The following is a 59,180-nucleotide window of genomic DNA, read 5'->3' as shown; positions in this document are numbered from 1 at the left end:
CATTTGAGTTTTGGGCTTAGTTACTCTAAAGAGAAACAACACATCTATGTGTCTGGGTTGAGACAACGCATATCTCTGTTACTTTTCAATAAAACGTGTAACACGTGTAATGGTACCCGAGCTAGCCGTAACATCTGTTACCCGTTGATAGTGCTGTGCAGTGAGTAAACCTCACTCCCTCACACATCAAGAGACTCTCCAGCAACAGATGCTAGAGCCTGTGGCTTTTAGCCTCCTTGCTAGAGCATCTGCCTCCCACGCCGGAGGTTGCAAGTTCAATTCCCAACTGTGGGGGAACTACACGGTGCGTGTTACGTTAATATTGTTGTTGGTGAAAACCTTGTTACTTCAGCTAAAGGATTATGTTCCTCTGTGGTTTGAGAAAGTTCTTTGAGCCTCAGGTTTAGGAAACCGACATTAAAAGGTTTTCAACCAACAACAGTGATGTGTTAAGACAGGAGTGTTGTTCCTAGCTACACATACTGTAAAGCCTGTGTGTTGAACATGTCATCCTTTTGAAGACAGCAGGATAGCACAGTAGACTTTATACGTTAATTATTCCAAAGATAGGGAATTTCTTTGCATGTAGTTTAAAAAATGAGTGGCAATTGTATTAACCTCATGCAGAGCTTAGAGATATAACTGTTCATCAACAAGCAAACAGACCAACCAAATACAAAAAAACTCAATGGCCCAGAAATACGAATGCATCAACGTGACAAATGACAGTCCCAAGCATGAAACCTCACATCTGATGCAGTTTGACAATTATGTCTGTCGTGAAAATGAAGTGGTTGAGTTTCACTATGGATGTAAACTATGTTTTATTTTTAATGTTTTGTCAATGTCCTAAAAAAAAGTTTAAAATCTTCAAAAGGTGCACATCTCAAGAAGTGAGGAAATAGCCTCACTTTTTCAATGATGCCCATGGATTTTTGACACTTTATGAAACTTTTGGAATGGGCTTATTGGCTCTTCACACCACACACTTTATGAAAACGTGACATAATCATGGTGGCCACCAGACAAATGCTGGCATGTGTTGGTTGTAGCGAATAAGTTTGTCTACTCTTCCTCAGAGTTCTTTTTCATTTCAAAAATCCTTGTTGGCTGGTAAAATAAGGAATGTGTTTAGTTTATTTTGGAAGCCACCAGCGGCTGTGGCTGATGGATGGAAGTTTTCATTGAATGTAATATCTCGTGAATAAATAGCATAAAAATGTGTTTCACATAAACAATCATCTGGTAGTAATCCTGTAATAACTTTAGAAGTTATTAAAAACATCAAGAAGTTAAACTTCTTGATGTTTTTGCAAACTTGTTCATAACTCTTTCGTGAAGGTACGTCCCATGTGATTCATGGTAAGTGAAGTGAAAGTAGCACAAACGTTGCGTTTCTCCAGCACGAAATAATTATGTGACAATCCTGAGGACAAGCCATTTTCTCCTGTTTGTTGTGAAAAGGTTAGTAAAGTGCTACGTTTAGGAAAGTAAAACAACTTTGGTTAAGGTTGGGGTTAGGTTAAGTCAAATAAAACTATTTGGTCAAGATTAATAAGGTTTTAGCCATAGGTTAGGGTTAGAAAACTTTTGTTCAAATGTATGAAAATTTCACTTACAAAAGAAAACGTCTTGGTAGGTAAATTATATTGCATGTTCCTGCTTCAAATGAAGCCATTTTGTGCAAAGTCAACTTGTAAGACATAAAAAAAATCTCTAAACCCCTGTGGTTGGAGGGAGGCCTCAGTGTTTGTATAGAGCAGGGGTTCCCAACCTTTTTTGGCTCGTGACCCTACTTTGACGTCACAAAAATCTAGGGACCCGAGACATTCAAATTCCGGTACACCTTCGATAATATCATCAGTGACATCTTAGGGTCGTGACCCTAAGGTTTGGAACCACTGGTTTAGAGACTGTCCCGTAACTGAAAGGTCACAAGTTCAATCTCCAAAACTGTTCACTGTGCATGACACATAAGAACAACAGCTAAGTCCTGACATCTCTTTCTCTCTCTGTATGTGTTTCACTCTGGATAAGAACAACAGCTAAGTGCCTGACATGTCAAATGTAAATAACACTGTATGTTGGTTAATTAAAGGGTACACTGCTTTGACTGCATTCAATTTAATTTGATTAAAAATCTTTCACCATTTCAGTCCAGGTCATCATGTCACTGTCAGTGCATTGATTTAGCCAATAAATTATTTGCACAGTGTTTCAAATGAACAGACTGAGGTAGTAATTTGAGATCAAAAGCATTGACCTTTATTAGATTTTTTGAATCAACAAAAAATGTATTGTTAGTGGCATCCAAAGATCACAATTCATTGCATATATATTTTTGACACAAAATGTCCTATTTCAAGAGGAACAGTATAAGTGATGTTGGCAACATGGAGAAGATTACACAAATCAAACAAGCACATTTCTATTTTATTCACCTGTCCATTTAAGAGACTTGTTTTGTTTTTAATAATAGATTTAGGGTGTTTTTCCCAAAAGTAAAAGTGGGCGCGCCGCAGGGCGGACGAGGCTGTGTATTGGGCGAGCCTAGGAATCGAGCGTGCATAGCGCGCTCGATTGTGAAAGACACAATAAACAAAAACGTAATGGAGACTGCAGCTTTGCAATATGGAGAACTGTTGAGCATCGGTGGAGGATTGGGCTCTACCAACTAGTTAACCAAAGAAAGATTTTGCCCTGATATGTTTGATTATTTCACCAGTATAACCCAGTACAAATATCAGAAGCACCGTCTGATGAGATAAAAACACAGAAATTCCATGTAGAGATCTTCACAACCTTTACTTAACAGAAAATAACTTTACAGAAAAGCTGTATATTTGATAAGACATTGTGCTATTATTAAAGAAAAGAAAATAGATGGTTTATAACTACAAATGGGTTGACTCTAAACACTTAATTTTAGTAATAGTGTTTGTGTTTTTCCATACAGCTAAAACAATAAGAAAAGATAATGATAGTAAAAATGCAGGTTATTACTAAATTACATTTTATTCATCCTTTCTTCATTGGATCAATTTTTACCATATTAATATTAGTTCTACTTTTACATTGATTCATTACATTATATTGAGAATTAACATTACCTGTCAGGTTTTACAGTGTCAATTACAGTACTTCATTAAAAACCTGCCAGGTTTTACAGTGTCAATTACAGTACTTCATTAAAAACTAGAAAAGGATGCAGCTAATGACCTATCGTCACATTAGTTACATGATCAAAACATTAGTTTTTCTTTGTGGATCCCCAGAGGAAAAGTTGTCACATGTAGTGTCAGCCAATGAAAAGCTGTCCCATGTAGTGCCAGCCAATGAAAAGCTGTCACATGTAGTGCCAGCCAATGAAAAGCTGTCACATGTACTGCCAGCCAAATTAAACATATTCAATGTTTATGATAGTGTAAGCTAATAAACTTAGGATTCTGGCCAAATGCAGTACAGTAGAGTACAGTACATACAGTTAACCATGGTACAAAGTTTACAAGATACCTGCATAGGGAGCACCAGAGAACAAGCAGAGTATGTGATCTGCACTCTTAAAAAAGACGGGTCATTTGTGCACAAAGACAGTAGAGTGGTTAAGTTTTCTCCATCTGGAATCACATTTATTTCCTTTGCTACTTTCCCAACATCTAAATAAAGAGTAAAGGGTACTGAAAGTGAAGGGATAATAAAGAGCAAAGGGTACTGAAGGTGAAGGGATAATAAAGAGTAAAGGGTACTGAGGTGAAGGGATAATAAAGAGTAAAGGGTACTGAAGGTGAAGGGATAATAAAGAGTAAAGGGTACTGAAGGTGAAGGGATAATAAAGAGTAAAGGGTACTGAAGGTGAAGGGATAATAAAGAGTAAAGGGTACTGAAGGTGAAGGGATAATAAAGAGTAAAGGGTACTGAGGTGAAGGGATAATAAAGAGTAAAGGGTACTGAAGGTGAAGGGATAATAAAGAGTAAAGGGTACTGAGGTGAAGGGATAATAAAGAGTAAAGGGTACTGAGGTGAAGGGATAATAAAGAGTAAAGGGTACTGAAGGTGAAGGGATAATAAAGAGTAAAGGGTACTGAAGGTGAAGGGATAATAAAGAGTAAAGGGTACTGAAGGTGAAGGGATAATAAAGAGTACTGAGGTGAAGGGATAATAAAGAGTAAAGGGTACTGAAGGTGAAGGGATAATAAAGAGTAAAGAGTACTGAGGTGAAGGGATAATAAAGAGTAAAGGGTACTGAGGTGAAGGGATAATAAAGAGTAAAGGGTACTGAGGTGAAGGGATAATAAAGAGTAAAGGGTACTGAGGTGAAGGGATAATAAAGAGTAAAGGGTACTGAGGTGAAGGGATAATAAAGAGTAAAGGGTACTGAGGTGAAGGGATAATAAAGAGTAAATGGTACTGAAGGTGAAGGGATAATAAAGAGTAAAGGGTACTGAAGGTGAAGGGATAATAAAGAGTAAAGGGTACTGAAGGTGAAGGGATAATAAAGAGTACTGAGGTGAAGGGATAATAAAGAGTAAAGGGTACTGAAGGTGAAGGGATAATAAAGAGTAAAGAGTACTGAGGTGAAGGGATAATAAAGAGTAAAGGGTACTGAGGTGAAGGGATAATAAAGAGTAAAGGGTACTGAAGGTGAAGGGATAATAAAGAGTAAAGGGTACTGAAGGTGAAGGGATAATAAAGAGTAAAGGGTACTGAGGTGAAGGGATAATAAAGAGTAAAGGGTACTGAAGGTGAAGGGATAATAAAGAGTAAAGGGTACTGAGGTGAAGGGATAATAAAGAGTAAAGGGTACTGAGGTGAAGGGATAATAAAGAGTAAAGGGTACTGAAGGTGAAGGGATAATAAAGAGTAAAGGGTACTGAGGTGAAGGGATAATAAAGAGTAAAGGGTACTGAAGGTGAAGGGATAATAAAGAGTAAAGGGTACTGAGGTGAAGGGATAATAAAGAGTAAAGGGTACTGAGGTGAAGGGATAATAAAGAGTAAAGGGTACTGAAGGTGAAGGGATAATAAAGAGTAAAGGGTACTGAGGTGAAGGGATAATAAAGAGTAAAGGGTACTGAAGGTGAAGGGATAATAAAGAGTAAAGGGTACTGAGGTGAAGGGATAATAAAGAGTAAAGGGTACTGAGGTGAAGGGATAATAAAGAGTAAAGGGTACTGAAGGTGAAGGGATAATAAAGAGTAAAGGGTACTGAGGTGAAGGGATAATAAAGAGTAAAGGGTACTGAGGTGAAGGGATAATAAAGAGTAAAGGGTACTGAGGTGAAGGGATAATAAAGAGTACTGAGGTGAAGGGATAATAAAGAGTAAAGGGTACTGAAGGTGAAGGGATAATAAAGAGTAAAGGGTACTGAGGTGAAGGGATAATAAAGAGTAAAGGGTACTGAAGGTGAAGGGATAATAAAGAGTAAAGGGTACTGAAGGTGAAGGGATAATAAAGAGTAAAGAGTACTGAGGTGAAGGGATAATAAAGAGTAAAGGGTACTGAGGTGAAGGGATACTAAAGAGTAAAGGGTACTGAGGTGAAGGGATAATAAAGAGTAAGGGGACATTCACACCAAAAGTGTTTTTTTCAGTCAGAACGCAATGAAAATCATGTTGAGAGCGCTTCCATTGTGCACAAAACACAGCGCACTGAGTGGTTTTTTTGTGCTCTTGTTTGTTTTCACCTGTAGTCGCATGCAGTACAGATCAGAACACAACAAGCACAAGGACGGTAGCCAGCTAGTTTTGTCTGTTTGATATTGTTCACTGTCAACACGGAATTATTAGATTATTGCAAATTCTGGCAGCAGCGGAGGTTGAAAATCCCTTGGGAGGAGAAAAGGTAGGAGGAGTGAAAAAGACGATCAGGGCGCTTTTCCTCTAATGTTCAACTTTTTTCAGCTTTAAAACACCCACAGCGCTCCTCCAAAAACAACAGACGCCACCAGCGCTGAAACGCCAGGTGCGTTCATTAAAAGAGGAGCACGTCAAGCGCATCCTTACATAGAGAATGAATTGCCGAAAGACGCTGGCTCCAAAAACGCTTTTGGTCTGAATGTCCCCTAAAGGTACTTCCTTCGGATGAGATATTAAACTGAGGTCCCGACTCTCTGTGGTCACTCTCCGCACGTGTAGGGGTGTAACCCCGATGCCCTGGGGGGTGTAACCCCAGTGCCCTGGCTAAATTCTCACACAGACCTTCCTTCCATCATGGCCACCTAATCATCCCTCGATATCTAATTGGCTCTTTCAGAACAAATTCAAACTGTTACATCTAGCTGCCATTGTTCAAAGTTTCCAGGGAAACGGAAACCGCATCGGTATGCATCGATATGCATGAAGCATAACGTTAGCTGTGCCTGCAGCAGCCAATCTGCTCCCACAATTGAGCCCCTCCGTGTCTGCTGCGATAGCCCCTCCACATGATTAGTTGTGGAGTTGTTATTATTCTCAGTTGGAAGCGCTGGGAGCCGGTGACAAATACACGCGGAATGCTGTGAAAAAGCTGGGTTTTCAGTGCAGAGCAAACGCAGCAGAGAGCCACCAGAGCCACCAGAGACACACCCACGGAGGAGGGGTTTGCAGTCGAGGGGGGTGGGGCACGCAGGGCAGCATACAACACCGACCCAGACAGACCCAGACAGCAGGCTCGATGGACAGATTGGCAAGCTAGAATATCTGATGCCCACCAGCAGTAAATCAAGACCAGCAAGAAAGTGTAGGGTCTGTGCACGCAGGGGCCAGCGCTGCTGGTTGCAGCTAAAAAATATTATTTTGCCAAACAAAATTCCTTTGTTTTCGCTGTTTTATTGAAGGAAATTATTTTTGAGGTGTCACTACATCAGAAAATATTAGCTTCAGAGTCAGTGATGTGCTTGAAATGCTTCATTTCACAAAAGGCTGATTATCTCAGCTTCTAATTTGAAACGTCTGTTTTTGGTGAAAACAACCTATTTTCTCCGGCTGATAACTAAAGAACGGAAAATGATATCAATAAACTTTTTTTTGCCTGCGATACAATAGAGTATCATCGTTCTTTGGGCATGTTCGGTGTTTACATAGTAATATCACACAATATTCTGTGGGCCTCGAGAAATCACTGAAAACGCTCTGAAAGGGCTGGCACTGGGAGCATCCGTCTTCCAAAAGTGGCTGGCACTCAATGAGTTAAGAGTGTAGATTTTGGGAGTCAAGGTGGATCGGACATCTATTGGACAGTTCTGGACATTCATACAAATCCCTAAAAAAGTAAAAACAAGGAATCTTCTAGATTTTAAAGAAGAGAGAGGCTGTAGTGAATGTCAGACCAGCTGAGGCTGAGAATTAGGTTGCACTTTACTGAAACCTATCAAGAACATCCTGCAAACTATCATAAACACAATCTGTTATAAACATGTTACAATATATATGGCACTAACAGTCAAATTCGTGAATTCAACATTGTCACTGAACAGGGTGATGTTTCATTGCTACCCTCCTCAACAATATGTTTCCAAAATGAGATATCCATAATTTAAAAAAACTAGATATCTTCACTTACAGAACACTTGCTGACTGTGAAAGGAAAACACATTATAGCTTTATTTATAGATTTTAGCTAATAGTTATTGTCAAGGACATAATCATTTTGTTTTTCAAATACTGATGAATCTCAGTTTGCCAATCCTTCATACCACCTAGTCAAATTCATCCACTTTAATGGGATAGATAATTCATTAAAATGGGATTAGGTTAGGTGATGGAGACTTAGACTTACATTAACATGATATCACCTCACACTGCATCAGAATGGGCTTTGAGAAACATCAATGTAGCCTAATGGATGAATGGGCCTAAGAAAGAAAAGAAAAGAAAATAAGAATGCAGGAACTTAGGGTTCCTGTGCATTTTCCTTTTATTTCAAGACAAAGATTGCAATCCCATTACTAATATTTGTGAATTTCTACAATCCAATGCTTTTTTGTTGCTATTCTGGATTCTCTGATTTAAATGTTTCAAGTTCTGTATAGCTATACATCCATCACTTAGGACTGTTGTACTCTGGGATTTATTAAATTTTTTCTAGTGTAATTTCTTCCATGGGGGGTCTACATTGGCCAGCAGCCAGCTTGGTGTTTAATTTTACTTATTTTTTTAAGATTATTTTTTGGGCATTTTTGCCTTTATTCAGATAGGACAGTAGGCACACAGGAAAGGTGGGGAGAGAGAGGGGATGATTATGTGCCAATGGGCCTCGGATCGGATTCGAACCGGCCGCGCGAAGGACCGAGCCCCCGTTGTACCATGAGCCACCAGGACGCACTCATTTTACTTTTTCAACTGGCCAAGTGAATATGATCAAGTTGCCATGACATTTCCAAAATCTTCTAGCCGTTGTCATCAGTTTCCGTCACTTCTCCACGCTTAGAAAACACAATTCAGATTCCATGGACTGTGGAACCCAGGACTTGAGAAGATCACTCTTGCCTAGATCCATCTGAATGCAGGGAAAGGGGCTGGACAGTCTTTGAGACACAGGACAAGTGGGGGAAGTAGAGGTGGGATACTATGGGAGGGGGGGGGATGTTACACATTCCACTTAATGTCCCAGAACTGTGGAGTGGATTTCTCTGTGGCTGTGTCGACTTCCATGATATCTTCATGCTGGGAGGGAGGTGATGTCACCAACTCTTCATCCATCGAATGACCTAAAGCTAAGGGGGAAATAGCAAAATGAATGATCACATGGAACATAGTAAATATGCCATGCTATATCAAACGTGCTGATATCGCCGTGTTGGTATCGTTCCCGGACCATCATTTTTCCTAGTATGGCCTGGGATGACCACACCCCCCGAACTCATTTGATTGGTCACCGCAACTGCTTCTTCCTGTAAACGTGCGGCAAGTAAAAAAGATGTGGTTAAGATTAGGGTTAGGGTTTTCTTATTTAAAGCGGGAATAAACCCCAAAACACTTTTTTTCAGCTTTTAACCAATATATATGACTTTGGGGGTGGTGTGTGAAGAATTCTGGTCAAAATTTCCACATTTGAGACCAAACTGTTACCATTGTACCATTTGTATCATTTTCAGCAGCATAAGTTCCCTCTATGGGTTGAACACTGCTTTTTTTTGTGCCCTCAAATGAATGGGATATTTGGTACATCGTGACGTCACGGTGGGTTTAGCACGCGCCCCACTCATGTGAATTTTTTTTTTCCCCCCATTGATTATTATTGTAGTTCACGTGCATCCATGGGTAATGTCTACTGTGGCTAATGTTAGCCACTAGTTAGTTATGTTACATGGCAGTAAAATGCCACTGAATGACCAAATTGATATAACTTTTAAACATTTCGAGTAACACTGTTTCCATACGGATCACCAGCGCTAGTTTGTTGTTTATAACGTGGCTATATTCATAACGTTTTATATCTCGGATGCGTTATTTCGAATACCACATAGGTTACGCCAAACCCCGCATAGGTTACACCTCGAATCCCACATAGGTTATGCTAAAACCCACATAGGTTACGCCTCGAATCCCACATAGGTTATGTTAAAACCACCACCGCAAAGCATGTGGGTTTCAGGACAAAACAGTCTCGAGCCACTAACGTCATCTTTAGAGCACAATATTCCTGGAATGCAAGTTTAACTAAACAGTTACACTTGGGCATTCTACATAAAATTAAGATATTACGGGTTGTTTTATTTTGTATGTTACATACTTATTGGCCAAGATATGTTAGTTTATGGGGGAGGAATTCTGCCAGGTAAGGAGGGGAGTGTGGGCGGCCATCTTGCCTGCGGGGTTTTCGGATCGAGTGGAGAGCCGTTTTGCAGGAAATCTGGGGGGTTTAGTCCTGCTTTAACCACGACCAGACCCAAACCCTATCCCTAACCAAATTGTTGTCATTGCCTAAAAATAATGTCTAACCATAAGGTTTTATAAAAATGTGTGGTTTGACCGGGAATTACCTTGCGCATTACTGAAAGCCACTACTAACCCGAGCACAACCTGTACTGCACTTTTTTCAGTCCCTAACCCTAATCTTAACCACATTATTAACCCCAAGCATGTGAATTATTTTGGGTTTTTACATAATAACATTAAACAGTGACTGACTAACAGGATGATTGGGGAAATGATCATAATGCACACACTTTAGTTTTTTTATGTTGCATGACCTATTGTGAATATTCTGTAATAAAGGCATCACTTTTAAAAAGCCATGAACACACGTAAGGCTTATCATTTCAAAGCATATCAGCTGTACATTTAACATTACAGATATGTGATTTCTGCTGTATTATTGCATATGCAATTTGGGCACCCAGAGTCTATCAGTCTGATGATTAATAAGACTCTGGGACAGAGGCTGATATTTTGGGGTTTCCAGTGTAGAGCGGATGTCCATGCCAAGACTTCCGCTTCCGTGCGCTGCGCTCATTGTTTACAGTCACGCGACAATGGAGTTGGAGTTGATCGAGCTATACCTTTGTCCGCTCTACACTTGAAACTGCAAAATATCGTCCGTCTGTCCCAGAGTCGTATTCGTCATTAGACTGATAGACCTATATGGGGGCTCTATCGTCACAACGGCGGTAATTTTGCGTTACCGCCCATTTTGCGCCTGAACAGCGCCACGCTATTAGTGGCCGTGTTGCCCCGCTGCGCTCTGCATTAACTCGCCGCGAACCTCCATATAGGCGTGTTTATGCCCAAAAACGAGAGAGAAAAGAGAGATGGGGAGAGTGGGAGCGGGGGAGAGAGAGAGGGGAGAGAACGAGAGGGGAGAGAGAGAGAGTCAGACAATTGGAGGATGAACAAGTTCGAATTCAATATAGATAAACCATCAGAAACTAATAAAAAAAATGGTGATAACCAAAATTGGTGCTGATGGAACGATATTCCATTTGAAACACATCAAAGGGCTGCCGTGCAGTTACACAGTGGATATCCCGATGGTGTATATGTCCCAAAGCATGCACTTACTGTAATTAGACGTTTCTGCATCGATGCATCGATTCACTGATCAATGATCCAACTGCATCGATCCACAGTAAAAACGTCGATATTAATCGCAATGACCCGCCATAAAATAAATAAACATGATTCATCATGCTTTTATTTTGGAATCCACGCTATGTCTGCGACATCTGTGCATCACCGAGCGTTCCTTCCCAAGCGCACGCCCTCTTTCATGTCCTCATACAATGATTTTGGAAGAAAGAGGGGAAAACTGACAAGACCATGCCGTATGCAAAAAATGCGAATGCGAGTTAAAATACTCGGGAAACACTATGAACCTGGCCAACCATCTGAAGAGAAAACATAGCATTGACCACGCTACTAGCAGTGAAGATGCCGGCTCCTTAACTCCAGCCGTGACCACCTTTTTTCCTCAACAATCGAACCACAACTCCAAAAGAGTGTTAAGTATCATTATGGTGACCAGATGTCCCGCTTTGTGCGGGACTGCACTGCATTTTCATCACTTTTCACGCGTCCCGCAAATTGAGACGATGTCCCGCATTTGCGTGAGATAGAGCGCGAGACCGAGGCAGATAGAGAGGGAGAGAGCGAGAGACAGAGACAGATAGAGAGGGAGAGGGAAAGAGAGGGAGCACGAGAGACAGAGTGGGAGAGAGATAGATCTCAGCGCAAAACTGGATGGTGGAGGTAGACGATACCATAAGATGCAGGGAAGATGGCATAAGAGGTGTGCAAACTGGTGCGCAAACGATAGCTCCTGTACGACGATAGGGCCCTGGGTGCCCTGATGCATATGAGTATCTGTGTCAACCAGTGGTAGTTGTGGGTCTTTACTTGGTGTGCAGGTAATCATAGGCTCCTCCCACTGGCCGCTGGGTAGGCACCTGACAACAGGGTTGAGTCTCTGCAGGAAGCCCTCTTGGCAGTAGTAGCGCACCTGGGCGTTGGTCTCATAACGCAGCCGCCTCTTACCGAAGAGCTTTGTGTTTGGAATCTCGGGCGGCTCACCACAGGAGGCTAGGCAAAGAAGAAGAGAAGAAAAAGATCATGCTGAGATGAAAACATCACAATCGGGAACTAAAATGGTTGAGAGCAACGCTCATTTTAGCAGCCAATGAAAGGAACAGTTAACCCAAAACCAGTCACCATTGACTTCACTAGTACTGTACTGAAGTCAATGATGACTGGTTTTCTCTCGAGTTGTGCTGGCAAGCTCCCTGTGTGTTATATGGACAAACTTCACCTGTGTTTCAACTGGCATGAGGGGGAGATGATGACAGAATTGTAATTTTTGGGTGAACTATTCCTTTAATGACTCTGAACACTTTTCCAGCATTGTTTTGTTTTGAGTTAGATAGCTAATTGGTCAAAATGGTAAATCGACTGTATTTAAAGAGCGCATTTTATAGTCTATTGCGGCGATCCTCAAAGTCCGGACTCCGGTCCGCATCCGGACCGAGACGCTGTCCTATCCGGACCGAGCCCTATAACCTACAAATCATTGATAACTTACATTTTCACGGACCGTTTCTATTTTAACCGGCACATGCTTTTATAGTCTTTACGGTACTACTGGTTTATCTGCCATGAAGCTCACAGACCAATGCATGCGCTGTAAATCATCACACGTGATGCTACTCGGCCAATCAAATAAGCAAATCGTTTCTCTCTGTTGCTTCGTTCTCAGTGGTGCTGCGAGAGTGTGACACACGGACGGAGGCGAGGCGAGAGATAGTAATTTCACATGGTGTGCTCAAAAGAAACTACTCTTACATGTCCATTCATTGTTCTTAAGGGCAGATCAAAACCAGTATGTCTCGTGTGAAGTGTGGTGCGATCCTGACCTGTCTATGGAAGCGCCACACATGAGCAAACACACATACACACACCAGGGCACACTCACTGCCCAATGCAACAGCATGCGAGGTTTGCATTGCAATTGCATTGATCGACAGACAGACAGACAGACAGACAGACAGGGAGCTCACTTCTCTCAAGAGAAAAGGTTGTTTGTCGGCTGAGAGTGTTAAATGTGAAATGGAGTGAAGAAAAGGGGAAACTTATTTATCTTAAATTAAAGTACTTCATTTTAAGATGCACATTTTTCCAAAGCACTCTGTTGTATGTTATTTTTAAATGCATTATTTTACTTGAATTGAGAAAAGAACATTTATTTATTATAGTAGGCTAGTTACCGGTATGTATAATTAATCCAGTTAAATATGAAAACTGTAAATAAGCATTGTTGATGTTTATTTTGATTTAACAGTCAGTTGTTCACTACATACAGACGTACCATTAGGCTACTTCAATCATTGAGTTCAATGGCACTGAATCATAGCGCAAGCTACGTTACAATGTTCCGGACCTTTGTTTGAGGAAATTTTCTCTAACTGGACCTCTTTGAATTTTAATTGAGTGCCCCTGGTCTATTGACTACTACCCAAAGCACTTTTACATGAATACCTCACATTCACACTCACAGTGACGGCGTCTGTTCGTCGGGAGCAGTTATGGGCTCAGTGTCTTGCTCAAGGACACTTCAACACGCTACCGGGAGGAGCCAGCCTCGAACCGGGAACCTTCCGATTCCCAGGCGACAGCTCGACCTCCTGAACTAATGCCGCCCAATAAAGCGAACCACAGCACTCATCTACTAAGTACTGTAGTTAGTTCCATTGAAAGACTGGAGAAGGAACCAGAGCAGAGAACAGAGGTGTACTCACAGGTGCCCTTCTTGCAGGTGTAGGACAGGTGGTAGTTACATGGCACGTCACTCCAGCGGCCGCCGTCATGCCACACCATCACTGCACAGTCCTCACCAGACAGGAAGTAACTGTCAGGCTGGCCTCTGTACCAGTTCTCAAACAGCTGGCAGAGAGAGGCAGCGAGCAAAGGGAGAGAGAGTACAATAGATGAGAGTAGAGTAGAGTAGAGTACAGCAGGGGGGGGGGGTGGTAGAGGTTGTTGAGATTGAGTCTGGGCACTTACACAGAGACGCACTCACATGTAAACATTATTTCTCAGGACTCTTCCAGTTGTAATATATATTTTGGATTTCTGTTTTATGTCAATTGCAAATGGACATCTGTTTTAACCTGATTAGAGTGGAAGGTGGGAGAGTCAATGTGCACTAGGAAGCTTAGACAATGATAATAGTCAATGTATTATACTTACTTGAACTGAACATGCTGAATTGTAAACCACACACTTTTGGTACTGCCAGTAAGTTAAAACCAACATCCAGGATTATTTGCAAATATTATTTCACCCAGGTCTGAGTCAGACCTGGGTGAAGGGGGTAACCAGAAAGAATATAAAAGCAAAATGCAAGATGCACTGGTCGCTTAATGCAACAATTTGACTGAGTAACACTCACCAGAGGGTTCCCGTCCGACCAGCGGAAGTCTCCCTCAATGGTTCTGTCATTCAGTCCAATCCACTGGTACTCTCTGTATTTGTCTAGAGGTGAGGAGACGTTAGGAGGATAAAAGAAGGGAGAAAAATAACTGTAGTAAAGATAAGATAAGTATAAGATGAAATGGGTTCAAATCCAAGTCAAATCAAGACCAAAAGTACTAGACCAGACTGATCCAAGTCATTTTCAAGACCACATTTAATTGGAAGGATGAACTAAATACTGCAAGATTTTATTCTAATAATACAGTTCCTGATGATAGCCTAATATACTTGTTGATTTTATTCTAATAATACAGTTCCTCATGATAGCCTAATATACTTGTTGATTTTATTCTAATAATACAGTTCCTCATGATAGCCTAATATACTTGTTGATTTTATTCTAATAATACAGTTCCTCATGATAGCCTAATATACTTGTTGCCAGAAATATGGTAACCTTTTCAGAGCAATCAATTGGCTTGTTGGTCTAGGTGTATGATTCTCGCTTCGGGTGCGAGAGGTCCAGGCTTCAAATCCCGGATGAGCCCTGTACGCTTTAGGTTGGTTGAGCGAGAACCGCGCTGTATTCATGAATTCTCTAATTTAATACACATGATATTTGAATCCCTTATCTGAAATCTAAGTCAGACAGAAATCATGGAACTGCAGTCGTCTAGGAAGCTAGATTGTCAAGTAGACCAAGTACCAAAAACCAAGTAGATGAAGCCAGACATCATCTTTTCTCAAATGCTACCAAGTCCCTCGAGAACTTGCCTCCCACCCAAGATGCACTGATTCAGCATGTCAAATGGGCACTGCTGCAGGCCAGTTTCTACTGGAATCAGGCAACCTCCGTCGAGCAAAATATCCAGAGTTCAGTACGTGGGGCTGATACTGGGACTCCATGACTTGGGAACCTTACTGGACCCATCTTTCAGATGCCAGTAAAGCCTAAGCCAGGGCTATTCAACTAAATTGTTCAGGGGGCCACATTGTCAGAAACCTAAGGGGCCGGGGGCCGGACCGTTCCCCGAGCTATTAATCCCATTATATGTACACTTGACACAACGCGCCACCACAATTTGCAAAACTTGTATTTCACTACATTGCAAAAGTAGCTTAATTTTCATTTAAAAGTGCTTAATTTCTGTGCAACAAAAGCTGTGTTAAAGCCCCAAAAGTAAACATATTTGAAATGAATCTAACTATTCTACAACACATGTCAGCCATTTGAAACATAATTTGGTCAATTCTGACCTCTCTTAGCTACACCACAGCATTGTAAACATTTATAGTGCATCAGGAAAGGAAAACAACTGTAAACATTATTTCTTGTTTAGAACCTAGCACAGTATTAAATACTGAGTACCTCATGAAAAACTATTAATATTGCATCTTGGAGTGGTTCATTTTCAAAAGTCAGCAGAGTCAGGTTAGGTGGGCGTGCCTGATCGCTAAAGTCGTTAGTTGACTGGTGCCAGGATTTCGTTTTGAAGCTGGAAGTGACCCAGACCCAGACAGATCTGCAGCATGCAGTGACGTAGTTAGCGTATCCGTATCTAGTAAGGACTCTCATGTGTCTGGCGTTGAGACTACCGAACCCCAAACTGCTCCCAATGGCTGCTCCAGCACATTGCGTGGCAGCTTGCTGCCATCGGTGTGTGAATGGGTGAATGTAGACATGTTGTGAAGCATTTTGGATAAAAGCACTATCAATACAGTCCATTTACCTTTTAACATGTCCATTTTATTTCTTCTTTTCGTTTATTTTCCTGTCAACCATTCTATGTGCTTAATGAAGTTGCTTAATGCACTTTTTATACTCTTTTTTTAAAGTTTTGTTGTGATGCTTTTAAATGTCCATTTTACTCTTTTCTTTTATTTTCCTGTCAACCATTTTATGTGAAGCACTTTGAATTGCCTCTGTGTATGAAATGTGCTATACAAATAAACTTGACTTGACTTGACTTAACATACAGTATGAGTCTCCATGGCACCCACCCGCAGAGTCAGGCATGCACCACCAGAGGAATGTGAGATAATGATCTAATCACCTTGTTGCCAGACACAATGCCAACACACCAGCATCACAACCATGAACTGACTCAGTGAGAGGTGAGTTGTTGTGTCTGTTCTGGACCACACAACTCAAAACAAACCAATTCAGTTCTGAGGTTTGAGAATGGTTTGAATTAGAGGGCTGTTTGGGTGGTCTGGTGGTTAGAGATGTAATGAAGAGTCCTAAGCATAAGTGGGGCCGGGGTAACACTTTATTTTGATAGTCCGCCTACAGAGAGTCTATAGACTCAGAGTATTTGTAACTTTTGAACAGTTGACGTTCAACAATTCAACTCTTCAACAGATGTTTAACAGATTATAGAGTACAGTATGTGATGATAATTCATGAACATTCCTGCATATTACACTACTAGGACTAGGTGCATGTGTGTGGAATGGGAATCAAACAGAATCTGCTGTTGAATCTCAACTAATAAGCTGTTAAAACAACATCTCAGACAAAGCCAAACTGTTGAATTGTTGAAAATCAACTAATGTCAACTAGCCTAATAAGCTGTTGAAATGTTATAAATACTCTGTATACTCTCTGTAGGCAGACTATCCAAATAAACTGTTACCAAGCAGAACTTGAATAGACTAATTTCACAGCAACCTTTTTGAGCCGGTGCTAAAGCAGGGGTAACCAATACCCTTACTGATGGTTCCATTCCATTTAGATGTTCCAGTGCCAGGGCCCTCTGAAAAGCATTTACAAATTCAACCTAGCAGTGCAGCTATCAAGGCTGCACTGCTAAATATTAGGTCACTTGTAAGCAAGTCGCTTCTAATAAACGATCTGATTACGAGGCATAAACTGGACCTCATGTTCCTCACAGAGACCTGGCTTGATCTAAACAACAGGGAATATGTTCTTAATGAGTCAGCCCCACCTAACTTTAACTACATTGACGCCCCCAGAGTCGGTAAGAAAGGGGGAGGAGTAGCTATTATTTTCTCTGATGCTTTTCAATGCAAGCAGGTATCGTTTGGCGACTTTTCATCATTTGAATATCTGGCCGCTGTTCTGAAGTGCTCTCCCTCTATTTTACTACTGATTATATACAGACCACCTAAGTACTCTAGTAGTTTTTTTGATGAATTTTCAGAACTCCTTTCTATAATCTCCATAGAACATGACTGTTTAACTATTGCAGGAGATTTTAATATTCATATTGACAACCCCAATGATAATAATGCCAAAGAATTGAATAACCTCCTTGACACTTTTGACCTGTTACAACATGTCTCTGGGCCCACTCACAATCGAGGCCATACCCTAGATTTATTTATCACCAAGGGCTTTGAGTCATCGTTTCTTTCAGCTAGTGATGTTGCTCTGTCCGACCATCTCTGTATTTTTCTTGAACTCAAGATCACCCCTATCGCTCTTACTCGGTCAAAAACCATCAAAAAGCGTTACATCAACGAGAGTACTAGCACACGGTTCATGGAGGCTTTCTCGCTGGCCCCTTCCCTCTCCTCAGCCTCTGTCAATGATCTCCTAGATAACTTCAATTCTAAAACCCTAAAGGCTATTGATGCTGTAGCCCCCATTAGATCTAAACTAATCTCCGGTAAGAAAAAAGCACCATGGAGAAACGCTCCCTCTGTAAATAACAAAAAAAGAGATTGTAGGAAAGCCGAGCGCAAATGGCGGAAAACTAAACTTCACATCGATTATGACATCTATAAAAATAGTCTTCACTCCTACAACCAGGAACTAAAAAATTCCAGAAAATTCTTCTTCTCCGACATTATCAGCAAAAACACCAATGACGCTCGCACTCTTTTTGCCACTGTTGACAGGCTGACAAACCCCCCCCCACAAATTGCCCCTGATCTTCTATCCAATGTCAAATGCAATGAATTTGCGACCTTCTTTAGGGATAAAATTATAAATATCAGACTAACTATTTCCACATCAAGAACAAATGTGGCTCCGCCGCACCCACAGAATAGGTGCTTAATTAACATGACTCAGTTCAATGTCATTGACCACAAGAAACTAGAAGAAACGATACGAGGCCTTAAATCCTCATCGTGTTGCCTAGACACCCTGCCAACAAGCTTTCTAAAAAATGTCTACAGTTGCCTGGCGACCGACATACTGAAGATAATTAATACCTCTCTTCTTACAGGCATTTTCCCAAAATCTCTAAAAACTGCAGTTGTTAAGCCCTTGCTAAAGAAGCGTAGCCTCGACCCCTCTATAATCAGCAATTACAGACCAATATCAAATCTTCCCTTTATTAGCAAAATACTCGAAAAAACTGTCTACCAACAACTCAATACCTTTCTATCCTCCAATGACCTCCTAGATCCTTTCCAATCAGGCTTCCGACCCCATCATAGCACCGAAACTGCGCTTATCAGAGTTATAAATGACATCCGAATGAACACTGATTCAGGTAAAATCTCAATCTTAGTGTTACTAGACCTCAGCGCTGCCTTTGATACGGTTGACCACGAAATTCTATTGGACAGACTGGAAAACTGGGTCGGGCTTTCCGGCACGGTCCTAGAGTGGTTCAGATCTTATCTGCAAGACAGGAACTACTTTGTCTCCATTGGCAACTACACATCTGACCAAACCAAAATGACATGTGGGGTACCCCAAGGATCAATTTTAGGTCCTGTCCTGTTTAACCTTTATATGCTCTCTCTGGGCCTAATTATGCAAAAAAACAAAATAGCTTATCATAGCTATGCAGATGACACCCAACTCTACATAGCCCTCTCATCGGATGACTATGCCCCCATAGAGTCACTGTGTCAGTGCCTTGCGCAAATTAATGATTGGATGTGCCAGAATTTTCTCCAACTTAATAAAGACAAAACAGAGATAATTGTCTTCGGCAAAAAAGAAGATAGGCTCAAAGTTACTGCTCACCTCGAATCCCTATCTCTGAAGCCAAAGGACCAGGTAAAAAATCTTGGCATTATTATTGACTCTGATCTAAATTTCAACTCCCACATCAAGCTTATAAGAAAATCTGCCTTCTATCATCTAAAAAATATAGCAAGGATTAGAGGCTATATGTCCAAACAAGATCTTGAAAAACTAATTCATGCTTTCATTTCTAGCAGGCTAGACTACTGCAACAGTCTTTTCAATGGTCTTCCCAAAAAAGCTGTTAAACAACTTCAGCTCATTCAGAATGCGGCTGCTAGAGTTCTAACAAGAACCAAGAAAGCTGAACACATTACACCAGTTCTCAAATCCCTGCATTGGCTGCCAGTAAATCTTAGAATAGACTTTAAAATTCTGCTAATAGTTTACAAATCTCTCAACGGGTCAGGCCCACACTACATCTCTGAAATGCTTCTACACTATGAACCATCCAGATCCCTGAGATCTTCAGGCACTGGTCTACTAATTGTCCCAAGGACCAAATCTAAACATGGTGAAGCCGCGTTCTCCCACTATGCCTCTCATAACTGGAACAAACTCCCTGAACACATTAGATCTGCCCCTACTCTGCCTATTTTTAAATCCAAGCTAAAGACCTTTATGTTTACTCTTGCTTTTAACTGCTACTAAACTACTGCCTCTCTCGGCCTGTAATTTTAAAAAGATTTTTCCTGTACATTTCCAACAAATGGACTGTACATGTAATAATAATACTGAAGAGTGCCTTGTAACTTATTTAAAACAGAAATAATGTTTCATGTTTGTTAATTTGAGTATATATTTTAACTAAAACTGTCGGCTGTGTTTTTTATGTGTTTTTTATATGTGCATTGCTTTGCTGCTTGTTTTTTCGATTATTTTTTTGTAAAGCACCTTGAATTGCCTTTGTGTATGAAAGGTGCTATATAAATAAAATTTGACTTGACTTGACTTGACTCATTAATGTTATTGTTACACCTGCTTTACATCCTGCTTTACCACCTAAACATGGTTGCTGTGAAAAGGCCCCATAGGTGCTGTGGGTGGCCATGCCCATGACGATCATGAATGGCATGGTCATGAATGGATGGATGTCTATTCTATTCTTCAGCCAGTAGTACCGTTGATGTAGTCCTGCTCCTCTGGGGTCATGAGAGAGACCAGATGTGCTCCACACATGCGGCAGTGCTGCTCAGCCACCTCCCAGCCCTGCCGCTTTGTGAAGTGACGGTAACAGAAGCCTTCAAACTTGTCCCAGCCGGGCTCACACACCTCCAGGTCTGAACGGGACAGGGTATCAGAGGAGAGGCAGTCAAACAGCAGAAATACAGTACATACAAACAAACAGAAATTAGAATACATCAAGGGCATTGTGTTTTTAATCCATTCACTTCTATGGTGTGTCATGTAAATTAAAGCACAAGTAAATTAAAGTAGACCTAATAGGTTGTTATAATTAAATTATTTAAAATAGGAAATTACAATATCATAGCACAGTGTAAAGTAAATACTGTAGTGCACCTGTTTGGCACAAGTCTCCTCCATAACCAGCCAGGCAAAGGCACCGTGTCGTTCCACCGTCCACACAAGTCCCTCCATTCAAACAAGGGTTCTCCAGGCAGGAATCTAAGGCATTGTGAATATGGTGTTACAACAAATGATATATCTTCTGAAAAGACAACCTACTGTGCATTTTATATTCATTGCTCAATATTTTAAAAATCCAGCTGATATTCTTAAATGGTACTATTTTTAAGCAAAAGAAGGGGGGTAAACAACTCAAATAATATTAAAAAAAATTCAAATGGTGAATATATAATTTTGCAATGTAAGTCTTCATTTGGTGAGCTGGATAGAGTGACCACCAGAGGGAGCTGTTACATCAGACATGGGACCCATTCCTCCAGAAGCTGCAGTATTGTTTATGCTCCAGTTTCAATAGCTTAAACAACTCCATGCAATTTTAAAGTGGCGGCACACTATGAAGCCTAATTTTGGTTCTAAGTCATATTGTGGTAATTTGAAAACATTGCCTATCCAAAAACACGTTATTGCTTCATTAAAAACCTCTGCAGACTGCAGAGGGGAGCTGGACGCCATCATCATCAACGGGTCTGCAGTGGAGAGAGTCAGCTCCTTCAAGTTCCTCAGTCTCCACATTGCAGAGGACCTCACCTGGACCACCACACACACCGACCAGGGGCGTAGTTGAGGGTAAACGCAAGTAAACGCAGTTTACTCAACTCTGTATTTAGCACTACACCCCTGACGATGGCGGCGGGCCGACATGAGGAGTGCACCACACTTTCTGCAAAAGTGCGGGTCCGCCAACACGCGCTCAGCATGCTCAGGCCCCAGACAGAACATGCACAGCTCGTGCGAGTCGTCGCTAGCCATCTCGGCATTGCATCGGCTGCACTGATGGAATGGTGCGTTCGCGTCCATAGCTGGGCGAGACGGGTTCGTGGACACAGTCTGGTCAGCGAGGCGAAAGAAAAAAGCACAAAGTGATTTCGGCTAACCTAGCAACGGCTACAAGCTACGGTGCGAGCAACAGCAGAAGCTAGCGCTAGGCGGGCAGCTGAGCTAGCTATACACTACCCCGGCCGGGGAGGTAATTAGCTCAAGCTAGCGTAACTCAACAGCCACAGACTGGCTAGCTAAGACTACCAAGCTAGCTGAAACAGCACGAGAGAAAAGTCCTCGTCCGCCGCTCCCGTTTGGGTTGATGGAACATGAGGAGACAGGTGTCACTGCTGGCTAAAAGCTAACCGAAGCTAGTTGAGAGTCAAAGAAAAACAGAACGTGTCTGAACAGGTTGCAAGATGGCGCGCGCGTGACGTGTTCGTCATGGGGCGGTGTGGGTGGCTGCGCCCATGCCATGGATGGTTTCATAGGGATCAATTTTTTTAGAAAATAGACGTTGTCCAGTCGGGCGTTGCATGGAGCAACTTGGCATAGTGTTAGATTCCGACAGTGGCGTGCCGTCCATTAGGCGAACTAGGCAAATGCTAGGGGCGCTTGAGCCGTTAGGGGCGCCAGAGAGTTTTTTTTTTTTTTTTACAAATACTTTTTCATGATAATAGGCCTACTATTATTTTACAGTAGTAGACAAAAAATAAGCAGAACAACGTCTCAAGTCTTTAAATAATAGTGAAATCATTTTTCTAATTCTGGCTTTCTGGCTGCCTGGGCTGCAGCACTTTCACCATGGTCCCTAATCCATACCACCCCACCCCCTGCGCGGCCGCGCCCCCTTCTACCTGCTCGGAGCTTTTTCCCAGAGTGGGGGAAGGGAGCTGGAAGGTAGGTGCTGTTTATGCCTGTGTTGCTGTCTGTTGTAGTGTAAAACGACTAAAGGGAGAGCAGGTGCTTACATGAAAGTGAGTGAGAAAAGGAGAAGATACTGAATAATGACATCACAACAGTATAATCCTAATGTTAATTTAAAATTAAATATTCTTCTAAATATGGATGAAAGTCCAAAAAATGTCAAATTTTCTTCGACGCTGCCCTCGCGGGCAGCACCGAGAGTCCCTTCCTTACAGCACCCCCTACCTAAAAGTACTTACAGCGCCACTGGGGAAGGGCGATTCTGAGCCTGCACTGCAGTGGTGGGATTAGCTGCAATATAATTTTTATTATCTTTTCTTTGCGGGGGGAAGGGGGCACCAGCAAAAATCTTGCCTAGGGCACCAACTTGGTCAGGCACGCCACTGGATTCTGAAGTTCGAAACGAAGTAAAACAGTAGATTACTTTTGAGAAAGTTGTGCCGGCTAGTACAATGACCTCTTTCCCTGCAATTGCACGCATGCAAGACCAGCTTCTCCACAGCGCGAATGACGGACCGCAGTCAATAGCTTAACCCGAGTGGACAATTCTGATATAGGCTATTGAAATAGGCTAGAATTTAATTCTCACACATCCCTACTCTATTAACACATTGAATGCCAGCCATGTTTTCATTCCTGTAGGTAAGTTGTGCCAGGGGTGTTTTTGACGATTCTGGCTCATTTTAGAAACAGCCGAGGATTCTTTTCTGTTAAGAATTCATGAACACCAATCATCTAAAAATAACTAATAGAATGTGTGCTTTCTCTGTCTAAAAGAGTTAGTTTGCAGAGTTAGTAGTTATGTAGATATTAGCCGTTGAGTACAGCATGGTTTCAGCGTCTGGAAATTTATTCAGAGATAAATGGCTTTTTGTGAAACAGTCACTTTAACCATTCATTTTTGGCATCAGTAAGACCGTCAGACATTCTAAACAATAGTTTTGAACAGTAATTTCCTCCATAACAACAGGAAACACCCCTCTCATTCAAACTCCTCCCTCCGTGTGTCTTCTCCTCCTTCCTCCTGGCTGTACAGCGGGCGTGTCAGAAGCGCTTTTGCTGCTGCCTGCCTGTGTGCCTGCCTGCCTGCTTGCCTGCGTGCAGACGCTCCTTGTGCGAGTCAAGATGGGCCGGGGAATGCGTGGGCGATGGGCAGATGTTGATTCTGGCCTTTCTGAGGTGTTTCAAAGTGTGTTTCACCTATGATCTATTTTGCAAATCGCTCTCCGCTCTCTGTGTGCTGCTGCCGGTGCGCGGCCGCTCTCAGGCAAGACACTGGATTACTGTAAAATCGCCACGGCATTTCCTTGAACGGCTTGGTCCCGCGGCAGTTTTTTCTTTGATTTCGGTCGTCTGGGGGAGCACTGTCAACACTTAGTGGGTCGGTAAAATAGATTATACACATTATCTTGCTCCAATAGTGATCTCGAAGATGTAAAAGTTGTTGATTGATGTACCACCGTCAAAAAAAAAAAAATGTTTATGTAAGACGAGTAAACTCGGCTCTGGCACTTAAGCGTTGGATTATGTAAGACGAATTATTTCGGCTATGGCACTTAAGGTGTTAAGAAACAAATATTTGTACATGTGTATGTAGCCTATTATGAATGAAACGTCTAATTACAGTAAGCGCACGCTTTGGGACATAATAACACCATGGGGATATTCACTGCGTAACTGCGCGGCAGCCCTTTAATGTGTTTCAAATGGAATATTGTTTATCTACTGCAGGGGCGTTTCTACGGGTGGGCCTGGGTAGGCACAGGCCCACCCACTTCTTGCCCTGGCCCACCCAATTTTTTTTTTTTTTTTTAATTGGTTGTTTTCTAGAGGCAAACTTGCTGCTGCCTTGCTAGCTAATGGTTTTGTAGCTTAAAAACGCAGGGCACATCATCTCCAGAGTCTAATGCATGACGACTTCATGACATCTAGGAATTTTGCGCGCTTCCCGTCATGCAATTGCCCCACCAATTTTATCCAGGCCCACCCAATTTTATCCAGGCCCACCCATAATTGAATTTCTGCCTACGCCCCTGATCTACTGTACTGTATATTGAATCTGAACTTGTTCATCCTGGCTGTCATTTGTAGCATTGTGCTTTAGGAAACTATTGGCCTGCTTGTCATGTATCAAGTCTGCCTTTCTTATCTCTAATTCCCCTTGCCCCATGTCTCAGTAAAAGCACCCTGCACTCAGCGTGTTGGAAGCTGCATCTCATCCACCAGGCTGTCACAGACGTGACGCTGTGGCTTTTAAGGGGAAGGACATGATCACACCTGTGAATACTTTTGGGCATAAACACGCCTATATGGAAGTTTGCACCGAGATGACGCCAAGCGCAGCGGGCCGACACGCCCACAAGTAGGGCTTTGCTATTCGGGCGCTAACGCAAAATTAGCGCCTTTGCGACAATAGAGCCCATAGTGTTTTTGAATGAACCCTCTCTTGTGTAGCACAGTGAAGAGACTCCCAGTGAGAATCTGCTGTGTTAGTCTCCAATAATTAATCCAAATAAAATGGAGAAGCTAATCCCTGTGTTGGGCTGAGTCAGCATTTCAGATGCAATGCAAATCCTTCTCCTGATCAAGCAGTTTAGAGGGAGAGGTTGTCAAATTATGCAGCAATTTTTATGTAGACCCGTTACCTGAAACGCCTCCCTGTCTGGCAGCAGACACTCTGGCAGGCGCTGTAGCAGCTATGGTAGTCTGCTCTTCTTCTTCAAGATCCTCCGGGTACAAGGTGGCAGCAGTCATAGACAAATCATCATCATGGTCTGTGGAGAGAGTCAGACTGGCGGTCCCCTCTAGGGGTCGGAAGTAACAAGTTACAAATTCACACAAGTAAAAAAAAAAGTATTTTTTAAAGGAATGAGTACTTTTCATGTTCCTTTTTTTAAACTGTACTTCTACTCTTTACTCGAGTATATTTTTGAGCCAGTAATCTACTTGTTACTTCACTGCATGTGTCCACTCTGGGACAGAGGAAAATGGAGAAAGAGAAGGGTAGGTGAAGAAGAGAGGGGTTCGAGAGGAAGAGATGGAGAGAGAGTTGGAGATTGGTCATATCTCAATTGAGTATGGCTATCCTTATTGTTTGATTAGCCTACCTGTTCTACTTCATTAAAATAAAATAAAAATGTCAGTAAGCAATGTCTCCTCCCGATTATTTTGCACCCTAAAAATGTTAAAATCTAAAGTAATTTGTACTTTGAGTAATGTATTAATCTGGTATCCCCCCCCCCCCTTTTTTAACTTTTATAGGTTTCTCAAATGTTCATTTTCACTTTTACACAAGTCATTTTTTATGGGAGTAATTGCACTTTTACTTGAGTATAGATGTTCAGTACTCTACCCACCACTGTGCTCTGGTTCCTCTGTAGATGGGGATGAGGTGGGGTCTTCTTGCTCTTTAGACACATCATGATGTTCCTCAGTAACAGGCGGCTCTGCGCTGTATTCCAGATCGGAGCGGGACTCCTGGGGTATGGTGGCTGGAGGCCTTGATTCCCAGCCCGGACTGAAGGTCAGAGCAGGAAGAAGTGTGATCTCTATCTCTGCTGATGGCGCATTGGTGCCAGACTCTGTCTCACTTCCCTCAGATCCGCGGCCTGTCGAGAGAGTCGGGTTTGTCAGCAGCAGCTCCGGTTTCAACGCCGGGCTTTCCCCAGAGCATTCACCCGATCCATCTTCTGATTCTGGATGCTCCTCTCCTGCCTCCTCTCCGCTTCCCTCAGGCTCACCGTCCGCGCTCTCCCCCTGTCCGGAGGCTGCGCCTGTGATATTCTGGGTGGTGCTGAGGAATACCTCGGGGCCTTGTCCTAACCCCTCCTGCTCGACTTCATGTTGGATCTCTTCAACAAGTTCAGGCCCAGATGTAGTGTTGCTTTCAGGAATGAAGGTCATGAACTCACCTGGGGAGCTAGCCTCCACCTCGGCAGAAGGAGGAGAGAGGGTTACAGGGACAGAAGATGCTAATAAAGTCACCAGATCATTCTTTTCAACAGGACTCTCTTCACTGGAGCCTGAGTCATCAGTGACTGTCGTGACTTCTACAGTTGGGATTTGAGGGTAAAAGTGTTCATTCTGGTCGGTGGAGGTGCTTGGATCCACTGAAGCACCATCAGACTCTCCATCACCATGATCGGCAGCCGAGTAGGACTCTATCGTTATGCCAGGAGTAGGATCGTAACCTGTCAAGAAAAGGGGTCATATACAATTTTTAGTGTAAACATATTTAACCACGGGACAGTTCAAGAGCACCTTGTAGTTTGATGTGAAAGTGAAGTTTGTCTATATTAACACAAGTGAAGTTTGTCTGTATAACACACGGGAGGTTACCAGCACAACTCGAGAGAAAACCAGTCACCATTGACTTGAGTTGTACTGTACTGAAGTCAATGGTGACTGGTTTTCTGTGATCAGGGAAGAACCTCCATCATAATGAAAGTGGATTGCATGACTGGCCCATATCTGAATATCTATTCAATAAAAGCCCAATATCGGCTGGATATATCACTTTAGCCCTTATTTAATGTATAGTGTACTGTAGATACTTACTCCACTCAGAGGTAGGGACCAGTCCAGAGTTGTCATTAATGTCCATATGAACTGGGCTTTGAGTGACCGGATTTTCTGTTTCTTCAGCAGCAGAGCCATCATGCTCCACTGTTGGGGAGACAGATGGATCAAGCATGTCAGTGTCCTCATCTGGGAGAGGAGCTGCAGTTTCCTCTGCAGAATCTTCTTCTGTTGGAGGGTTCTCCGTTGTTGTGTTGTCGAAGTACGTGAACGGGATGGTGAAGTGGATGCCTGCTTCCTCATCGTGGGGCGAAGTAGCCACCACTGACATCTCCTCAGCCCCACCAGCAGTGGCCTCCTCTGGCCTTCCTGACGCATCGTGAGCCATGCTTTGGTAGACCAGCTCAGCTTCAGTTGTGTGCTCCAAGTGGACATCTTCCGTGTGGTCCTCTTTGGAATCGGGGAAATCACTTTCCTGATGCACATCTGAAGAGTTGGTGAGCCTTTCACTGGCATCGGCTCCAGACGTTGCATTGACACCTGTAGTGTCCAGGGTTTCAGGCGCATGGTTGTTCTCAAAAATGTCATGAGGCTCTGTGGGTTCACCATTCGCTGGAGATCCCCCATCGGTTGTGAGGAGAGTGGATTCTTCACCAACAGTTGCAGTACCGTCCATCTCTGGAGAAGATGTTGGACTTTTGTGAGACTCTTCATGAGGGGAAACGGGGTGGCTTGTGTCTGGGCTTTCTTCAGGGGCGGGTTGATAGGACTCTGGGTAGCTGGCCTCCTCCACTGGCTCCCAGGTATCCTCAGTAGACGTGGACTCCAGATGTTCAGATGGGGGAGTGACGGAATGGTGAAGGTCCACAGTGAACAGCGGCTCCTTCTGGTACTCCGCCGTTGGGGTCTGACTCTCCACGGGACCCTGCTTCACCCCATGTTCCTCTGGGACGGGACCGGCCGTCTGGGCACCTTGGGCCTCTCTGCCCCCCTGCACTGTCACCTTGCTGAGGCTGACCTCCTGCAGCGGATTAGTCAGTGAAACAATGTCCTGGTCAATGTCCTCTGGCTCGGTGGCCAAGAAATCCTGGGGAGATTCTGTGTGAGGGCCATTATTGCCTGGAATAATAAAAAGAATGGGTGAAGGTTATTTAGGATCTGTAGAGTAACTATCCCTTGTGCTACTAAATAGGTTGAGTGTCTACGTAGGAAGCTTGCTTGGACGTAAGAAAAAAGAAAGGGCATCTATAATAGTTACCCGGCTAGCCGGGCGCTTCTTGCTCATAGTGAGCATTAGCGCCCGGCGAACGTCAACACATTTCCCATCAAATAATTGTGCCGCTCTCACGTCTAGGTATAAAAGCCAACCCTTACCTGAGCCAAAAACATGAAGTGAAGACGCTATCCGATGCGCAACATCCTTTTCTATTAATGACATATAGTTGACTCTTCCAAATTGTTGCATAAAATCCACTTTTCTGTCTTTGAAAAACCGAAAATGTAGGTGCAATACCATTTCGGAAGTGTGGGGGGCATTAGTGAGTATACAGTGAGTAAACAGTGAGTCGTTGTTCCGGGTTGCTCCAGATGAATGATTTTCGGTTTTTCAAAGACAGAAAAGTGGATTTTATGCAACAATTTGGAAGAGTCAACTATATGTCATTAAAAGAAGAGAATGTTGCACATCGGATAGCGTCTTCACTTCACGTTTTTGGCTCAGGTAAGGGTTGGCTTTTATACCTAGACATGAGAGCGGCACGATTGTTTGATATTGTTTGATGGGAAATGCGTTGACGTTCGCCGGGCGCTAATGCTGAGTATGAGCGAGAAGCGCCCGGCTAGCGGGGTAACTATAATAGCATCTTTGTTATTAGAGTTGATCAAGTAGGCACCTTCCATCACAGGTACAATTATTATAAATACAGAAGCTCAAATTGCAGTATAGCAGCCTAGCTTTGATTATGCTGCCCATAGAAATACATCAAATGTTACACCGATTATTATTATTTATTTTATATTTATATTATATAAGTATATATATTTTATTTATTATAATAATTATTATTATTATACACAGAAATGACGGATTGCTTTCTTACTTCTGAAGCAGTAGACATCGTGATGAGTGTGAGCCTCGGGGAAGCCCGTCTGGTTGCCGAAGCGATAGAAGGTTCGGACCCCAGGTTCGCCCCCACCACAGCGCTCTCTAGGGGTAACGATGGGGTAGCGCACGCTGCCGTCTGCCAGCCACCCCGGGCTGCAGTGGTTCAGCCCATCATTCCAGGCTGCGTACAGCTGACCTGTGGTGGCTAGCTGCGCCCACTGACTCTGACAGTAGGCTTTAGCCTCCCATAGGGTGAAACGCTGGGGTGCAGTGCCATGGAATACCTCTCCTATAAATAGTGATACGATGTCATGTTGTGATGATTTTCTTTTTTGACTTGCTTGATTGTGAAGTTAAACATGCTAGACATAGAGGCTACTAAGGCTAATATTAATGGTTGTCCAACAAAAGTAGTAGCGAGCACACTCACCAAACGTTAAAAACTCAGGTGCAAGGCACAAAATAGTTACTTGAAGGAGAGAACAGCCAGCACACTTGAATGTCCTTTCAAAAGAAGTGGTGCCATGATTTAAGCTGTTTTCTGTTACCCTGTATATTCTCCACATAGCAGTAGACATCATACAGCTCATCAGGCTCCAACAGCCCATAGTTCCTCACTCCTGGCAGTCCATCCATGTCCCCAAAACAGCCCTCTCTTGGCATCTGGATGGGATATCTATGGATGGAAATGTTCCACAGCATTGAAAAACCTCTTCCAAAATAGCTGTACTCTTACCCAACCACAAAGTACTTCTTTGAGTGAATGCTAAAGTGGCACTGGCCTGATCTCAAACCAAATATTTCTGCACACTTAGCCACTTGACAACTTAATCTGTGTGTTCTCATCGCATATGTGGAGAGAGCATATCAAATCTTAGTTGCCAAGCGGCTGAGTGGTCCACTATCAGCCCTCCATGCTAACAAGCCTCCATACTGGCTCTCCGACATTTCAGCAGTCTGGTAATGCTATTCATAGCACATTTTATAGTGTTGTTGTTTGCCCAAAGCTGCCGACAGTACAATTTGGGATGTTGCCAAATGGGTGCTGGAAATCTGACTGACCCAAAACTCGATTTGACCAAAACATAAAATGCGTCCAGTGACAAGTGTCCCATTTGACATTGGCCCATTTCCTCTGAGGTCCTTCACTCACTGAGTGGTCTCAGAGTCACCCTGCATCACTGAGGTCCTTACCTCACTGAGTGGTCTGAGAGCCACCCTGCATCACACTGCTCATATCCACTGTGGTAGGCAGCCAGGAGCTGCTCTGGAGTGGCAATCTGAGCCCCAATCTCCTCACAGGCGTCTCTGGCCTGCTCAAAGGTGAAGGCGTACCGGCTGGACGCGTCACGATAATGAAACACCACACCTGTTAACCCACAACCACAGGCTTATGAATTCTAATGCAATGTCATTTAGTACATTCTTTTTTTTTCCTCAATATTTTCCCCCAGATTTTTTTATCCCATTTTTATCCCCCATTAGTGCTAATTTAAATTTATTTATCCTGGTTGCTGCTCCACCCTCTGCCGATCTGGGGAGAGCCGAAACTGGCTCCATGCTTCCTCCGAGACATGGGCAGTAGCCAGCCGCTTCTTTTCACCTGACAGGGGAAGCTTCACCTGTAGGACATACAGTAGCACGTGGGAGGATCACGCTTTTCCAACGAGTTCCCCTCCCCTCACCAACACCCCTTGGTGTGGGGTTCCTATATGAAGGAAACCCCCATTTAGTACATTATTGAGTCCCAATATATTTATGTATTTGTTTATTTAATTAGTGGAACAAATGTTTCCAATGCAAATCGACTTGTTTCAAGATGTATTATTATTATTATTATTATTATTATTATTATTATTATTATTATTATTATTATTATTAATATTATTATTATTATTATTACATTGTCATTATTATTATTGTTATTATTATTATTATTGTTGTTGTTATTGTACGTATTGTTATTATTATTATTGTTATTATTATTATTATTATTATTATTATTATTATTATTATTTTCTTGATAGTAGTGCAGTGATTATGCCTTATTGTGATCTGTTTAAAGATACACATTTCTAGAAAATTCCTGAGACAAGTGAAACTGCATTGGAAACTTTGAAACAACCTTTCATGTGATCATTGTGAAAGCATCACTGATGGAAGGACACCACAAAATCATTGGTGTTCATTTTGTTTGTGTTTATATATAAGTAAGTCCCCACCCATGTGTTAATGTAATTGTTTTGAGCACCCACTTCACAGCCAGATCAGCAATAATCAATGTTTGTCAATTAAAAAGAATAATTAATTAAACAAAAATCTCTGCTGAAAAATCAACTCTTACGGCGGGTTCACACACACGCCTAGAGCGACGCTTTAAGCCACGCCTAAGCAACGCATAAAATTTAGGCGTCCTTGTTAACAGAAGAGAGCGTTCACGCTCGCGCTGCACCTACGCTGCGCTGCATTTATAGTTTAGGCGTCTGTTCTATTTTTCAGCGTCTAGGCGCGCTGAACTGTCAAGCTGGCTGTTGTTTCTGACGGACTTGGGCCATATTTTCTACCGAGTTTGTCCAAAAGGGAGGGTGGAGCGCGAATTAACGAGTGTATAGTAGGAGAGCTGTCCTTCATGTGTTCCTCTATTAACGTCTTTTCTGTCAGATGTATATATACCCCCCCTGTCTCAATGCATGTATCACTCATGGTGTTGATGACTCATAGTCACATGATTACCCGAGGGAAAATAACAATTACAGCCGGCCAGGAAATAGACAGACATCGTCACTTGCACATTGCAATAAAAAAGAGGACTCACCCATGCTATAAATCAGATCTGAAAAGTGTAAAAAACCGCTGCTCATGTGATCAGCGTAGCGCAGAGCGGGGCTTCAGTGTTGTGTCCTGTGTGAACGCAAATAGGCGCCTAGCATGCATGAAGCGATGCCTATATGCGTAGGCGTAGCTTAAAGCATAGCTTTAAGCATCGCTCTAGGCGTATGTGTAAACCCGCCGTTACTAACATGAAAATTTGCTGTGCAGTGTTTAGAAAGATTGCCCTTCAACCTGAAGACCCAGGTTCCCATTTTTGCCCCCTGCTAGCTGAGCTTGACATTTGGGCAAAAGAAAAGAGAACTATCCCCAAGAACCAGGGTCTTTTACATCTCAGGTCCTATAGGTAATCTATAGGATGAGAGGAAACCATCCCCAAGAAGCAGAGTCTTTTACATCTCAGGTCCTATAGGTAATATATAGGATGAGGGGAAACCATCCCCAAGAAGCACAGTCTTTTACATGTCAGGTCCTATAGGTAATCTTATTGGAAGAAACATGCAGTGTGAAGGCCTCGTTTATAGGATTACAAATAACTGTGGTCAGGGGAAGCATCGCCACCTTGAAAAACCAGCCTTATTAACACAGAACAAGAGCCTTGTACGTTCTGGGTTGAGTGTTTTCTGTAGTGGCTGATATATTGGGCCACGAATAACTGTGGTCAGGTGATCCATAATCTATTATTTGCTAGGTGCATAGACTGAGAAACCTGATTCATCAAAGTGTGTGTATTGCATGAGAAAGATACAGACATATGTGTCTGCACCTGTATTCTCTCTTTTTCCCCCCAGGAGACGGTTTGTTTGACCTTGAGTCCTTTCATGACTTCTCCTAAATCACTTTTCTCTGGCTCGGGCCCTGTCTGCTGACTCTGCCTGGGCTGTCAGTGGCACAGGAGTAAAAATATGTCCATCTTAAAGCAGCTACGAGCAAGATTTTCGATTGTTATTAAACAGTCTAAATTTAATATCAATGCATCACATCTTACCTCTAATAGTAGACGAGACCAACGCAGAGTAGTCTCGCTTGAACCCCGAGTGAATTGGCCAGTGTTAGTCTGTCTGTGGCCAGGGCAGATCAGGAAGTTAAATGAAACGGTTTGCAGCAGCCACTTCGGCCATAACCACAAAATAACTTCCAAAAAACCTGTTAGAATATAATGAGAGATGTTCGCGCGAGTATGCATGGCGTTCTCCTTGTTTATGGTATGTTGCTAGGCAGCGCGAACGGGGGAAGGCAGGCAGCTGCGTTTCACTTCCGGGTTTCACTTCCGGGTTTATCCGGTCCGCCGGTACGCAGAGAGAGAGAGAGAGAGCCCCCTGGTGACGCGAGTTTAGACAGACACAGACTTAAAGGCACTATGTGTGATTTTTTTGTCCACTAGATGTCGCCATTTCAAACCAAAACAAAAGTTGTTTACCCAAACAATCTCGATCCCACCCACCAGCGCAGAGCACTTCCTGGTTCCCCCGCCTCCCTCCCTCCCTACCAAGCAACGGAGAAATAAACAACTATTTTGTGCATAGCCTACCTACTGCAGACGTAAGTACATAAAACAAGCACGAATGCATCTCGGCTATGTATTTGGCTTGAGTAATGACAAATTTCATAAACCTTTAGGATATTGACAATAGTCCGCTTGGTAAGACTTATTTGTATCATCTGCTAACCGATCAAAATCCATGTCACGGTTACATGGATTTTGAAAAGGTTAGGTTACATTGTAACCTAACCTTTTGCATAGCCTGCCCTATTGCTAAGTACGGTTAGGCAAAACGTTGTCTAAAACTAGTTTGACATAGCTAAATTAGGATGATTTCAATTCAATATTGGGGACATCGCTAGCTAACCACAGCTGTCTGTCAACAGTGAGCAGCTTAGCCTGTGTTTTTGTTCCGTCTGCTAATACCAAGACATGGCCAAAATGTATTCATAGTGCAACGCTAGTATTTTCTCATTGTTAGAGTTGTTCAAACTAATTTCAAACGCTTGAATCACTGCTGTTTTTTATAGGCAGGCAAACCAAGGTGTATGCCTGAAGCCCAGGCTAGCACCAGTGGGACACGGAGGAGAGGAGGCAGGGTCGCAGAGAGGAAGGTCGGCTGTTGGATGATAGCAGATCTTGTCAACATCCTGAAGAACCGCATAGCTGATGGAACTGGTCACGTCATTCTGGTGTAGCCCATATTTTAGTTTAGCAAATAAAGTATTTTTTCTGATAAACGAAGTTGTGAAATCAATGTACTGAGAAACATCACATACACTGTCTATTATATAAAGTAGGCTATACTGTATATACACAGAAACACAAATACTGGTAGGCTACTGTAGCTAGACACACTCAGCTTTAGGCAAATCTAATGTTACAATGGAGAATAGTGGCCAAGAGACATGGATGAAGTCATATCAACTTTATTGGTGTACAGAAGATTGCAGACAGCAAACATAAAAAATTATGGAACATGTATTATACAGGTTTGCTATAAAAGCACAATTTCTCCATCTCAAATATCATAATCGTGGGCGTCAGCTCTTCTGGATGACTGGCACCTTGAAAATCAGACAAATGGAAATGTGTTTAGTATTCATTTGAATCATCTATTTTGTAGCTGCTAGATATCAAGGCAGGGTTCGTCCACATTGTCATAGATACTTTTACCAAACCTTGATTTGTTTGGACGGTGTTACAGCTATTTTCTAATGTAACGTTGCTTAGGTAAATATATGATATATGATATATATGATATATGATACAGAATAGAAAAACAAACTGCTAACATTAGCAAAGCTAGCTTTCCTCCATGGCATTTCTAAGTGTTTACACATTACTATACCGTTCTGCGTCATAGTGACAGCAACTGGACGTAATTATAACAGAAAATGCATGTGAAATTTGTAATGGGAAGTAACGTTATGTCATGCATGTCAACTTGTCACCAGAATGTCTGTGTATAAGTTATACATGAACGACAACTAATCAAATCCTGCAACAGGCCATAGTAGCAGTGTAAAGTCATTTGAATATCCGTGAAAAGCAACAGTTAGCCAAGTGATTACAACATTCCCAGAACAAATTCACAATATCGATAACAACTTGTACATTTTGCTATCATGCCTAACGTTACTGAAATGGGACATGCAAAAGCTATAACGTTACTTACCATTATGTAAGTACAGGAGAACACGCCAGCTCCGAGTCACTTTGCAGGCCAGATATAGCTGCTCGTAGGGCTCTCCATCTAGTGAAAGCCAGACCGGCAAGGTTGACTCTGGTCTGAGATATTTCTTTTCGGCGGCGATTTGGCTAAAGTATGAAACCGCAAACATAAGGTGGATCAGAGAATGGAATGTCTGGAATGCCCGCATCAGGGATCCGCCATCTTTGTCTACAAAATTCTGTTTTGGGCTGTGGGCTGGGAGGGGCTCACTAGTACCCTGTACTACGAAGCTGTCTTAACAGACCCGCGATCTGTCACTTTGATCTGGTTTGACTGAACAGGATCAAAGCTATCTAGTTTAAGGATACTACGACGCTGGTTTTCTAGTCGATAACTGAAGCTGGGATCTGCCTGTGCACGCGCACGTTTTTCGCTCGTGCACAGGCGCGCGTCCACGCGAAAGAGGTGCGCTAGCCAATCACATTATGAACAGCTGAGTTGATCCACGCCCACACCCATTTCCACACCCATTTCCTCGTTCAATGAAAGCGCAGTGCATGATCAGAGTTTTAGCGGATATTTAATGTATCCGCGATTTAATGTCAGAATGAAAATCCGCGTTGGATAGTCTGCTGAAGGGCTGTCTAAAGCAGCAGCTTGTATTCACATCAGTCATTTGATTTACTTTGATCAGCGATTTCTGTCTGATACAGCTGCATTGATACAGCAGCAACAAATGTAAATGTGTAATCTCAGTCTATACATTTCCACAATCTGTAAGCCTATTTAGACCATAGATTTAGAAACGCATGCTCAATGAATAATGATCTCTATCACTCATGTGTGTGGTTGCACTGATCGAATAATTCATATATAAAATAGCCTAGTATAAAGCCTAATAGCCTACTATAAAAGAGAAAACTGCTGAACTGAATTGAGACGATGCGGGCATAGTTATCATTGATAAAAACTAGCCTATTTTTGCTCATATATTGGCATACAGCCTACAGGACACAGTTCCAGCTGAAAGATGCAAGAATAGCCTGCATATTTAGTATTGGGGCTATCCCATATTTATCCCATATCTACAGTATATTATATGTATAGGCTTTTCTGGCATGTAGGAGAATATCACCCTCACTCCATTTGAGGGTCCGTTCATGATATGCGCCGCGGTGATTAATAGTGATTTCTCCACGCATCGTTGAGCTGTTAAGACATAAAGTGGTAAGTAGGCTTAATTTAATTATGTAGCCTACAGAGCCACGAATGTTTTGCTTGTTCTATTCTCAGTTGACTGCAATCTATTTTTCATATGGCGATCTTATGAATGGTGAGTGACTCCAGAGAGCCGATTATATGGGTCTCTCATGGATTTTGATCTTATCCTCTGAAGCTAACCTGTAGCCTGTACTACGAAGCTAGTTTAATGCCTTATCCGAGTAAGTTTGAGTTTAAACCTGGTTTAGCCGTACTACAAAGCAAGTTAACTTTCAATCACCATGGCAACTGACGCTGCAAAGCTAACCTGGTCGCGACCAGGTTAGCTTCAGAGGATAAGATCAAAATCCATGACAGACCCATATAATCGGCTCTCTGGAGTCACTCACCGTTCATATAAGATCGCCATATGAAAAATAGATTGCAGTCAACTGAGAATATAACAAGAAAAACATTTGTGGCTCTGTAGGCTACATAATTAAATTAAGCCTACTTACCACTTTATGTCTTAACAGCTCAACTATGCGTGGAGAAATATGATCACTATTAATCACCGCAGCGCATATCATAGGCTAAACGGAGCCTCAAATGGAGTGAGGGTGATATTCTCCTACATGCCAGAAAAGCCTATACATATAATATAGATGGGATAAATATGGGATAGCCCCAATACTAAATATGCAGGCTTCTTGCATGTTTCAGCTGGAACTATGTCCTGTAGGCTGTATGCCAATATATGAGCAAAAATAGGCTAGTTTTTATCAATGAAAAGTATGCCCGCATCGTCTCAATTCAGTCCAGCAGTTTTCTCTTTTATATTAGGATATCATTATTATAGCCTATATATGAATTATTCGATCAGTGCAACCACACACACATAATGAGTGATAGAGATCATTATTCATTGAGCATGCTTTCTAAATATGGTCTAAATAGGCTTACAGATTGTGGAAATTTATAGACTGAGATTACACATTTAATGTACATTTACACTCGCACAAAGCTGTAGGAGACAGAAATCGCTGATCAAAGTAAATCAAATGACTGATGTGAATACAAGCGGCAGCTTTAGACAGTCCTTCCCCCAACTATATCCAACGCGGATTTTCATTCTGCCATAGGTTACATTAAATATCCGCTAAAATCTCTGATCCCACTGTGGCTGCGCTTTTTCATTCAATGAGGAAATGGGTGTGGAAATGGGTGTGGGCGTGGATCAACTCAGCTGTTCATAATGTGATTGGCTAACGCACCTCTTTCGCGTGGACGCGCGCCTGTGCACGAGCGAAAAACGTGCGCGTGCACAGGCAGATCCCAGGTCCACTTACACAGTAGAAAACCAGCGTCGTAGTATCAGTTAACTAGATAGCTTTGATCCTGTTCAGTCAAACCAGATCAAAGGGACTTATCGCGGATCTGTTAAACTAGTTTCGTAGTACAGGGCTCTGGTCGCGACCAGGTTAGCTTTGCAGCGTCAGTTGCCATGGTGATTGAAAGTTAACTTGCTTTGTAGTACGGCTAAACCAGGTTTAAACTCAAACTTACTCGGATAAGGCATTAAACTAGCTTCGTAGTACAGGCTATAGGTCGGCCTCTCGGGGGAGGGGTTTCTATGTAAACAGGTTCGGGTTGTAGGGGGAAGAAGAGAGAGGGCCATCACAACACAGGGAGGGGGCGTGGCTTAGTTGTAAACACAGAAATGAATCACTGTAACTCCTCAACATATACAAGGTATTGGTTTGGTGATATTTAATAGTGCAGAATCCTACACATAGTGCCTTTAATAATCATCAAGAGAGCAATCTCCGATTCACACGGCTTTGGTCTCAGCTACTATTATAGGTAAGATGTGATGCATCAATATTGTAATTATACTGTTTAATAACAATCGAAAATCTTGCTCGTAGCTGCTTTAAGTTATTTAAAGAGTAAATCCACACTAAATCACACAGGGCAGAAAATTGCTGCTGCACTCCTCTATGTGATTTAGTGTTGATTTTTGTATTTTTCATAACATGACTGATGGGTAGTAAATCAGCTTTTTGGATGAGATCATGTAATAGGTTTCCAGTGCAGCTCAGTTTGCCTCGAGAATGAAGTGACATTATCTTGAAATGAGGCAGATCGATACACTTGTTTCAAGACGAGTTTTTGATATTTCACCTGGGCTGTAAATGTCATTGGACCACAACTAGATGATCTGCTTTGGCTGTGACCTCACAGCAACCTGAATCACTGTGGAATATTTCAATGTGAATTAGAAAGAACCTAGCAAGAACTCACACACTGATTTAAAAAGAGAAGAAAAATCTGCAAAAAAAGAAGAAAATGCACGGAAATATTTACAAAAGGTGTTGCAAAAGTAACAGAAAATGCAGGAAGGCAAAAAAAATGTTTTGACATAATTCACTGTCAATGTGTTAATATGGGAATCAATTAATGTCAACACATATTTTGAATTGCTTCCTTTAATATTTGGATTTCTTATTATTATCCTGCTAACACGTTACAATAAGGGTACATTAATCAACGGTTAGTGAGCCCTTAATGAGCATTAGCTAATCTGCTTAACGGTTAGTTAATGCTTAATAAGCCTTAGCCTAACTAACCATTAATTAACAGCCTCGACCATAAGCTTGCTCTAACCTTAAAGGATGGCTTTACCGTGGTGAATATGAAGATTTATTAAATGTAACGCACCTATGGAGTTGGAATCCGTTGAAATTCCGCACCGTCCGGGGGGACGGTGCGGGGTGGGAAATCCTCTGGTTTTCTAAGTCCACGCCCACCCCTCAGGCATTTGGCTGATATCAAACTCCAGTAGGTGGCCGTAATGCACATATATATGTTTGCCAACTGCCATAAAACTCAAAGAAGAAGAAGAAGAAGGCATTTGGCTTGGTTACTCTGGATAGCTAACATTAGCATAGCTACAGAACGGCTACATTACCAAGCTCGCTTCGATCTGGGTGTTTGCAGTCGCCATTTCAAAGAGGACGACTATATCTGTATGATCCACACTGCTAAGGAGTAAAATAAAAATGGATCAAGGCTTCATATCATAATCCAACGTGAATTCAGCTGGGTTCCCTCCAGAACGAGACTGGCTCAGCCTGTTTCAAGGGGGCTGTTTGCGGTGTCTGCTAACGTTAGGCTATTGTGTTGTTGTATTGGCGTTTGTGGTGTTGTGGCTTTTAGTCAATATTGGACAGTAAATATGCCTTCTTGCGATGCAGTTGGCTGTATTAACCGTACCTCAAAGAAGGGTGGTTTCCGCTTTTTTCAGTGAGTGAATGAAATTGTCAGTGGTCACTGCTAACATTTGACCATGGACTGTAAATAGCGTCCTTTCCACACACACTGAATATACCGAAATGCTAGACTTGATCATGGACAAACGGCCGCACTCATAACGTTAAGGTGTGTTTGACCTAACGATAATATAAATATTAACGTTAATGCACTCATAGTACTGTACTGACATCAGGTGACAAGCTGAAATGTCAATTCTTCTAGCAAATCTAGGTACATTTCAGACTTTAACGTAGTGTCCAGTCTTGTCTGAGGTGAATGCAAGTGAACTATATTTTTCAAGCCTGTCTTTGAATAAAAGTTGTACATTGTGTTATACTTGAAAACCATGTCTCTGCTCCCTTTTTGTGTTGACAATTACAACAAATCTGTATGGTTTATATGTTGGCATTAAACCGTGGTATTTCCTTGGGTGATATTCCATATTTGCCATTAGAACTGTTCAAATCTACATTTTCTACAAATTGGGCTAAATTTGTAATGGTAGATCAAAGCCACGTGTGAGCACAAGTAATTTTATTAAAACACCAACCAAAATAAAATGTAAAGAGAGGTTTCCTTCTCTAACTATTGGTGCTTTCACAAAATATTTACACAATGAGATTTTTTATAAATAATCATCGATAACGTGGATAAAGACTTCGATGATGGTGATGACGTCGATGACATCTGCTGCTGCTGGACGAGAGACCGAAGACCAGTCCACCTGAAGGAGATCCACAAGACCTTCCAGCATGCCAGTGCCAACATCACCCAAGATAAACGTTGCTGTAGAAGTACAAAAACGTATGCTTCAGGGATTGACATGAAAAAGTTACATAATGGGGTGGCTATACATTGTTGTTTCACAGTAGCTAATATCTGGCCATAATTCTGCAATTGCCCACTATATGCTTATATGCTTAGTACGTTATAATAGCGATAACAGATACATCTTTGGTTCAACTTTTTTATTGTAATTTCGTGTAAAATTAGTCTCTAAAACCCAACGATCTATGGTCCAAAACTTTGATGCAACCTTACACACCTTACACAGTGACTTCTTCAAGAAGAAATTGGCCTCTCGCTGTAGCAGAGCGATCCATCGGCACGGGCACGAGGCAGAATTTGTCCCCGCACGGCGAGCCTCGGGGCCCCGGCCTCTGGTTCGTCTCCGGCGGCCTGTACAACTGCCTCTCCTTCCATACGGCGCAATTCCTCTGCACTGTAGTCTGGCTCATATGGCGTTAAGTGGCCCTGAATGTCATGGGTTTATTAGCACACTTTGGAAATCGTCTTCATCCATATCAAACTCTTCAATTTCACCAGAAATATTTCATTCAGCCATGGTTCTTTGCAAGGAGCTAGGGGAGCTAACGTTAGCTAACATAGCAGGCTATGCGGTGGAAAAAGATGGCCGCCTAGTGTTTTGGTTTTGGAGCTGTGGAGGGGCGTGGAGGACCCCTAGAGGCGGGACCATGGCGGCACACACACAAAATAGTTGTAGTTTAAATCTGCACCTCTTCCGCATGTGTGGTACACCGCTCTGACGCGTCAGAGCGGTGTACTAAATATGTGAAAGATAAGGGAGAACAGCAAAGAGGGTTGAGTGAGGGGAGGTAAAGGCTGCTTATCTAATCATACTACTGACATTGTAATGACACAAATCTGGTTGAAAATCAGTAAAGCCGGCCTTTAACCTCAGTGACTTCCTGCCTCAAGCACTCAACCCAATCACAATACCATAGTTAACATGAACACCATTAGTAAATTATTACTAGACAGTAGACACACTAATGAACTGTTAATTATTATTATTATGTTATTATTTTATTGTATATATTGACTCGATTTGATTGCACTTGCAACCTTGCGATTGCCGTTAGTTATCTTCCTACTTCTTATCCCTGTATATTGATGTAACCGCTACGCTGCATACTGCATACAGACACTAAGACAAATTCCTCGTATGTAACTTGCATACTGTGGCAATAAAAGTGATTCTGATTCTGATTCTGATTCTGATTAGGGGTTAGTTAAAGTCCCTGGAAACCAGAAATATTTCTTTATTATTTAGCATTTTGAGTTCATCACATCACAGGACCCTATGTTAATAAGCCACCAGCCAAATTTGAACGATGATGAACGTCGCAAAGTATATAAATTTAGGTTTGACAGTCGTGGCAAAACTCATGAGAAAATCATTATTTTTTAGAGTGTATTTCTCCCGCGGACTGTGTGGGCGTGTCCCATCTGCAGCAGGTTTTCCGAGAGAGAGAGCGCGAGACAGAGGGGGGTTGGGAAACGGAGAAAGAGATCGAGTTACACAGCACTCGTGCTGTGTACACAGCACGAGTGTGTGTGTGTGTGTGTGTGTGTGTGTGTGTGTGTGTGTGTGTGTGTGTGTGTGTGAGAGAGAGAGAGTAACCTGCGTCACCAGCCTGTGTGTCTCTCGCTCTCTCTCACTAGTCCCGAGAGAGAGAGAGAGAGAGAGAGAGAGAGAGAGAGAGAGAGAGAGGCAATGCGCACGACGGCACACAGAGTGGGAGGGAGACGGACAGCGAGGGAGCGCTGTCACTGGTGGCAAAGAACGGACAAAAGGAGGGTGGGTGCGGATTGCGTGCGTGTACAAAGGTTATATAGAGCTTATGACGTCATAAGCTCCTGCGTTTTAGCACCTCGCGCACTGCTGTCTTCAATGAGGAAGTACTTTGTAGAATCTTGTAGAAAAGTGGCGATTTTAAGGCTTTGGGTTGAAAGTAATGTATAATAATTTCGGAGGCACAAAATTACTAACATAAGACCCTAAATAACATACCGTAAATTCCGGACTATAAGCCGCGGCTTTTTTCGCGTTTTTTGGCCTTTTTTCGCCCCTGCGGCTTATATAACGGTGCGGCTTATCTATGGATTTTTTCAGCAAACGGCCACTCGGGAACCTCCAAAATCTATGGATGTTGGTATGAGGCAGAACGAGAGCAAGACAGACATTACGAGAGCGAGACCCTGATTGGATGATGTTGCAAAAAATGTGCCTCGCGACCTGATTGGAGCACTGTGCCACTACGCTCTCTCAGCCACTACGGTAAAACACCCTCCCTCCTCCCTCGCTCCGGGGGGAAAATGGCAGCGATTGAGCCTGAAAGACAGTCTGAATGAAATTGAATGTAACATTCCCAATTCTATGTATTACATTCTAAAAAACTAACGGCAACATTTTGGAAGGCTAAGCCACACAACTAGCTCGTTGTAATCTAACATCATGCTTCAAAAGATGGAGAACTGGCTGTGTTACGACGATGGCGGCGAGAAGAAGAAGGAAAGAAGGAAATCGAGCAGCAGCACGTAACCTTGGCATCAGGGTGTTGACACAGAGAGCAGACGGCCGAGGTGCCGTTCAGATCCGACTGAAGGCTCAAGTTTGCCAGTGGATCCTGACAGCGTGGAGGAGTGTCAAAACATCCACGATCACCAACGGGTTCCGAAAGGCTGGACTGCTGCGTGATGAAGAGGAGGACGCCGCCACAGCTGAGGGCCTTCAGAGGCTGTTCGATTCCGACAGTGACGAAGAGGAGTTCGTTGGTTTTGAGAGCGACAACGAAGGAGAGAGGAGAGTGGCTGACGAAGCCACCCTGAGCCTGTTCGTTTCCGACACTGAAGATGAGGACTTTGGTGGTTTTAGTACGCAGGAAGAAGACGAAGATGAGGATTAATGACTTGACTTTTCTGGTTACAGCCGTGTAGGCCTACTGCACCTTAGCCTAAAAGATGAAGACGAGGATTAATGACTTTTCTGGTAGGCTGATTACCGTATATTTTAAGCAGCCGTGTTACTGCAACTTTAGGCTTACGCACTTACTGTCGTGTTACAGGCACTTTATTTTGCACTTTAAAAAAAACACATTTAATTTAGCCATTGATATTGCCTCGTCAAGCGCTGTAAGCTTTGTTTTTTGTTATGGTACTACTGTAGGCTATAATGTAGATCAGTGGTTTTCAACCTTTTTCATGCCAAGGACCCCTAAATTTACACAGCACAGTACATGTTCTGTAGCTACTATTGCACTAAATGGTAACACTTGAATACGTTATGCAAATATGCAACTTGTTTTGTTGAAATGTTAATAAATGGGAGCTTCCCCAAACAGCCATCTCTTTCCCGACAATCCCCTCTGTGCACGAACCCTTACATATGGTAATTAAACATCAAAACACCCGCGGCTTATAGTCCGGTGCGGCTTATATATGTAAAAAAACAGTCAACTCTGCAGGTGCGGCTTATACACCGGTGCGCATTATAGTCCGGAATTTACGGTAGTTAGAACGTTTTTGTGGATTTTGGTTTCCAGGGACTTTAATGTACCCTTATTATAAAGTATTACCTGTATATAATGCTTTACTCTTCTTATTCTTTTTTTACTTTTATGTTTGCAGTTCGATATTAGTGTTAATTTTGTTAGTTTTTATCATATTTAGTCAACCTCATCCTGTTTTTATTTAGTCAAGTTTTAGTTGACTAAAAGTCTGAGGGCCCTATCTTCGCTAAAGCGGTAATTTAGCGTTTTCGCTCGTTTAACGCCGTGTGCAATGCAAATTGGGGGCGGGCACAAGCGCATGCCTGTTATAATTGTACTGGGCATAGGCGTGCCACATGCCAAAGCTGGCGTTTGAGTACTAAAATGTGGGGATAGATGGCATTATCCTATCGGGGTCATCCCTATGTTCCCCGGGTCCTATGTTCCCCGGGTCCTATGTTCCCCGTTTTTGTGGGACCGGGGAACATAGAACCCCGCTATGTTCCCTGGGAGAGGTTAGGTTTTGGGTTAGGGTCTGGGGGAGGTTAGGTTTAGGCGTGGGGGGTGGGCGAGGTTAGGTTTTGGGTTAGGGTCTGGGGGAGGTTAGGTTTAGGGTTAGTGAAAAACGGGGAATATAGAACCCGGGGAACATAGAACCCGGGGAACATAGACATGATCCCATCCTATCATCAGCAGCGCGCAATTACTTTGTGCTAAGAGCTTTGAAAAGCACCTCTATAGCTGCGCTCCAGGCGTTAAAACACTCGCTGCGCTTGATCGCACCATGATCTCCGCGCAGCGTAGAAACGTCATTACGCACGGACATGCCACCCCAGGACATCAAATTCTGCTGCTAAAATTGGGTAACCAGCAGATTATTCGGTGAGGCAATCAACTATAATTCACTGAGAAACTTTTATCACATCGCCTACGTGAGCTCGTTCCAATCTGTGTGCCTCTGCACGCACACGACACCAGGAGGAAACATCTTATTCATGGTAAAACCAGGAAACTGCATTGCACTAATCTTAGTGTTGCGTGTAGGGGCCCGCAGATCTGGAACGAGCTCGATGAAACCATAAAAATGTCACACTCTGTCTCCTCTTTTAAAAAAATGTTGAAGAAACAACTATTAGCCACATATCTGAATTGAAACGGACTGGGAACTGTCTTGTCTGTCTTATGTCTTGTATTATACGTTGTGGGGGTATTAGGCCACCCTGTCCTATTTTGTTTTGTTTGTTTTGTCTGTTCTGTATTGTATGATAATTGTTTATTTAATGTCATAATTTATGTTTCTTGTGGGTCCCCACCAAAAGCTCAGAAAGCTTCCTCGGGGTTCCCATTTGCACACTCTGGTTTTCCTTCATTTTTCAAGTTGTATATTTTTTCAAGTGTGTGTGAATAAAATAAATCTGAATCTGAATCTGAAAGGGGGGGTTATGGTAAATGAATTGAGAAAACTTGTACATTGTAGCCTACTTGCAATAGACCTTATTCGATAACCCTGGACGGCGCCATATTGTTGACAAACCCCAGCCGTAACGTAATCTGGCCGAGCGTATATCAACAGTTATGCCCTCGTCAAAGAGAAGTGACGAAAAAATAAGTTTGGTTGGAGGTGCGGACCCCTATAAAAAACTGACTTGGAGTAAATATAACTCATTATATTGCCAGGTATAACGTACCGTACCAGACATTTATAACTACCTTGTGAATACAGTATTGGCATATACGTCTCAGGAGCTGAAGGCTTTCAAATCCCTTGGGTCCTATAACTATTTGGCAATTGGTCTGACATTTTTACTTTTGTGCCACCAACGACATCATCATCATCATCATCATCATCAAACATTGTCGTGACAGCAAAGGTAAATAACCTTAACGTTAAATGTTTGTTTGATATGATCTGACGCTTGCTTGCATGAGCCCAATGTTTGCTACTAACATTAGCCTCTACTCTCTTTCCCTTCACGTTTGTGGACAGTAGCTAACACCCGGGCTTTTATTGCTGCTATTACTACAACCGTGTATTATTACACAGCACACTATCACTGTTGTGAAATACATGTAGATCCTGATGCAGTAAAAACGGCATTAAATAGGCTAGTAAGTAACGTTGGCTAGCGTCCTAAGCTATGACAGCTGTCAGTCACTTTTAAAGAGCGTGCTGCGGAATGTCAACAATATGGCGGCGGTGGGCGTGCCCGTACAGTACGTGAGTTACGTCAGTCGAATGTCTATAGGCTAGTCACCTTCACCTGCTATAACCCGGAGGGTCGTTGGCATCACAGCCGATCTGTCACAAGCTCTCTCCATCTGTCTCTGTCCTCGGCGGCAGCTCAGTGTTTCACCGAGTTTTAATTGAGTCCACTGTAAATCCTCCAATCTTTTCTTTTGTTTCCGCCGTTTACCCGCTGCAAACACGTTTCTATTGTCCCACACCAGTCAACAAAATAACCCGAATTGCATCAAAACTTGCATGTTTTTAACAGGTATATGAGGTGATGGTGTCGTTATGAGATAGGGATAATATATACAGTCAATAGGCCTACACCTATCCAAATTACGCATGGGAAGAATTACAACATGCCTCACGCAAACTGTATTACATGGACTGCGAGACGGGAATCTGATTGATGTAACACCCAGGCATTGCCAGGCCACACCTGTGAATAATTCTGGTGGTTAACACCGCCCAAATCCCGTTTGCGCCGTGCATAAATGATTTGGCACACCTCTAATCTGCATTTGCGCCGGTTGTTGTGACGAGTTATGCTTCCCCGCACCACCATGCATCGCCACCATATTTTGGGGCTGTTTTAACTTAAAAACAGGGGGGTCACGTCTACCCAAACAATTATATCATTTTTAAACAGTTATGTTTCTGTATAAATCATTACAATATGTTCCCGTGAGGTGAGGATGCGTTTTGCTGCTGCCTGGCAGGGGTGCAAAACTCGGCATAACACCTGGACAGCGGACTGTAATCTAAAACAGGTGCGCAAGCGCTAATAGGGGATATTGCCTGTACGAAGATAGGGCCCTGAGTATTTTAGTCTCATCTTATTCAAAGAAAATTGTAACTATTGTTTATTTAGAATTTCCAAACTCATTGGAAATATCTATTAATTTGTTATTATGGAATGGTATTGAGGTTTGAACGTAGACATAAGCCGCTTTCACACACAGATCGCGCAAAATTGCAGTTCAGAAGGCCCGCAAAGCCGGCAGCCTCGCCACAGAAATTGCTTTCACACACAGCCAAGCAGCACCGCCACATTCCCGTCCTGGGGTGTGCTTTCAGGTGACAGCCACCGCTCCCGGATTGAAAGGGCGAGCGGAGACATTTCCACCCAGCTCCTCCTAGCCCAAATTAATATTTTCATAGGTTAGTGTAGCCTAGGCTACTGTATGATGAACGGATTCATTCAACAACCAAACATTGCCGATGTATGCCAGCCAACGAGGTGCAGCTGCGGTTGTTAAGGATCAAACTGATAAAACGTGCAGCTGCGGTCGTTAAGGATCAAACTGATAAAACACGAAAGTGTTGTCCACATGCAGTATGGTAACAAGGCTTTCAATATTCATCTGATCGACTTTATGGATCACAGATGCACCATCATGTAGCCTATTAGGTACAAGGCTAATTCTTATCTTTTCCAGTTCCGGTTCCAGTTCTTTGTAAAGCAAATTATTCCCATGAAGTAGACTAATTAGCATCCGTTCTGAAAGACAACGCCCGCATATCAAACAGCTGCAGTCTGCATAACGTTCGTCGGGGGAATAGTATAGGCTATAAATGCACATGACTACTATAACGTTAGTAGTTTTTGTAAGGGAATGCACAACTGGCTAGCTAGACAGATTGCAGTTCTGGAGCTGGTTTCCAGAGGGAATATCCTCAGACCAACTCGCCACAGACAGCTATAGTCCTCTGAAGCGTATTATTATATCCGTTAATTTTACCTACTAATGTCAACATCATTTGGGCATAAAGCCTAACCTACTTACAGGCACGGAGCATTCCTCCTGGCGCCCCTGCAGTCATGATTGTATAGGCTACTTTTTTTACTTTCACTCATGCCTTGCCTTTCTTGCTGAATGAGGTGATTTCCCCTGTAATTTTTTTTTATGAATGAGCTGACCATTCGCACCGTTCCGGCTTGCCGCTCCTACGCTTTCAAGTGGAGGTGGGTTGCAGGGTAACCCGGCGCTGTGACTAGGTCCACTGGCGGAACGAATGGCGTACAACAATTACCCACCAACCCGCGTTCACAACTTTCACATCGGAGGCGCGGATCCTATTTTCCATGCATTTTGCGGTTTTCAAGGCCGGTGTGAAAGCGGCTATAGATTCAACTGTTTAACTTCTTCTTCTTCTCTTCTGAATGGATATCGTCCCTCCCTCACATTTTAGTCTCATTTGTATTGACAAAAATGTCAATAGATTTCCTCATAGCTTTTGTCATCATCACAACTTTGTTTTTATTTAGTTGTCTAGTTTTCCTCAGTGAAAATAGGTAGTCGAACATTTGTTGTCATAGTTTTCATCAATCAAATTAACACTGTCTGGTATCTTATTATGATCTGTCTCTCCCACCTTTAACCTTGACCTGCACCACGTCGTGGGCGTCCTCCAGGCCTTGCTGCACCTCACAGCGGTAGAAGCCGGTGTCGTTGTGCTTGAGGCCGTCCAGCCGCAGGGTGAGGTCTGCGGGGGACGAGGCATAATGCAGCAGGGACGCTCGCTCCTTGTAGGCCTCGCTGACCTTCACCCGGTCCCCCCGGGCCACCAGGATCTCGGCCTCGCGCCCCTGGGTCAGCACGGTCCATTTGACTCGCGGTAGGGACAGCACGGCGTGCCGGCCAGGGGTGGAGGGGGACGGGGGCGGGTGGGACAGGGACACCAGGCAGGGTAATGTCAGAGAGTGGCCCAGGATGGCCAGCACCGGGGCCACCATGGGGATCGTCACCTGGACGAGCTTTGAATCATCTGGGAACAGAAACCGTTAAAGCAGTGATTCTCCACCTTTTGCACATCAAGGAGCCCTAATTTAGACCACCTTTGGGCCCTCCTAGACCCCCCTTTTGGTAAGATTTTGTCTCTCAAACCCAAATCTGGGAGTATTTTTAATGTTAGATATGATTTTGTCCAGAATCCCATAACTATCTATATTGTAGGTAGAGAGATAACAGTGCAAGTATGACCAAAACAGTCATTATTGTACATTCTCTTATTGTGTTAACTTCTTTTCAATTCCTACTTGCTGCAGATATAGGTCAATAAAGGAATAGATTACTTATGACCCCTTTAAAGGAGAACACTTGTGTCATTTATAGCCAATTCACCTCTGTCTACCAGGGGCATAGGCAGAAATTAAATTATGGGTGGGCCTGGATAAAATTGGGTGGGCCTGGATAAAATTGGTGGGGCAATTGCATGACGAAATTTTGCGCGGGAAGCGCTCAAAATTCCTAGATGTCATGAAGTCGTCATGCATTAGACTCTGGAGATGATGTGCCCTGCATTTTTAAGCTACAAAACCATTAGCTAGCAAGGCAGCAGCAAGTTTGCCTCTAGAAAACAACCAACCAATAAAAAATTTTTTTTTTTTTTTTTTTTTTTTGGGTGGGCCAGGGCAAGAAGTGCCCTGTGTCTACCCGGGCCCACCCGTAGAAACGCCCCTGCTGTCTACATCTATTTATTTCCCCCAATCATTTGAAATGTAAATCTTCTTTCTTTTTGTATTACTCGTTTTTCATTGGTTTTCAAATACAAACGTGACCCTGTCAAACCCAGGTAGAAAATTAATTAGCATCTACCTCTAAGCCATTAGACATCTGAACTTGCACTGATTCATTGATTATGTTTGCTCTATAGCACTTTAAACTGTTTGCACTTCTGCTGAATACGACGCTGCTGGATACTGTTCCGGTTTTTTTCCATTTTGTTTAATGGTTATTGTTTATATGGTGTGCTGCTGCACTGTCTTTGTCTTTTTGTCTGAGAGTGAACCAAGACAAATTCCTATCAACTATGTTGACATGGCAATACATTTATTGAATCTTGAATCTTAATTGCTGCCATGGCTAACAGACACCATGGATGTGCCAGAAAAGTGTTTTTGAGGATTATTTCCTGGAGGAGACTGACAGGCAGCTGAGCGGAACGTAACATAACGCAGTGCTGAGATGACACTTGATTCAGCACTTAAATAGCTGTCAACTATAAATGAAGGCTTCATCTTCACTGTGATAAATGATCTTGGTCTGTGGAAGTTGCTTCTCATACTGTGTAAGCAGTGTTTCCCACAGGATTTTGAGTATTTGTGGTGGGGGACCGCAGACCCCCTAGGGGGTGAATGAATTTGGTGTACTTTGAGAAAGCTTAAGAGCAAAATTAAAAGGCTAGATCTATGAAGAACATGTCATCATTACTGTGCTGTGGGTTTACAATGACAAACTAAATTTCTCCCTATAGGTCAGGGATACTCAACTTGCTTTGCCACTTTCGTGAAATGATAGAAGGCGAGGGGCCAGTAAACAAACAATATACATTTTTCTGTATCGGATTGTAGGTTTTTGGGGTGTCAGCCAGAGTTTAGGCACACCGGATAGTTAGTTAGGTTAAGTTAGTTAGGTTAAGTACATACATAAGTACCTGGGTAGCGAGCAGATGGCGGTATTTGACAATTTAGCAGCTAAATCATAGATTATTGAAAGATATTCCATATTCCAGACTGAAATGCTATAACACTAGTATTGGCCAGAATGACATGAACATTCGGACACTTATTCAGCGGGTATCTTGCATGTTGCGTTCAGGTTAGGGGTGTGCCGAAAAATCGTTTCTTAGATGCATCGCGATGAGACACGTAACGATTCAAATCGATGCAAAATGTTCGATTATCAATTACTTTTCCTGACCACAGAAACAGAGCCGTAGCGCCCGGAACGAAAAAAGCCGGCCGGACAGTTTTAAGGGACGGACTCATAAGACCGACTGTAAACAGAGAAAATGGCGGCGGCAGCTAACGCGCTAGCGTCAGATTCACCCATCTGGGTTAAAATCCACCGTGTGGAGGCAATTCGGGTTTTATGAACATGAAGGCAGAACGACGATTGACAGAAGCTACTCTGTGTGTAAAGGTCCTTACACATCAAGAGTGATGCGAATATACGGCACGAAATTGCAATGCGAGTTTTGACCCACCTGTCAATCACAGCCACAGATGTGTACACGTCGGAATACCAAGATACCAAGTACCGACGCGAAAGTATTTCACCCAGAAAGCAGTTCCTCAACTGTACGACGAGGAACAGCTTGTATTTGTATTTGTATTAAACAAACATGCTAGTACCGAAATCTGTGAAAAAAGCAGAGGATTTTGGTTAAAAGTTTTATTTTCTATTACTGAATAGAATAAACAGAATAAGCTATTTTTGTATTAATCCTGCCAGTACAGAAATCTGTGAAAACAGCAGAATAAGCTATTTGTTTTTTATATTAATCCTAAATCTGTGAAAACAGCAGAGAATTTTGGTTAAAAGAAAAGAAGTCTTATTTCTAAAGGCACTTTATTTAAAATAATCTCACCTGTAATTTGTTGTGAATATGAGGAGCTTTTTGTTGTGGGAAATGTTTTGGATGTATTGTTTGGTCTGATTGATCTAAATAAAAGATAATGGAGGTAAATTTGTTTGTTTACTTTAATTAATGGATACTGACAAATAAATCCTGTATGGGGAAAAGATACTGACAAAGAAATCCTGTATGGGGAAAAAGATGCATCGAAAATCGTGATTAATCATAATAATCGATTAATAATCGAATCGTAGCACCCTGAATTGTAATCAAACCGAATCGTGAGGTGCCTAAGGTGGCACACCCCTAGTTCAGGTGCACTGTAAAAAAAAAAAAAAAAAAAAAACGGTCAACATCTTTTTGTGGCGGTCAAAATCCTTTTCACAAATTCCTTTATGTATGGGAAACACTGGTGTAAGAATGAATGGCAGCAAATGCTCTTCTGGAGGAAGACAACATTGTCCGCTCCGGTTCTAGCCAATGGACCCTTTTCACGGGGGCCATTTTGTGTCTAAATGGCAGGGTAAACACAGGTGCAAGCAAAACACTGAGGGTTTCCAACTTCCATGATTGGAAGTTGGAAACCCTCTGTCTGTCTGTCTGTCTGTCTGTCTGTCTGACTGTCTGACTCTGTCTGTCTGTCTGCTGTACAGCAGGGCCCCTATCGTTGCATCGGCACAGTTTCTAGGCCGAGCGGCAGGCGCAGATCAAAGCAGTGGGCGTGGACAGGCGCACTTGATATCGTCGTGCTGGCGCTAGATGCAGCCCAAAGCATTACAACCACGCCTTTTAGGCGTAAAATTATGCACCGTCATGCTCATTGGATAAGTGCAATAAACGAATCGCACGCTTGCCTTTTTAGCTCCAATTCCAGTGATCCCGCAAAACCAGACGAAAGCCAAACGCTCTGCCCCCCCCCCCCCTCCCTTCATCCAGCCTGTCTGTCTGCATTATAGGCTATTATTCCATATTATTATGCTTCTCAAACCAATCTAACTGCAGTTTCAATACTGCAAGCATGTAAATACGCTACACTATAGCAAGATCAAAGTGAAAATAATGTTCTATGCATCAGCTAGAAAAATATAGCCTATTAGATTGGTGAAAGTTTGTCCAGAAAGATATCATTTTCTCTCGCCTGCTGCAGGAAGGATGATGCACATAAATATACCCTACATTATGTCAAGTCATTGCATAAATGTGTTTTTATTGTAAAACTAAATGTGAAATAGGGCCAAGTTATTGGAGGGACATCACAGTATAGCAGATGCCATTAGAAGCGCGTTCCGAAGCGCGTTCCGCTGTTACTTCTCTAAATCACGTTAACTCGACAAGGGGTATATATAGGCCCAGGAGGACATATATGTTTCACATAGGGTGGTGTTTTCATTTCGATGTTTTATTTGGTCCAATATTGAAATGTTGACAATGGCAGGCTGTGTTACCATTACACATTAATTTAGAACTACCTTTTATATCTATTTTGGCTCATTTGGTGGCTATTTAGTAGCGAAATGAAGAAACACAATGCATGCTGGGAACTCAGAGAGAGAGAGAGAGAAGGGTGACAGAGAAGAAGCAGTGAAGGCATAGAATAGGCCTGCTTTTCAAAAGCGCAAAGCGCTAAATGTAGGCCAGGTCCCAAGATATCACTAGGCTGGTATTTAGCGCCGACACGCCCACTTTGGGACTGCGCCACGCCCATTCGGCCTAAAGCGCATTTGGCAGCCTAAAGCCTATTGCTATCTTGCCGAAACAGGCGCAAGGCACGTTTTTTTGCGGTTAAGGCCCGTAATAGCGCCGATGGCCTGTGGGAGAATAGAGCCCCAGGACTTTCATATGATCCTGTCCTTATCTGTGGTGTTATGGTGTTACAGTATATCCTGCTCAGTAATAATACACTTCACCACAAGGTGACCCAGTAGGTTCGGGAGGTACCGGTGACCCAATTTGTTCAACAAACGTGGATATCTGGAAGCCATTTTAACATCTAGCCACTTTGCCTTCACTGTGCTCTTGACACGAATACGGGATGAGACACTTGGGCTGTACCGGGCACATCAGTTATACTTGCATTTCTATAGGCTACTGTGGAACTGAAATGTCCTTGAAAACGGCTTCCAAAAGTGTCTGTGTCAGCAAGAAACAATGAGGGACAGGACGTGATTAAAGAGCACCCCGCTACCCTTAAAAGTCAGAGGTGGCGTATGATTTAATGGACTGCTGGATGACAGTGGTGGAGGGGGAGGTTTGACATGTACCTGGCTCCTGGTTGGGGGTAGAGGAGGATGGGAGGACAAGGAGACAGATGGCACACAGCAGCAGAGATAGAAGCGCATCCAATCTGTGGGTAAAGACAGAGGGTGGGAGGGGGTGGTGCAGATGAGGTGGAGGGGGGTAACAGTGAGACAAAAGGAGGAAAGAGACAACACATTTGAACATAAATGACTATAGGAACTTAGGACTGCAGTACCTGAGGTGTGTCTTGGTCTTAAAGCTTAACTAATACAATAGATATAAGCGGGACATTGAGTCTGAGTGCTCATTTTGTAAAGATTGTGATGATAATGTCTCACATCTGTTTTGGAAGTGTTCTCATACAGGGACATTTTGGTCAGAGATTTTGAAGTTCATCCAACTGTATCTCATCTCAGATTTTTTTTTCTGTTTTAAGGATGTTTTATTTGGTGTATTTGATTTCACGATGGAGAATGAGGGGAAATGTTTTATAATTAATCTTTTGTTCTTACTTGCTAAATACCACATCCACAGGTGTAAATTCAGTGGTTCTAAACCATTCTTCCCTGTGTTTAAAAATGATCTCACTGAATATATGGACTCCATCAAACACTCAAAGAATACCAAAGCAATCCGGACTGTGCTGCTACAGGTTGTGAGTGAATTTAAATATCTCGGAGTGCTGATAGACTCAAACCTTTCACTCAAGTCACATGTCAAAAAAATCTGTAAAATGGTCAAATTCAACCTAGCCAACTTCCGTTTTGTCAGAAATTTCATGTTAACTAAAGCTGCTAAAATGTTTGTTCACTCCATGATTTTCACTCACTTCAACGACTGTCTGACAAGCTGGTCACAGGCCAACCAAACAACATGCAAACCATTAGAATCATTATACAAACAGACACTCAAAACACTAGATAAAAAACCAAGACACTTCCACCACTGCTCAATCCTGGACAAATATAACACACTGAGCTGGGAGAACAACATCACATTTGCAAACACCTGCCTTGTCTATAAAGTAATCCATGACTTGGCTCCACCACCACTCAAAGCATTCATCAACCAACAAACAGGCACATTCCACAGCACGAGGGGGGCTAATAGAGGAGACTAAGGAAAAGTGCTTTCAGTCAGTCTGCCTGGTCAGTCAGAGAGGGTCACAAGAGTGGAACTCTATTCCAACTCGCATCACACATCTCAACACCTACAGATCCTTCAGCCATCAATTAAAACAGTTTCTACTCAACACACAAACCTGTCAGCACTGAAAGCAACGTCTGTATGTCTGTACATTTGGTTGTAAATATTGTCTATGTCCCTCTGTGCTGTCTGGTCTGTTTACTGTTGTAGTCTATGTGTAATTGCTTTTAACACCTGTCTGCTTGGCTTATCCTGTTTGTTATTTTGTTGTCTCCTATGCATGTACCTGTTGAGACTGCTGTTTTTACTCGTGTCCTTTTTAACCTGCGCTATAGCTTTGCTCTGTGTGTTTTTACAGTTTACTTCTATTTCTATTTTTATTCTTTTAGGAAGCCTGTTGCAACACCTTGGTCGGGGACTACGGGTGGAAACTAGCCTTTTGGCTAAACCTGGTGTATTTACATTGAATTGTTGATTAATATGCTCTGTCCCCTTTTTTCAATAAACTGAACTGAACTGAACTGAATTTACAACTTACATGTATGTGACCTCATGAAGTGCCTTAGCTGTTGTTGTTCCTTCTTATTAGTATTATTTGCTTGTACCCCTGAGCCTTGTATTGTAGATGTTGTCTTTGTGTGTTTTATCTGTTTTTTGTATGATATGGAATAAAATGTATACAAAAAAAAAGTGTGGTGACGAGCGTTCTGGCGCAAACTGCCTGCCATGCATCATCCAGGCGGTGGATTAGTCAAGTCCCCTCCCCGATGTGTGAAGCGCTTTGAGTAGGCTAGAAACACGCTATATAAATGTACAGTAATCAATTATTATTTTCAACATCTATTTTCCTATCACTTTCCCTCATACTGATCGATTGTGACCAAAATCTCGTCAATTACTTCACTATAGAAGCCAGGTCGCCAGGTGCCAGGTTGCTCTTGAAAAAGAGATTTTAATCTCAATGAGACTTTACCTGGTTAAATAAAGGTTATTGATTGATTGATAGAGTTACTTGCATCGTATTTGCCTTTAGCTGCTGCTCTCCACTACAATACAAATCAACACCAAGAACACCCAAAGCTTGTCAGACACTCCACCTGTAATGAAACAAACAACACCCTAATCCTAACCTAATTCAGTTTATTTCATTATTACAGATTCTACATGGGGGAATAGGCCTTTTTCACAGCAACTGTTTTGAGGTGGTAAAGCAGGAAGTAAAGCAGGTATAACCAATAACATTAATGACAGCCCTGGCACTGGAACATCTAAATGGAATGGAACCATCATTAATGGTATTGGTTAGACCTGCTTTACTTCCTGCTTTACCACCTCAAAACGGTTGCCGTGAAATGGGTCTATGGTGAGGCAGCAAGAGTAACTACGTAAGTGCTAAAGAAATAAAAGCGGCAGAAGAAAGGCATGACTTTAATTGACTGTACATCTTTTACTGGCATGTCTCGCAATCAATATACTGCAAAGCACCACGCTTTGTGTGCTTTTAGGGTGGATTTTCACGGTGTCGATTGACCACTTAGGAGTGGATTGAGAGCGGGGGCAATATGTAAGTAACACTATAGTGAAGCAATTGACAGGATCAAGTTAAGTTTGGTCTCAATAACTATTTTTTGACCCGTTTCACTCTGGGTCTGCAGCCACTGACGCATGTTAACTCGACGATCTCAAAATATAAAAAGTGGGTGATTTTGTTTGTTTTCCTCAGAACTAGCCAAACATTTTAAGAGAAACATGTGGATGTATGTGCCTGAAATGGCTACAGGTATGCATTGATTAATCCATTCCATATAGACAGACCTACTACATCTCTGTAGATCCTTAACACTTTTGTAGAAAATGGTTTACAAAGTGCTTTACAGACCAGCATAAAATCAAACAGGATACAGCAGCAATGAAACAAACAGACAGAAGCAATGACAATAGGAGTCTGGACTATTTTCTCAGCTCTTAAGTTAGACTGGACTGATGTGGTCTGGACTAATCTTACAGGAGGGGACATGGAAAGCCCACAGATCTCCAAAGTGTATGGGATCAGTATAGTCTCATATCTATTGACCTCTCGCAGGGTTTTTCACGAATGCACATGCTTTGTTTTGCAGTTGTATTTCGGACTCACTAATGCACACGATCTGTTTTACAAATGCACATTCTCTGGTTCGCAGTTGTATTTCGGACTCACTAATGCACACAATCTGTTTCGCAAATGCACACGCTCTGGTTCACAAATGTAATTTTTATGCAAACTTGTAATATAAATTCGGAAATGCACACTCTCTGCTTCACAAATATAATTTTTATTCAAACTTGTAATATAAATTCGGAAATGCACACGCTCTGCTTCACAAATATTGTTTTGAAGCACACTTGTAATATAAATTCACAGATCATGCGAATTGCTCAATGTGCATTTACAAACTGCTTCTCATTTGTGAACCTCTGTCTACATTTGTGAGAGAAATTTCTGCCGTGACTTTATGAGACTCGTCTGACGTGCAGGTCAACGAATGTCACCATTGGCTGATAAAGCTGTGTGATTCTGATTGACAGATTCATCAGACAACCAGGTGTTTGCTTTCAGCCAATCATATGGCTCCTTACATTTTCTCCACACTCGACAACAGCTACAGAGCTAGATTACACTATAGCCCTTTTCCCACATGCGTACCGGAAAATTACCTGTAAGTCAATATCGGACATTTCCCTGAATTTCCCTTCACACCTTAGCGTGCGCATATGGGAATCTAGTCGTCAAATAGCCGGTATGTTGGGGGCGGGGGAGGGGGGAGGGGGGAGCTTATTTGGGGGGTCGGCAAAACTTCACTCAGTCCTCCATACAGCAGCCTGACACAGGACAGACAAAGCGAGAATGGCAGAGGCTTGCAAGGCAAGCTGCCCAACGCTTGTAGCCTATGTATGTAGAGAAAGCAAATGCACAAGCGAAATGTGGAAGTAGTTTGCTTTGATGTGCGCGAATGATTAGATGATGCACTTTGAAGAAGTTGGGATCCGTGTCTGAGAGAAATAGTTGCTGGTTCGATGTTTATCCGTTCACCTGCGTCGCGTTGAAGCACTTTTTACAGACTGGCTTCGTTTGATGTGTCCGGGGTTGCCTTCGGAAATCAGCAAGCTGACATACTGCTCTTATTAGGCTATCACAAGATCATTTCGCCAGTTTGCTTTAATGTGCGCGAATGATTAGATTATGCCCGCTGGAACATTAAGCAACGTGTGTAGGCTACACTTCGCCTATGATTGAAGGACCGCTGTCGCGGAAAATGACTGGACCCGTTTCCACTTGCGTCCCCTTAAGAGCATACCGCTCTTCTGACTTGCTCGAAACTGGTGAAATGTCGGGGACGACGGGGTCGCGCTTATACCGGCACGGCGCCTTTCCCACTTGCAGGCATTAGACCATGTTCCGGTCATTTTGCGGTACAAAGCGCATGTGGGAAAAGGGCTTATGAAGAAGACATCAAACTCCAGTAGGTGGCGGTAATGCACATACATATGTTTGCCAACCGCCATAAAACTCCAAAGAAGAAGAAGAAGAAGAAGAAGCTGATGAAGATATCATATCAAGGATGAGATTTGGGCACACTGGGCTTAACAGTACACTTAAGATCATGGGAAAGCATGAGACTGGTATGTGTGAATATTGCGATAGGCAGGAAACAGTAGAACATGTAATGATTGATTGTCCATACTACCAACAGGAAAGACAGATCCTCAACAACAGATTGGAGAGCAATTGTATCAAGCTGGAGTTAAAAGAAATATTGCAGTTGAATTCAGGGAATGTGGGGTATAGGGATATATTTTTATTTCTAGAGGAAGCTGGACTAAGTAGAAGAATATAGTCAAGATAGTGTAGTGTTTTAGAAATCCATTCTGATTCACCCTCCATTTCAGAAGGTGGCGGTAATGCACCATAAGTTGTTTGCCAACCGCCATAAAACACTAGTAGAAGAAGAAGAAGAAGCTACAGAGCTAGTGGCTACATCCCTGAGATGGGATGTTAGTGTCAACTCACTTTCAAACGGCATCCTGGACAATTTATCGGTCTTATCAGCCTCGAGACGGACGGGAAGGATTATGGACAAATTATTGGAT

The 59,180-nt window shown here is 42.6% G+C and overlaps 1 protein-coding gene across 1 annotated transcript; it reads right to left on the bottom strand.

Moving 5' to 3' along the window:
* Window positions 1-8,563: 8,563 nt before the first annotated feature.
* bcan (brevican) lies at window positions 8,564-54,277 on the bottom strand (the record flags this gene model as incomplete). Its single annotated transcript, XM_083632684.1, has 15 exons — window positions 8,564-8,691; window positions 11,813-11,995; window positions 13,705-13,849; window positions 14,358-14,440; window positions 20,450-20,608; window positions 20,850-20,954; window positions 25,307-25,465; window positions 26,018-26,851; window positions 27,219-28,298; window positions 29,279-29,572; window positions 29,832-29,959; window positions 30,478-30,652; window positions 48,684-49,076; window positions 53,930-54,012; window positions 54,270-54,277. 15 exons carry the CDS (start codon window positions 54,275-54,277, stop codon window positions 8,564-8,566), a joined length of 3,957 nt encoding a protein of 1,318 aa, XP_083488810.1.
* Between the last annotated feature and the right edge of the window lie 4,903 nt (window positions 54,278-59,180).

The sequence above is a fragment of the Poromitra crassiceps genome (genome assembly GCF_964638095.1).
Source record: "Poromitra crassiceps genome assembly, chromosome: 1".
NCBI lineage: Eukaryota > Metazoa > Chordata > Actinopteri > Beryciformes > Melamphaidae > Poromitra > Poromitra crassiceps.
This window is presented reverse-complemented; position numbering and strand designations above follow the sequence as displayed.